The sequence below is a fragment of the Sciurus carolinensis genome, chromosome 11, assembly GCF_902686445.1.
Source record: "Sciurus carolinensis chromosome 11, mSciCar1.2, whole genome shotgun sequence".
NCBI classification, from domain to species: Eukaryota; Metazoa; Chordata; class Mammalia; order Rodentia; family Sciuridae; genus Sciurus; species Sciurus carolinensis.
The window spans coordinates 14,980,735-15,052,621 of record NC_062223.1 but is presented as its reverse complement, the minus strand read 5'-3'; the positions used below and the strand labels follow the sequence as shown (position 1 = coordinate 15,052,621).

The 71,887-nt window shown below is 39.4% G+C and overlaps 4 protein-coding genes across 4 annotated transcripts in view; 3 read left to right on the top strand and 1 right to left on the bottom strand.

The window, feature by feature from the left end:
- Window positions 1-8,495, bottom strand: part of LOC124959032 (oocyte-secreted protein 3-like) — a 20,215-nt gene extending 11,720 nt beyond the window's left edge. The window contains exons 1-2 of the mRNA XM_047517687.1: window positions 8,417-8,495; window positions 2,519-2,700 (exon numbers count right to left, since the gene is read on the bottom strand). Coding sequence (XP_047373643.1) covers window positions 2,519-2,700; window positions 8,417-8,495 — 261 coding nt within the window. The remainder of the gene's footprint in view (window positions 1-2,518; window positions 2,701-8,416) is intronic.
- Window positions 8,496-17,034: 8,539 nt separating this feature from the next.
- Oosp1 (oocyte secreted protein 1) lies at window positions 17,035-23,385 on the top strand. Its single transcript, XM_047517686.1, has 5 exons — window positions 17,035-17,110; window positions 19,574-19,755; window positions 21,189-21,286; window positions 22,338-22,466; window positions 23,283-23,385. The coding sequence occupies exons 1-5, from the start codon at window positions 17,035-17,037 to the stop codon at window positions 23,383-23,385; spliced, it is 588 nt and encodes a 195-aa protein (XP_047373642.1).
- Window positions 23,386-27,697: 4,312 nt separating this feature from the next.
- On the top strand, window positions 27,698-41,451 carry Oosp2 (oocyte secreted protein 2). The gene is made up of 4 exons (XM_047517685.1): window positions 27,698-27,770; window positions 36,938-37,116; window positions 38,684-38,809; window positions 41,428-41,451. Exons 1-4 carry the CDS (start codon window positions 27,698-27,700, stop codon window positions 41,449-41,451), a joined length of 402 nt encoding a protein of 133 aa, XP_047373641.1.
- Window positions 41,452-60,294: 18,843 nt separating this feature from the next.
- Window positions 60,295-67,736, top strand: Oosp4a (oocyte secreted protein family member 4A). The gene is made up of 4 exons (XM_047516490.1): window positions 60,295-60,361; window positions 61,666-61,844; window positions 65,683-65,780; window positions 67,604-67,736. Exons 1-4 carry the CDS (start codon window positions 60,295-60,297, stop codon window positions 67,734-67,736), a joined length of 477 nt encoding a protein of 158 aa, XP_047372446.1.
- The last annotated feature ends 4,151 nt before the right edge of the window (window positions 67,737-71,887 follow it).

Below are 71,887 nucleotides of genomic sequence, written 5' to 3'. Positions count from 1 at the left end.
AACTTCTGGGCGGAAGTTAGAGCACGGGGCTGAGAGAGGGTGAAGGTGTGCATTTAGGGCAGGGTTTCTCAGCCTGCAGACTCCTGGCACTTTAGCTCAGGTAATTCTTTGGAGGGGAGGGTTGTCCTGTGCCTGCAGGGTACATGGCAGCATCTGGCCTCTACTCTCTAGATGCCAGTATACACACTTGTTTCCTCTCCAGTTATGGCAGCTGAAATAGACTCCAGAATTTTTTTTTTTTTTTTTTTTTTGGTCAGGAGCTACTGAGGTTTTTGCCATAAAAAGGGAAGAGGCAGTGACTGTCAGGAAAAATATCATTTATATAAAAGAACATTTTAATTCTTCTTATTCCTTCAATAGATGAATGGATAAAGAAACTGTGATATGTACATACAATGGAATATTATTCAGCCATAAAGAATAATATTATGGCATTTGCAGATAAATGGATGGAATTGGAGAATATCATGCTAAGTGAAATAAGCCAATCCCAAAAAACCAAAGGCTGAATGTTCTCCCTAATAAGTGGATGATGATATATAATGGGGGCAGAGTGGGTGGGGGTGAGAGAAGAATGGAGGAACTTTAGATCATGTAGAGAGAAATGAGTGGGGGTTATGAAAGATGGTGGAATGAGACAGACATCATTACCCTATGTACATGATGATTACACAAATGGTGAGAATCTACATCACGCACAACCATAGAAATGAAAAGATGTACCCCACTTGTGTATGATGAGTCAAAATGCAGTCTGTAAAAATAAAAAAATAATTAAAAGAAATTATAAGGACTATACATGACTCAGAAATGGAACTGTAGCAAACAATGGCCAAAGAAGAATCGTCCATCCTATGCCTATTCACTATCGTTGTTGCCTCACGTTATCCACGTACTCACGAGTCTACATTCCCCTGTCCATCAACCCGAGACCCCTTTTGCATGTTCTGAGATGCCACATCTCTAAGGTCTGTCTGGAACACTGATATTCTGTGCCACACTGTCTTTTGGTGGATATCACCCACTTGGTATATGTCACTGTTCCCTGATTTTCACCTCTCATTTGTTAGAAAATATTGTGACTGGATTTTTCTTTCACCCGTCTCAGGATGGGGTCCTGACCTACTCATCCAAGTAACTGCACATGATTCAGAAATGTTTCAAGAGCCAAACTGCTGATCATTTCAGACTCCTGTCTGATGAAGTTCCTGTAATACAGATCTTCAAAACATGGCTGCTGTTTTCTTTTCTTACAATCTAAACTTTTAGCTTTTCCTGACAGGGTAGCCCAGGCAACCTCTACTCAGGAGATTACTTCCAGTCCTAGAAATTCTTAAATGTGCTTTAGGCTGTTGCCAAGGGCTGTAGGTATGAGAGCTGCTTTTTTTTTAGAAAAATTCTTTTGTAGTTGTAGATGGACAGCATGCCCTTATTTTATTTGTATATTTTTATGTGGTGCTGAGGATCAAACCCAGTGCCTCACACATGCGACGCAAGTGCTCTACAGACCCAGCCCTGAGAGCTGCTTTTAAACACTTAGAGCATCTCAAGATGCCTTTGGATTTCTTCATGGCAGGTGTAAAACAGAGCATACCTGAGTCACTAGCTCCTTGCTGTGATGCATGCAGGGCAGGTATAATGGTAAGTTCTAGACAAACAAACTTTGCTCTCAGACCATGATACTGTGGGTCTTTGAAGGTGATCCTTTGAAAGAACAGCATGTCAGTATGTCCAAGTTATCTTTTGTTTGTAACGTGAAGGTCCGGTTCCTGGCAGAACACACTTAGCCTCATGTTTAAAACAGGAATCATTAAGAAACTAAATTCAAGTATGGTACTTGCCTTTGGCATGGTGGAAACCGCCTATATTGAAAACCTTCCCATAGCATTCCCTTCTCTGACATTGAGATACTAGGGGTATAGTTTTCAATAGGTTTTAATCAGAGAAGAATAAGAAAAGTCTATTTTGAGTTCACGACCTTTCCAAGTCACTTTTCCATCAGAACATCCCTGGAAATTTCTTTTAATCACTGTTATGCATTCTGTTCTACTTATGCCAGAGCCATAATTGAAAACAAAGCAAAATGTATATTAAAATAGGCATCAGCAAACCTGGTTTCTGTTCCTGGCTCTGCAGTGCCCTAACTTCACAAGTTTGGTCACCTTGCTGACCTTTATGCCCTAACTCTTTCACAGGAAGAAGTGGCGGGTGGCACAGATATCAGGGACGACAGGGATTAGAAAGTGCGTGGCAATGCTGGAAACTCCATCATGCTATGCGTGGGGTCGCACCACCCCACCAGGCCGTGAGCTTCTTGAGAGACACGTCTTGGAGTTTCTCACTCATACTTAGTGTCCTACGCGTAGTAGGCCTCTGGCGAATGAATGGAATGACAAGGTCCTTGGTGTTCTTGCCTTCCACCCGGACTCTGGCACCTCCTGGCAGCTGAGAGCAAACACACAGAGACGCTTCCCAGCACTTGACAGATGGCCCTGTGTGCAATGCCTCCTGCTCTTACCTGGGGGACGATCCCACAGAAGCTGATGGGATAGTTAAACTCGAGTTCCTCTGGCCGCACATGATTTGCCACACAGCCAGTCCCAAGAAACAATTCGTCAGGGCCTACCAGTTCATCTTCGTAGAAGAGTGCTCTTTTAGCTACTGCCCGGAAGTTCACATAGCTGCATTCCACCAGTACCGCTGCCAGAGGAGAAAAGCAATCAGCAATTCTGCTTCAGGGGACAAGGCAAAGACATGTGAGCAGCATGAGATCGCATGAAGGAAGACCATCTTTAACTAAGGAAATGAAACTTAGGGATTTGTGTAAAACTGATTCCCCGCTGGGCATGGCGGTACACACCTGTAACCCCAGCTCCTGGGGAGCCGAGGCAGGAGGGTGGGAAGTCTGAGAAAGGCCAAGGCCCTGGTCGTGTTAGTGCTTGCCTAGCTTGTGTGAGGCCCTGGGTTAAACACCCAGCACTGCTGGAAAACTAACAACCCAAAGACTCCCTTCTATTGCAACAGTTGCTCTTTCCCATGGATATCCCCAGGTAATCAGAATCAATGTGCACTGCCTTGGAATTCTCGTCTGAGATAAACCATACATGGCTCTCTTTGATAAAGAAGAGGTCTGTATCTTCATTAGAGTGCTCATACTGGGTGCCTAGTTCCCCAATACCCAGTGTCCCTGTGAAACTCAAGCCCTTTGATAATAGATCCCATTTTTCAGCTTTATAGCCTTGGCTGTGTACCACATGGTAGCAGGTGAGCAGTACATGTGGAAGGAAAGAAGCTAGTCTTTCCGGGCTACAGAACTAGTAAAGATCTGGGACTGAAAGTCATGCCAGGCTCATTGCTCTTGACTAACTATATACCATTACAGTGGAAGATCAGAATGTCCATTTTACACCTGGCTTAAACTCTTCTGAGTTTAGGGTCTTCAAGAGGATATTTGAAATATCCTCTTATTGTGTACGTGTACAAAATGGAACTCAGGGTTTTACCGCATTTTCTACCCATCTCAGCCAATAGTGCCACAATCCACCTAACATCCAGGCCAGAACACCTTACAATTTATCCTCCTTTATCTCCATACCTACATCCAATCTCCCAACCTTTTCACTTTGACCTTAAAAATTCATGTCACATGCATGCACTTCTCCATGGTCAACACCCTGGCCCAAACCGCCACCGTCTCTCCCCTGGACTACCCCAGCAACCTTGCGAAGGAGTACCCTGCCTCCAGGTTCTTTTTTCTAGGTTGGCTGCAAACATGGATGGATGCAGATAAGATCATTTCACCAGAATGCACACAGCTTTCTAACTGCTTTGTGATTAGTACAAAATCTGAAATCCTAGGGATCTATAACATCCTTACTGACCTGGTCACTGAATCTCCAACTAACTTTCCTTGATTTGCTAAGTGGTAGCCTGGTGAGTTTCAACCATCTGACCCAATGCTTCAATTTTAACAATAAGCAATTTTAGTGCCTACTTTATTATCCTTCAACAAAGTTTAGAGATAACCTTACACATTAAAAACTATAATTCATAAATTATACTACAGAATGAAAAAAATTATACTAAAACAATATGTATATCAATAAGTAGAGACCAGGTAGACCTATTGAAATACCCAGATATAATATTTATCATGCTCAAGACTACTGCTAATACCAAGACGGAGATTTCAGGTACCAGAGTGACTTTCCAGAGTGGTGAGATTTTTCCAGGTAGATAGACAACTCAGTAAAGTTCCAAGAACAATGACGTACAAACTTTCCTTGGATTACATGTACAAACCGTATAAAAGACCTCTTTGTGCTATGAAAAATGAATCAGTTCATGGTGACAATTAAAAACACATGGTATACTGAGGTTTGCTAAAAGAGTAGGTCTTAAGTATTCTCACTATATACAAACTGTGAGGTGACGGATATGTTAAATATGTTGATAGTGGTAATCATTTCACAGTGTATCCCATTGAATGTACTACAGTGAATTTCACCTTTGTGTATGTCCATAATACAGTAATTAAAAAAATATATATATAAATGGAATGAAGAACTGTAGAGTAGAGGAAAGGAAACAGCAAGAGGAAGGAGGGGAGGAAAAGGGGAAGTACTGGGGACTGAAGTGGAGCAAATTATATTTCATGCTGGTATGATTATGCCAATGTGAATTCCAAATATTATGTATAACTATCATGTCCTAATAAACCACATTGCAATCCATAAATATATATGTAACTTATTTAGCTCAGTAAATCTGGGGGGAAACCTGGTTCTATATAAATGAAGGATGAGTTCTAGGTTCAGATCATTTTAACGGATTCCCAGCTATATAAGTGAATGGTGAAATATTTGAAATTCATGTTGGATTCTTTGTTTTGGGGATTGCCCCATATTTTAGACAATATGGCATACTCTCTTTCTGATCTTGTTCAAAACCAAGCAGCATAAGTCACCAAAATGCCCCAGGGAGCAGCCACTTCAGTCAATCAACCTCCTTTTGGTTCATTGAGGTCAACACAGCTCTTGCACATAGATGGCTTTTCCTCTGGGCATTTGGCTCGATAACTCTTCTTCCATGTTCCAGTTCAATGACACCTTCTAAGCAGACCTTATGCCGAGTGTCTTATTTAAGTAGCTTTTCTCTTCCATGGTTATTCCTATCTGACATCACCCTATTCATTTCTCTGAAAGCCCTCATTATAATCCGGAATCATCACTACTTATTTATAGGGATTTTCTCTCCAACTAGGGTTCAAGAGCCATACATGTAGTGACTATTTACTGCTCCTTTTTTTTTTTTTTTTTCTGCCAACAAGTCAGGCACATGGTTGGTAAACAGGTAAGAAACGAAACGTTAAGTGGAAACCTAGCACCTTGATGACACTACTACCTGTGCTAAAGGCCGATATAGGACAAAACCAGATGTGTAACATGGATCTTCCTTGCAGGGGAGGGAGGAGAGATCTTGTTCAAGATCATTGTCATGGTGTAGATATGAGGTATCCCCCCTAAAGCTCATTTCACTTGAAAGGATTAATTCACTTGAATAGATTAACTGGGTGGTATGTAGGCAGGTAGGGTCTGCCTGGAGGAGGCTTTTGGGGTATATATTTTATCCCTGGTAAGCTGAGCTTAGTCTCTTTCTGCTCTGTTTTCCATGTCCTGAGCTGCTTTCCTCCTCCCACCTTTCCTCACTTGGGCCCAGAACAACGTAGTTGGTCATCTATAGATTGAGACCTCTGAAACTGAGCCCCAAATACACTTTTGCTCCCCTAGAATTGTTGTCAGGTCTTTTGGTCATAGTGGCAAAAAAAGTTGACTGAAACGGTAATAGATCTTGTGAGGAACCTGCAGTATTATGGGGGCACTAGGGCTAGCGACAGAGGAACTGATCAAGTTGCATTCATAATTCTCAACATGTCCCAGGGAGGGAGGGCACACATTTGGGGAACATAAGTACTTTCTAACAGCATGCATGCATTGGGTGTTAAATCAGATCCATGGCAACCAATACTCCAGGAAAATAGTATCTTTAAATATTTTGCTCTTTAATGACTATAAACAAAGTATCATTGAGGGCTGGGGATATAGCTCAGTTGGTAGAGTGCTTGCCTTGCAAGCACAAGGCCCAAGGCCCTGGGTTCAATCCCCAGCACTGCAAAAAAAAAAAAAAAAAAAAAAAAAATCATTGAAACTGCTGAATTTATTTCTTGAATTGTGTCTGTGGGTGCTTAATTATCAGTAAGTAGAAATGTGAGAAAATATCTGGTCTAGATATTTAATGCCCTAGTAGATGTGTTGATGCAATTAATAAACTTACTTTGAAATCAAAAGCACAAAAAACAACAAAATAACGAAGAACCCAAATAAAATTGCCTGATTTCACCAGGTCAAGATCCGATATTTAGGGCAAACACAGTGTATAAAAATTGTAATAAAGTTACTCATTGTCTACTTTAAAGCTTAAGGTACATTTGATAGTAAGTTCCAACAGCCTCATATGCCTCTTTTGCCACAAGTATCTCTGTCTTGGGGGGAAAAAACTCCAGCTTCCAAAATTCCATTTTATAAAAATTGAGCATTGTTTATATTTACTAAGCACCTGCATATGTATTTTTCTAGGAACTTCACATTTCTGTATTGAATTTTTTATATCCTTGGAAAATTGAATAGTATTCTTTGCCTTTCGTAGAAAGGGAAAAAGAGGAACCTAAGTGGTTTCAGATGTGCAAATTAAAAACTGGTCAGCAGAGTCAGGCTGGGCTGTACATCAGGTAACCTGTCTACAAGGATCACCTGTTCGGAATTCTGCCTGAGTGACCCTCCATCTAGCTGAAGTGGTTTTGTGGACGAGAACGGCAGGCCAGGCTTTGGAATGCCATCACTACGGCAGGGTGTGGAGTAGGGTGGTTCATGTCTTCACCTAAATACAGTGACTCCCCCGATTAGGATTTCCTTTGTGAGTAAGAAAAGTCCTTAACAAGAGTTGCGAGGCTGTGCCCCGTCCGGCCCCTGCATCAGAAGCAAGTGCAGGCCCTCATAAGTGGGATGGTGAGCTGGGGGGCAGAGCCAGACGAGGCGGGCAGACCCTGTGCTCTTCATTGTGGAAAATCACCTCTGATTTTCCTCCCTACTCTCCTCAATTCCAAGTCCTGGTGTTTCAGTCACAAACCAAATACTCCATTCCTAGCTTTCACATCACTTCTACATTTTTCTCCAACTTCTATAACCACTGATATCATTCTGCCCTAAGGATTGGCAGGCTGACTTTCAGAGAATCATTTGTACCAAGGAAGGGGTCCTCTCCCTTTACCGTCTCCAAGTCCTCCAGGACCCTGTCCACCTCTTTGGTCTGCTCAAATTCCCTCTCCCCACCACAATCTGGTGCATTCCATTTATCTTGGTATATCTCACCTGGGAAACACAGGTATTGTGTGGTGCACACACACAACCCTTTTTAGCTTAGGGTAAAAATTACTGTTTCCATTCCCCAGCACCCAAGTCTTCCCCTAAGTAAAGACAGTGTTATCCCACAATACAAACACAACTTCTCCAGGAAACCTCTCCCCAAGAACTACATCAATTCTATTTATTTCATGTAATTATCTATAGCCATTTTCTTCTAAGCAGTTAGAACAGTTTATACACCTGCAAGACTTTTAGATTAACCTCTATCTCCTTTGAGATGAGCAAATCTCTGTTCTGGATGGCGCGAGATATTTGAGAGAATTCTGCACCACATTCCTCACCAGGAGCAGGAGAGAGGATATGTAATGTCAGTGGAGAAAAGTCCCTTCTGTGGTTCTGAAGGCAGCTTTAGGTCAGTCTTTATAGGATGCTGAAGTCTCTTATGTTTGTAGGATGCCAGTCTATTCTTTACCTAGTTGGCTGCAGGGAATCCCTGGAGTTTTTAAGAAGGGGTTTGGTCAGAGTTGTATCTTAAAAAAATTTACAAAGTGATGTTCTGGGGGCGGGGCAGGGGGAATTGCATAAGGGAGGCCTGTTAGGAGTGTGTGGTTGAGTAATTCAGGAGTCAAGTGGCAAGAGAACAGATGAGTTAACAGGAATGGGTAGAGTCATACGGAAGAGAAGATGGTCCAAGGATGAGCTAGTGGGGAATTCCAGTAGCTCCCAAGGAGGAAGAAGTGGCAGGGAGGAGAAGAGAAACCGATTCTGAGAAACCTCAGAGTAATTCATGGTGCAACCTGAGTGCAGCTGCCCCTAACTCACCCACCAGGATTATCTGGACCCAAGGTGAAGATAAAGCATGGTACTAAGGAGAATTATTTAGTTGTTAATTTTAGTATGGGACTATACAGTGCTAACCATCAAAAGCTCCATGACTCGGGGCCATTGAGAAACTCCCCCTTGAAAACACCAGCAGGCGATATCCACCCTGATACCTGACGTCTGCCCAGAGCACATCCACATCCAGGAAAAAAGTAGCAGCAACAGCCCTTCCAGTGTGACTAAGGCCTTCATCATGCTGGTCCTTGGGTTAAGATTCTCTCGGACAACAGGCAGTGGAGGGGAGCTGGGAGCCTGAAGAGTCTTTATATGGGAGGGCACACTCAGATGCGTTCAATTCACCCAATTCAGGGAGGAAGAAGGCAACCTTTAACCTATCATCAACTCCAGCTTTATTATTATTTGGGTATAGAAAACTATATAGTTTTTAAAGGTGAACACAAGCAAACATTATGGAGTGCCCAGAGAATTGTCTTTTTTTGGGACCTTTGAAGTGCTTAAATAGAGGTCATTTGCTGGCCAATTTTTGAGATTCTATTAGTTGATTTAGGGATTCTGCAAAGCTCTGATATGATGATGTCATTTCATCATCCACTGGCAGATCCATTTCCCCCCTGATTTGTGATACGTATATTTATATTAATTGGTTAACTAATGACTTGGGTGCTATCAAGAGCTGCACCAGATCTCATCCAACACTATCAACCTGGGAAGGAGAAGCCAACAGGGACAGGCAGCCCACCTGCCTGCATTTTACATTTTGCAAAAATCAACCTTGACAAAGTTCATTCTCTTCAGTGATTTCTTAATGTCCTTCCCAGAGGTCATATGGTTAACACTTTGATCTCTTTTCCAACCACATCTTACACATTCCCAAAGAGACACTGTGGTATACTGGGGACTTACTGGTACGGACAGGTGCTCCTGAGTGAGCAATGTATGCCTCCTGGATAGTATGTTTAATTTTAAGGGTTTAAAAATCTCCACAATCAATAAAAAGCTTAGACTTTCATCAAGTTGATGCCATGAAAATATAAATTCGCTAGTAGAGTTGCTTTTTCCCCATACTAGGGTTTGGACAAGCTCAGAATATTGAGCACTGTGCAATATACAATCAAAGATGAAGAACGAATGTGGCAAAATGCCCTAGAAAATCTCTTAAGTACTCAATGACTTATCTGGAAAATAATTTAAAAATGTTATTAAATGCAAACAGGGCTAGGGATTAACTGAGTGGTAGAGTGCTTGCCTAGCTGTGTGAAATCCTGAGTTCTATCCCCAGTAACATGACACACAGCACGAATTGCAAATAAAAAGATGGTGTTCTGCAAAGGAAAGGAAAATTCCTATGAAACCTTAGAAATAAAAACTCTATTTCAGCATGCATCTTCCAACTACAACTCTATCTATGATGTTGTTCATTTCTCCTCCCATTTCAGAGATAGTTTGAGAAGCATCAGATAGGTAGATCTGAAAATGCCACTAATTTTAGAAACTGAAAAGTTACATCAGGTGCAGCAAACCCAGAAACCAGATTTTAAGTATGTTGAGCAGAAGTCAGGGCAGAGTCCTATTAACCAGGCAACTTGAAGAAAATCCCCACGAAATTCAAAAAATACAGAAGTGCTAAAAGTGTAAAATTAAAGTCCTACCACATTTCTAAGTGATAGCTATTGTGGTATTTTTTCTGAACTTTTCCAGTGCACGTGTGTGTATAAGGTGTACACTGTTTACACACACATACACAGGCACGGTAGGTGTATCAGTTGACTTTAATGATTTTTAATTGCTGAACATTAGTGCATTGTATGATTTGCCACTCATATCAATGATGAATTTTTAAGTTTACTTTGCCAATATTACCGAGTGCTGTAATAATTTAAAATAAATGATTGCAATCTCATGTTAGTATTTCTAGAGGATAAAATATTAGATGAGGAATTGTGGTAAAGCATAAATATAGTTAAAAAATAGTTATTGCTAAATTTCCCCCTGGAGATGTGTCAGTTTACTTTCTTATAGTAGTAAATATATTGCTTATTTTCTAAGGAAACCGTCATCACTAACAAATCTCTTAAATTTTGACCCCCAGATGAATATAAGATGAATATAAGTGATACCTTTATGTTTATTTATAATTATTAGTGGAAGAGAGAATACACTAATTTATTTGTCTTACATGAATTATATATATTATGCAAATGACTGCTCATTTTTTCAGTAGGGTTATTTGTTTAAGCATTGTAAGAGCATTTTATAAAAGTGTTTATAAAACTTTATTATCCATTTCAAGTTTTCTCTTTTAGTTGTTTGCCTTTTTTTTTTGTTTAATTGATCACTTAGTAGATCACTTTCTTTTTCCTTTAAGGTTCTGATTTTCTTGTCATTGAAAAAGGTCTCATCCAAATTATTTCTTAAAATAATAGCTGGTTTTTACAGAACTTTTTTTGTTACATTACAAAATTTCTTTTGAGATAATTGTAGGTTCATATTCAGTAAAAAAAAAAATAATACAGAGAACTCTGGAAGCAGTAGGAGATTCCTTAGAAATCTTGGAATGGAACCACCATTTGAGCCAGCTATCCCACTCTTTGGCCTATACCCAAAGGACTTAAAATCAGCATACTACAGTGACCCAGCCACATCAATATTTAAGCAGCTCAATTCACATAGCTAAACTATGGAACCAACCTAGATGCCCTTCAACAGATGGATGGATATAAAAAAGTGGTATATATACATGATGAATATTATTCAGCCATAAAGAAGAATAAAATTATGGCATTTGCAGGTAAATGGATGGAGTTGGAGAATATCATTCTAAGTGAGATAAGTCAATCCCAGAAAACCAAAGTTCGAATGGTTTCTCTGATAAGTGGTTGATGATACATAATGGTGGGGAGATAAGGGAAGAATGGAAGAAGGATGGATTGTGTAGACGGAAATGAGAGGTGGGGAAGGAAAGATAATAGAATGAGGCAAACATCATTACCCTACGTACACGTATGATTACGCAAATAGTATGACTCTACTTTGTGCACAACCAGAGAAGTGATAGTTGTACACCATTTGTGTACAATGAATCAAAATAAAAAAAATTAAAAGTAAAAAAAAAATAATACAGAGAAACTGAAGTGCTTTTTGCCCAATTTCCCCCAAGTAACATCTTGCAAAATAGTATCACGATATTACAATCAAGATATTGACATTGCTATGACAATCATCTCCCTCATCACACGAGCCTACTATTGACCTTTCAGAGCGATGTCCACTACCCCCCTGGCCCCACCTCCTTTTTTAGTCCCTGGTGGCCACTCATCCGCTCTTGGTTTCCACCTTGTCCTTGCATGAAGGGTGTATAAATGGATCCTGCAGTGTGTTACCTCTTGGGATCGACCTTCACACTCAGCACACTTCTCTGGTGATTCTTCCAGGGTGTTCCAATGAATCAACAGTTCGCTCCTCTTATTGCTGAGTAATAAATAGTCCATGGTGTAAATTACTACTACTGATTTAACCACTCACTCATGGAAGGATGTCTCCATTGTTTGTAGTCTTTTGCGATCGTGAATGAGATTGTTACAAATATTCATGTACATGTTTCCATGTGAAAATAAATTTTTATTTCTCTGAAATATGCCCCTGACCGATTAGATACTCAGTGGATGTACTGAAGAGTTAGCGAGTTAGTGAATCAAGATACAAAACATTATTTTAATATTTTCATTCATTTACTAAAAAACTGTGCACGAGAATTTGCTGTTTCATCAAAGGAGTCACTAATATGTCAGATTTTCTTCAGATACACACACTGCGTTCTAAACTCCAAAGTCCTCCACTGTGTGCTGAGGAGCCCAGAGGGACTACGGAGATCTTGCGGGGCTACCTCGGGTATGTTACTATTTCTGTTAACATAGAAATATTGAAACAGTGATACTCGGCAACTGTCAGGTGTCGTACGAATGGGGAGCTAGAAGTAGCCTACTGTGCGGGTGCTGATGGCACGTCACACCTTTGTGCAGCTGGGGAGCCAGGAGTTGCTGTGACTTGAAGCAAAATTAACCACTATGGCAAATCAACATGGAGTAAGAAATGAAGAGGGCACAGTCCAGTGTCACGGGGCTCAACTTAAGAACAGACCGATCACCACTGAGAAGTCCAAATTTGAGGGTCTGCATTAAGCCGGCCGGCTGACTGTCTCACACAATGCCCCCAAAAATGGCTATTGGGAGAACAGCCCCGACCACAAGGTTGTGGGGTTTTTATACCAAAAATCACATCAATCATAAGTGTCTGTTGCTATGATTCAAAATTACAGACTAACATCATGAGATCATCAGCAGAGGGGGAAGTGGGTCAAAACGACCCTTACCTGGGTACAAACTAAAGAATGGTCACTAATATCCACACAATCATTGCTGACATCACCGTTCACATGGTGCACTGTTTAGGAGAAATAAGGATCAAAGAGAACAATTTTTTATCACATAAGAATTGTTATTTTGTATTGCTAAACATGTCACGCTAAGTACCGATGATGGGCACAGAGGCGGGGTGTTCCCATGGAGAAGCTCATTTCCTCAGAGCAAAATGGAGTCTGTTCTGTCACTGCCCAGATAGCCTGACCTGTAACATTTCCATGGAGCCAAACCTGTCAGCCTGTCACATCCAATCTGGTCCCAAGATTTGAGAAACTATTGAACAGGCATGAACATTCCATTAGCAACTGTGATTATTTAAAGAATAATGTAAAACTATTATACTTTCTTTCAATGTAAAACTATTATACTTTCTTTCAATGTATGCATTTTAATGTTGAATCAAATGGCTACTAAGTTATTATGGCACAAATACTTATTATTTTGATTTTGATGTCACTACTTTGATGTAACTATTTCGATGTAACTCGTAAGTGAAGCAATAACAATTCTTTTAATTAAGGGATGCTTTAAGAATAACTTACCATACCATTAGGAGCACTATGGAACATTTGAAATTCTCTGCTATAACTAATTATCTATCCTGTAAATTCTCTAAAGGAAACCGTGGTTTTTGTAAAAAATCTGAGAAAATAGAAATGGAACTCTCTAAACCCAAGGCAGGAAGAAGGAGAGGATGCAGATGCTAGAAAAGAATTACTATCTTTAAGCCTCTGAAAAGGAGGCTGGCTGGGCTCTGGTGGAGAGATTATTGAGAGTAAAACTGAGGTGTCCTCTTTCCTTTATCAGGGGGACAGCCCTGAGGGTGAGGCCATTAGGCACCTTAACCAGAGCAAGAGAATGCTTCTCTTTTTTCTTTTTCTTTTCTTTCCCCTGTTTTAATACAAATATTAACAGGACACAACTGATATGTTTTACTGTTCCTAGTCACTTAGCTGAGAGTTAGTATAGCAGTTAGGTGTTTAGGGGTCCATTGGATAGGAGCAAATGACAGATGGTTAATAGTGAATTTCTGATCTTGTACTGGTCTCACCTCAGTGTGTGTTTAACCTACTGGTATTAATTACTTTATTAAATGGGTGCAAGGGAGTCTATTCTGATTATACTCGACTCCAGAAGCAATATATAGAATCTGACTAAATAAAATTTGAAAACATATAATTAAACAAACCCTGATGGCAAAATGGAAAGATAAATGACTGGGCATAATATATTTGCATCTTATCACAGATAAAAGGAAATGAAAACACATCTTCTCAAAATTATGAGATATTTGAAACTTCACTACAAAGATACAACATCACTTATGATTTATTCTTGCCAAAAAAGGTTTGAGTCTACCTATGAAGATGTATTCAGAAAGATTCTGAGTGTGAATCTTTGCTCAAGACAATGTGACAAGACTCTTCTAAAAAGACATTTTCCTCCCAAACAAGATAGTAGATAGAAGTCAGTAAGACAAAAAGATAGCTAAATACAAATGAGCAAAATGTGTGAACAGATGCTCTTCAAAAAAAAGATACAAATGCAGATGGCAAAGAAGCACATGAAAAATTGTTAAAGACCATTAGTCATTAGAAGACTTTATGCCACACTGAGGGGCCACCACACACCTCCTAGAATGGGAGAAGTTAAAATGCCCACAGGTGCTGGTGAGGCTATGGAGCAGCTAGAAGTTGAAGTCTCTGGTGAGATTCCACCGCGAAGCCTCAGCCAATCACTCTATCCACGCCTCCACTCGCACCCTAACAGTATGTCCAACCAAATATCACATATCCACATCATTTTAAGATGTAAATCACCCTTTTCTTACCACTTGTTAAGAACATGACATTCATAGTCGTTTTGTAGGTTGGCAGATGCAGGATGCTAAGATGGGATGCCTGAAAGTTGAAGCCCTTGACCGACGCACGGCCATAGGACAGGTCGCTATGCACAAGGATCTGACCTTCATTTGGACTGTTCTTTAGCATTGTCCATCCTGGACAGCAGTATTTCTGAATGTTGTTTTAATTCACTTTTTAATCCTAATGCCTGTAAAATTTTAAAGTTATAATTATTAATGTTAAAATATGTTTGTGTGGAACATAAACATTTGGTAAATTGTTAAATAGAAAAAAAATGCTAATTATGGTGGACAAGTGGTGTGAACAGCAGGGGATCGATGAGCAGCAAAGACTATCTTATAAACCACCCTAAGATTTCATCTCACTCCAATTAGAATGGCGATTATCAAGAACACAAGCAATAATAAGTGTTGGTGTGGATGTGGGGAAAAAGGCACACTCATACATTGCTGGTGGAGTTGCAAATTGGTGCAGCCACTCTGGAAAGCAAAATGGAGATTCCTCAGAAAACTTGGAATGAACCCACAATTTGTCCCAGCTATCCCACTCCTCGGGTTATAACCAAAGGACTTAAAATTAGCATACTACAGTGACATAGCCACATCAATGTTCAGAGCAGCTCAATTTACAATAGCTAGATTGTGGAACCAACCTAGATGCCCTTCAACAGATGAATGGATAAAGAAACTGTGGTAAATATACACAATGGAATATTATTCAGCCATAAAGAAGAATAAAATTATGGCATTCACAGGTAAATGGATGGAGTTGGAGAATATCATGCTAAGTGAAATAAGCCAATCCCAAAAAACCAAAGGTCGAATGATTTCTCTGATACGTGAATGATGATACGGAACAGTGGGGGAGGAAGGATGGATTGTGTAGAGCAAAATGAGGGATGGGGATGGATGGGGGAAGAAAAGATAATAGAATGAATGAACCTCATTACCCTAATTACATTTCTTTTCTCTTCTCCCTTCTCTTTACTTCTTTATTTCTTCAAGGATTTTAAAAAATGTTTTATCAGTGCATTAAACTTCTACATAATATTGGGATTCCTTTCAACATAATCATACATGCATGGAATATAATTTGCTCCACTTCAGTCCCCCATCATCTCTCTTATTTTATTATTATTTTTTAATTTTCCCCATCATCTTTTATTGAGCACCAGGTCTGCCAAGCTCTGGAGATGTGAAAATATATGGAATAGTCCCTGGCCTTGAAGAACTCTTTTAAAATGTTTAGAACAGACTGTACATGTAATGATAAAGCTCCGTTAATACCAAGGATAGTTAAATGCATTTTTCTGGTCTTCTACTTTATGTAAGCTTCTGCTTTCCATGTTGTATTAACACAACATATAGTTGCTTAACTCTAGTTGCTGGTGACTTGGAGGGAAAAAAAAAAAGCAGGATGCATTTGAACTCAATATTTATTTAAGCTCCTCTTCATAGTGAGCATTTGAATTTCTCATTGTAAGATGACAGCTTCTGTTTTGAAGAAAGAAATCTAAGTGTGGATGAGGTACATTCAGGCCTTGCTACCCCAAATGTAGTCTGCACATTCTCACTGGTATTACTGAGAGTTTTTAGAAATGCAGAATTTTAGCCCCACCCCAACTTTCTGAATTAGAACCTGCACTGTGGAAGGATCCTCAGGTGGCGTGTATGCTCCTCAAAGTTTGATTAGCAAGAGCTGCTAAAGGGTATCAGCACAGCGTGCTCTCCGAAGGCAAAACCCTGCAGTCCAGTGATTCTCAAAGTGTGGCCCCTGGGCCAGTAGTATCAGCATGATCTGGGAGCTTGTTAGAAATGTAAATTCTCAAGTCCTGCCCCAATCAGGCAACTGACTGGGGCTCAGCCATCTGTAAGTTTAATAAACCCCGAAGGTGATTTTGATATCTACTAAGTTTGAGAGCCACTGTGTGGGAGTGGCTTGGTGGAGTAGGTGAAATCAGTCTTTCTTTCACATCCCTTATTGCAGGTGCACAGGACAGTTAAAATCTTTCACAATTATGTCTTCAGTGTTCAGATACGGAGATAGACATTTTAGGATGATACAGAGTTTTAATAAAGTGTACATTAGTGCATAAAAATAACTGCATTTGATGGTACAGACTCGAAAGCAGGTGTAGAGACTTCTATTGATCTTTGAATCACCTCCTGAAGACCTGCCTCCTCTACTTCAATCATTATCATAAGTTGCGTGTATTTCAGGGGGGTTTTCTTAGGCTTGTCTATGGGAACACTCAAATAGTACATTTTGCTTCAAGTTTGCTCTCATTCTTTGATAATTAAATAAAAAATGTTAAAGTTCAGGAAATGAACGGATAGTATATTTATGGCATGTGTGTACTGTCTGAAGTGATTGTCAACGACTCACTCCTGAGCGTGGCTTCAGCTGTTTTGGAATTTAAGGCTGCTCACTGCTCTCTGCTCGCAATTTCCTGTTTCGTCAGTGGGATCTGGATTCAAGTCTGCAATGATGAAGACTTTCCTGGGATTAGGGGTTCTCTTTCTCCTCCTTTCTTTGATGTGGATTTGTGCCGGGGACTTGTCAGGTATCACGTGTGGAATTTGTTAATAAGCATTGAAAGACGGGGCCTACAGATTCTTTATGGTTTTGGTCTGAATGAGTCTTAGTTTGAAGGCTGTATGGAAGGAATCTTTTAGATGCATGATCTTGGGATGTCATGTTTGTGCTCTTGAGACCAAAGGATGTATCCTAACTTGGGAACTTCTGTCTTTGTCCAACTGCCTTTCTATTTTGACCCTTTTTAAACCGTGTCATGTTCTTGGGGCTAGAAAGCAGCGGAGTCTTTTACGGCTGTGCTAGGACTCGGGTTTCTGTGGGATGTGACATTCAGGAAGGGAGCCTTATCACAGCCTCTGCCTTCCTCATCCTTCATAGACCTGTCATGGTTGAGGGCTTCTCCTGAGTAGGTCGACCAACCTACACGTTTCTCAGTACTGCCCCGTTTACCCCCTGCGTCTTGCGTAAACTTGCATGGCTGGTCAACCTAAGTATGGACTTGGGGTTCTGACATTTCTGATGTTGACATTTCAGAACAGCAACAAAAGGTTATACGCTCTTGTCAAGTTACTTTCAATAAGATGGTCCAGGCTTGCTGTGTGGGCAGTTGTAAGGATCCTACCTATTGGTGGGAACGTGGATGTTTTCTTTTGCAAAGCTAGGAAGGAATTGTGGGACCACAGGGTGGACAGATCTGAGAACTGACCCACCGGTTCAGTTTGCTCATGTGACCGTTCCAGTTTAGTGTCCTCCTAGAATAAAAACTCTTCTTTCCTTTCATTTTCATTAGCTGCTTATTTTTAGAGAATTGTATGGAGAAAGATCCATACGTGATTACTCCGTTTCATTCATTGATGACATCTTGAAGAACCCTAATACTATTTAACTTTGGGGTATCATTATAGTCAGAGCACTTCTATCACAATAAAGGTACCGTTCAGAGTCACCACCACTGTCCTCTTGAAACAATCATGCCAGACCTCTGCACTAATTCAAGTCCTTAATTTTTACCCACCACAGATCTGTTCTCCACTCTATGATTTTGTCATTTCAAAGTGTTTTATAAATGTGTCAGATAGCATGTGACCTTTTGGGATTAGCTTTATTCTTATTTATTTATTCATTTAGAGGGGGTGGCATTTTCCACTTAATTCCCTGGAGATTCAGCCATTTATGTAGCATGTGTTAATAGTTCATTTGTTTTTATTGCTAACTATTATTCCATGACCTGGGTGTAGCACGGTTTATATTTAACTATTTTCCCATTAAAAACATCTAGGCTGTTTCTAGTTTTTTTGACCATGTTGAATAAAGCTTTTGCAAACATTTGCATACAGTATGTGTGAATGTAAATTTTTGTCTTCCTGGGATAAACTGCTCGTTAATTTATTTCCTGGGTTGTATGGTAGTTGTCTGTTTAGTTTTTAAAGTAAATTGTGAAACTGTTTCTCAGTGTGGTTGATTCATTCTACATTGCCACCAGCAATAGATGAGTAGCAATGTTTCTTGACATCCATACCAGCATTTGAAACTGTTACTATTTTTTATTTTAGCCATGCTGATAGGTGTGTAGTGAAAGTTCATTGCTTTTTTTTTTTTAAATTTGGATTTCCATAATAGCTAATGATGTTGAATATCTTTTCACTTGTTTATTTGCAATTTCTATATCCTCTTCAGGGCAAGGATGGCAGATTTACACAGTTTGCATTTGACTTGAGAGGTTTCAGTATATCCTGAGGCCTCTGGTTCCTTCTAGTATCCCAAGTGCAAGTGAGAGGTTTTTTTTTTTTTTTCCTTAGGGAGGTCTAGATAATTAGCCAACCTCACTCTTTTGCCCTCATACCTACCCTGTCTCATAATTCCCAGGTTGTCCTAATTCTCTGCCCTTTGCACCCTGTTCAATTAACAGATTATATCATAAAAATTCCCTTTCTCGGATAAAATTATATATGTGGTACAGATATTTGGAGTTAAAAGGTGAGGAATAGTACTAACGTCGCTCGATTTTCATCTAAGTCTAATTGGGAGGCTTTAGTTTTTCTGGATAGATCTTTGTTGCTGCATCAACCCTCAGTGCTTACTCGTACATATCATGACGCTGTGGTTATAGGAATGGAGTCTCCATTGAACAGGGGCCTTAGAACCTGCTCTGTGCTTAGCACAAATGCTACAATAGAGGTGCATTCTTATGATTCCAGCTCTATAAAAAAAATCACTTCCAAGAGTGGAATGAAAAGATGTCATTTTGTATTAATTACTTTTTACATGTCATCAGTGAAAGGCCTCTTTGAAGGATGGATGTATATGGGAGTGTTTGGGGGGATGAAGCAATAATATGGAGACCACTTTTGCAGGCTTGCCCATGTCTAAAACACCTTTTATTTGAGTGAGGGAGGACCCCTTCATTTCTCTTACCTGCCTGTGCTCCCGCTTCCTGAGCTGGTCTGGGTAGTAGCTTCCTAACGGAGGACTTCTCTTCTCTGCCTCTCAGCCATTTTCGTGCGATGCTCCAGCAGCTGGTTCTTCGCCAGAATCACACCCACTGTATTTTACAACGTGCACATGAACCACGATGAGGCATTTCTGGGAAACAACTGCCCTGTAACCTACTTCGTGCCAAATTATTACTACGAGTTTTTCTACCGTCCTCAAGCCTGCGGTATCAAAGTTGAAGTAAGAGGAAGGGGTGTCTTCAACCCGTCCACAAACCAGAAGTCGCTAAGTTCTTATTTGTAATATGGTTTGATGGATTTCTTTTTAATTTTTATTTTATTCTAGTTAGTTGTACGTGACGGTAGAATGCATTCACACACTTTGATGGATTGATTTCTTTAAGAGTCACGTTTACAGCAAAAGTTAAGAAGGAGATGCTAAATACTAGTTTTTTTTTTTTTTTTTCTTGTTGGGCAGTAACTGAAAATTCATACCGTTCAATTTGTGATAGGAGAGGTTAGGAATTGACAGTCTTGAGAGGACGAAAGTGGTTTCTTTGTGTTGCAAGGATTATTAAGCAGTTTTCCAAAATAGTTATTCTTTATAATTCTGGAAATTTGGCCAACCATTACCTGAAGAAGGGAGTAACACTAGGTAAGCATCAGACAGCTTTTCCAGGTAAATGTGTGACACTGTACCCATCCTAAGCCAAATATTCTGGTATGCCTTACGGGGCACATTGATAGGTCACTTAGGCCAATTATGTATACCACTCCTAAAATTATAATTGGGATTTCTAACTTGATTTAAAAAAAATCAAAAAGTCAGTGAAACTTTGTTGTAATATTTTTTTTTGTTCAATATTCCAAATAAATACCAAGAGAAGTAATAGAACTTTGTCAGTTCTACATGAATGTTACAGATTCAGTTTCACAGAAAGAAAAATTCAAGAGGAGTTGAGCATGCATTTTTTTTTCCCCTCCTGGTGCTGTGGATTGAACCTAGGGCCTTACCAGGTGCGAGGCAAATGTTCTACCACTGAGCAGTGGTCCCAATTCCAGGATGTTTATTAAGTGCTCTTAGGAGAAAGAAGGTTGGGTAAAATGGAGAAGCTGAACTATTGATGCAGACTCAAAGACAGCTTTGGCTGACCCTGCAGAGCCTCTGATTCCTGACGGATAAGTGATTGGAAATGTGAATTTTATCAGGGTTGTTCCTTATCACCATGACTTCTCCTCCCACCCCTCCCCAGAAATGAGGAAACAGTTTAAACAAAATTCCCTTCAGGTTGAATAGTGGTAACTCTAAGATTTCACATGGGATACAACTAATCTGAAAGGCCATGTTCTCTGCCTCTCTGTTGATAAGCAATACTTTAGCTACAACTGTGTTTCTCAAAAGGAGGTTCAAACACTTTCTTGAATCACAAAGATCTACCCTGTTTCATCTCACAAGTATTGGTTGCCTTTTATGTACAAGCATTGTGCCCAATTTTAACTCATCTGGCACCTGAGGAAAATGGTCCCGTTTCCCATGAACAGATGCTGTTTATTGTTTAAGGAGAGTGTGACCATTTTTAGAGTGCTCAAAATATCTGTAAATTTCTATTTGAATGCTTTGATGTTTCCTGAGATCATTGAGATAAGCATTCAAACCTCTATTTGTCCTTTTAGATTCTCCAAGAAGTTATTCTGCTTAAAACTAAACTCAAGTATGTCTCAAGAAACTCTACTGTCCGAGCTGAAATACCTTTGATGTGTGTTTTCCGCAAGTGAGTACTTTGTGCCAGACACCTGTCCCAGCCCCCAGCTTCATCTTTACCTTCTGGACAAGTTGCCCAAACCCAAAAGGTTAAATGGCGAAACAAGAAGTGTCGGTGTTGGGCAGACAGCACTAGATCCTATGGGGAACACAAATCCCTCGATCACTGGTCCAGCATTCTTTGAAAATTATTACAGTTGTCCTCTAAAATATAAGAACATTAGGAATATGGAAATATCGAATGATAATGATTTGTTTTTGATGCAAGTGTCAGGGTTACCAAAAACATGGTAGATGGCACCCAAATCAGGTAATTTTTAACTTTAAACTTGAGCCCACTTTCCAGATTCCTAAAGGCGGAGGGGCAAAATGAAAGGCCTACATCATACTACAACACGTCAAAGAATCAAGATCAGGATGCACCATGGGGCCGAGGCTGCGGGGAGAGACAGAAAACACATAGATTAGGACCCATGGGTACAGATTTGACTCTTTCTGTGCCTTATTGATTTTTTTTTTTTTGAGAAAGTATGATACTCTAGATTAATAACAACTTTGATCAGATCTTAGCAAAACTGATATACTTGGGAAGAACTTTCTTGGAGCAATTTTTCCATTAAATTTTTATGTTTTAAATCTTAAACTGAAATTCCTGTCCCCTTCAAGCAACCCTACATGTGTTCTTCCCACAGATAGTAATAGTTACACTAGCAGCTAATGTTTTTAAATCACTATATGCAGATACTGTTCTAAGCACTTTGTTTGTATGAGAGTGTTATTCACGGGAACTCAATGAGGTAGATACTACTATGTCAATTTTCAGGTGAGGAGATTGAGGCACAGAGAAATTGAGTATCTTGCCTAAAATCATTTTTTGTTCAATGGTGGAACCAGAAAATAAGCCCAGATATTGGGTTTCTAAAACACATGCCTGTAATGTTCTGGAAAAATAAGCAGAAATCAATATATATAGGAATAACAGGAATCTGGCCCTGAGTTCAGCCTTGTAAACATTAGGTTTTGAACTTATGATGTTTCTCAATTTTCTTTTCTCATTTTAGTCATTATCCTCTTCCTACTAAATTGGGAAGGAACAGGAACAAACCTGGCAATATTACTGAGGGGGAAACAGAAGAGAGAATAAACGTTACAGATGAAGACACAGGAGCTACTTCTACAACATTGTCATGGTAGGCACACTGAGAAGGGGCATATCATGACCTTGTCTAGGCATGTCAAAGAAATGTCACATATTTGCACTAATGTGCATTGCGCTTAAAGAGCCTCCAAATCGGGAATGGCAAATTCACACATTCCTGTTTGCAGAAGGTATTATTGATCCAGGTCTTCTTGCTATTCTGTGGCTAACTGGTAGAGATCCCTTATAAATAAGAGGTTTCTCTCACTTAGGCATCATATGAAATTCCACAATCGATGTAAAGACAGAATTCCTATCAACTCCAATATCAACAAAATTCTGAATTTTAAAGAGCAAGTATTAATAGTGAGTCTTCAAAGTAGCTTAAATATGTTGGTAATCCCTGGGGAAGTAAACTCAGAAGTGTCATAAATCTTGATTGCAGCTTCTTCCAGGAGGACTGAATACGTATAACGCAGTGTGGTTCTTTATTCTTGAGTCCCATATGAAGGGATATTACCAAAAATTCACATATGTTGATTGGTTATTAATAAAAGGATGGGGCTATGTGGTAAAGAGAGTGCCCAAGGTCATCTAAAGCATTTGGGATGCCCTTCATGGCTTCAAGAAGCAAAAGTATCCTTATTCACTTAGGCAGGCATGTACTTGCCTCATGATAGACTTAAGGTTGTGGTCTCTCTGGAGCCCTGACTTTCTCAAGTTCTTTTCTCCCCTTGTCTCCACCCGCACCCTCTCTCCCCTCTCCATGTGCTTCCCCTGCTTCATTTAGAAGTAGCTAAGCAATGTTTGTGTCTGGACCTTTTTCTTTTCTTTTTTTTTTTTTAAAACCATCTTTCTTCCTTTTCAGTAATAATCCAAATGCTACAGACCCTTGTTTGCCAAATGATTGTACCTTTGTCATAAGAGGAGAAACTGAACTGTTCACCCCTCCATTGAGAGCCAACTTTTGAAATGACTGCTTAAGACTGGGGATTTCAGAAGTGAGAAGTCGAAATGGAATCGAATGATGCCTCAGCTCTGATCCATTTTTAAGAAGAAATTTGCAATTTTAAATTAAACGGCAGATTTCCTTCTTATATTCCCCTTTTAAAAAAAGGAACTGCCCTTTTAACTATATGGAGTTTTACTTACGAATAAAGTTTGTTCTACCACATGCTGTTCCTAATTGTCGAAGGGCTGACTTGCATGTCACGTTAAAGCTTCTACACTTGGTTTAAGGTTTTTAACATAAAATTGCTCCCTCTTCTTGGTTGCTGACTCATGCCCTGGGCTAAGGCTAGGCTGTGGGACCTAAGGATGCCTATTCCTTCTGTTCTGCCAGGATGTCCTTACAGACCTCACGCTTCAGTAGGAGGAGACACTGTAAACAAAAGACAGCCTGTCACCATCCTAGGGAAGGTGGGCAGAGAAGAGGGATTGGGGACATGGGGTGAGCACTGTGGTTCAAGACATAGCATCCGGGTGATGGGCAGGGGGAAGGAGCTGAAGGAAGTGAGGGAATGAGGCCTGCAGATCCTGGAGGGAAGGTCATTCAAGACTGTGGAGGACATTATGCTAAGTGGAATAAGCCTGGCACAGAAAGACAAATACTTCACGACCTCACTTACCTGTGGACTCTACAGGTGTCCAGCTGCTAAAAATAGAGGCTAGAATAGTGGTTACCAGGGCGGGGAAAAGGGAGACGCTGATTTCCGGGAACGAGTTCAGTTAGTTAGGCCATAGGAATAGGCTTCAGTGGTCCATCATATAGAATGGTGACAATAATAAATGATGTATTTTCCATTTCAAAATGGCTAAGAAGTTTTAATGTTTATTTAATTCATTATGCCTATACATAATATTGAGACTCATTTTTACATAAATATATAAGCATGGAATAAAATTTGTTTCAGTTTAGTCCCCAGTATGTCCCTTTCTCCTACCCTGTTCCCTTTCTTCTACTGATCTTTCTTCTATTTATAGTTTTTTTTTTTTTTAATTAGTGCATTGTAGATGTATAGGAAGTTGAAATTCACTGTGGTAGATCCACATATGTGCATAGGATGCTTTGGTCAGTTTCATTTCACTGTTCCCCCTCTTTTCCTGTCCCCACTCCCTCCTCAGTCCCTTCCTCTACTACACCACTCTCTCTTCTGTTTTCATGGGATTCCCTCCACCCACAACCTGCCTTTCCCCCTGCCACCTTTATTTTGGTCTAGCTTCTGCATCTGAGAGAAAACATTTGGCTCTTGACATTGTGGGTCTGGCTTATTTCACTTAGCATGATGTTCTCCAGTTCCATCCATTAATCAGCAAAAGTCATAATTTCATTCCTCTTTGTGGCTGAGTAAAACTTTATATATATACACACACACCATATTTTCTGTATCCATTCATCTGTTGATGGGCATCTGGGCTGGTTTTGTGATTTTAATGTTTTTGCCACAAAAAAATAAGTGAGGTGATATATTTGTTAATTAGCCAGATTTAATTATTTCTCAGTATAAACATCAAAACATCACTTTCTACTCTATAAATATATACAATTATTAGTCAATTAAAAATGAAATAAAGACTATGAAAACAGCTGATATAAATTACCTGGAAAGAGCATGCCCTGAGTCTTCACAGGAGATCAGTGTGGTTGGAGGGGGAAAGTCTTAATAAATGAAGATTTTAAGAAAAAAAAAACCAAAAACCAACTTTAAAATGATGGTAGTGTGCTGGAGGTAGACCATCTAGTTTCCCAAAGTTGATTTACAAGCTTGGATTCTATCCTAAATAAGATGGAAAAACCACTGGAAAACTTTAAATGGAAGAGTAACATGCTCTGACTTGGGTTTTTACCAAGATTACCTGAGCTGGGTCATCAGATACCAAGAGGGAGCAAGGAGGTTGGTTGGACTCTTTGGCCAGTGGTCCACACCCAGGGGTGATTTTGCCCTCCAGAAGACATATTAGAGACAGTGTTGGGATGCTGTTGTCCTAAGAGCATCTGGAGGACACAGTCAGGGTTGCTGCTAAACATCTTCAGTCCTTAAGATAGCCACCAGCAGCCAAGAATTATTTTGCCCCAAATGTCCATAATGTTGAGGTTGAGAACCCTGCGTTAGATGTAGCAGTGGAATACACAGAAGTGGTCAGATCTGTTTATCTGTATATCATCCATCCAGGAATGACTTGCAGACAGGTAGACATGGGGTATGAGAAAGAGAGGCATCCAGGAGAAGTTAGGATCTGTGAGCTGCCATGAAGTGAAGTGGAAGATGCCTCTAAATCAGAAGAGAATGTGGAAGGTGCTGACTCGTGAACTAATTCTGTTTTGAAAATACCACGTTTAGATGCTTGTTAGATCTCTAAGACGAGATAGCAACTGGGTAGTTGAATATGTACCTGAATTTCATGAGGAAAGGCCCAGGCTGGATGTAGAAAATTTGGATTCATTCTCAAAATGTATTAAAAAAAATCTAAAAAGGCACATTTTACATTGCTGGTGGAGTTGCAAATTGGTGCAGCCATTCTGGAAAGCAGTATGGAGATTTCTCAGAAAACCTGGAATGGACCCACATTTTGACCCAGTTATCCCACTCCTCGGTTTATATCCAAAGGACTTAAAATTAGCATACTACAGTAACGCAGTCACATCGATGTTTATAGCAGCTCAATTCACAATAGCTAGATTGTGGAACCAACCTAGATGCCCTTCAACAGATGAATCGATAAAGAAACTGTGGTGTATATACACAATGGAATATTATCCAGCCATAAAGAAGAATAATATTATGGCATTTGCAGATAAATGGGTGGAATTGGAGAATATCATGCTAAGTGAAATAAACCAATCCCCAAAAACCAAAGGCTGAATGTTTTCCCTGATAAGTGGATAATGACATATAATGGGGGTGGGGGGGTGCAGGGAAGGGAAGAATGGAGGAACTTCAGATTATGTAGAGGGAAATGAGAGGGAGGAGGGGGCAGGGGTACAAAAAATGGTGGAAAGAGGCAGACATCATTACCTTATGTACATGTATGATTATACAAATGGTATGAATCTACATCATGCACAACCACAGAAACAAAAAGTTGTATCCCATTTGTGTACAATGCATCAAAATGCAGTCTGTAAAAATAAAAAAATAATAACCAGTCCCCCCCCAAAAAATGTAATATTCTTAGAGACTGAATGGGTTCAAAGAAAATAAGGAAAAAGAAGATAATGGGTCCAAGGCTTGAGTGTTGAAATTTCCAGTGTGAAGAGGTAGCTAAGCGGAGGTAGAGACAGAAGCTTCAAGTCAGCCAGGGAGAAGTCAGCAAGGCAGACTGGAAGTTAAACCAGGATAACGGGGTTCCCGAGAGCCCAATTGCATTAACGGTTACTGAAAGGTCAAATAGGACATGAGTTAAGAATTAACCATTGGATCCAGCAATGTGGGGGGCTGGGATGACTTGAGAACAGCAGTTTGGATGGAGCGGTAAGGGCAAAAGTCTGTTCAAGAGAGGATGGGAAGAAAGAAAGGAACCCAAAAGAGTGGATATGAACTGCTCTCCCTAGGAGAATGACTGTAAGAATAGAAGTGGGTAGTTCTTAGGGAAAGTGGAGCGGGAAACCAGTGTACAGGTGGAGGGAGTAAGGTGGATTGCAGAAATGCTGAATACAGGTGGTGGGTGGCGGGTTCAGCCACAGCTGAAAGGCAGGTGGAGTCTTCTTGTGCTATGTAAACTACCTCCACAGTGACCAAGACCCTAGAATCAAGACACCGTGTGAGAATTCTGCAAACGTTCTCTATTGGTAATATAGACTTAAAGAGGAAACAGATTTCTGGGGGCAACTGATGTTGACCTACTCTCTTGAATTTGGAACCCATGTGAACCGGGCGTCATGGTGCATCGTTGTAAACCCAGCCGTTTGGGAGGCTGAGGCAGGAGGATTGCAAGTTCAAAGCCAGCCTCAGCAACTCAGTGAGGCCCTAGGTCACTTAGCAAGACCCTGTCTCAAAATAAAACATAAAAAGGGCTGGGATGTGGCTCAGTGGTGAAGCACCCCTGTGTTCAATTCCTGGTGCAAAAAACAAGCAAGACACCCCTACCCCTTCCCCGCAAGCAAAAAGGAACTCAGGAGATAGGCGAAGGGTCAGATTTTAGGATTCTGGGCTGAGTGTTGGGAAAGGCCCAAGGATGTGTCCATGGGCAACACCTGAGCTCCCCTGGAGCTATAAAGCAACCCAAGGCAGCCGGCTTTCACCTCGTTTCTGTGTCCTGAGGCTCTGCCTCTGGTCTGGCGTCATGAAGGCTCCCGGGAAGCTAGCTTTAATTCTCCTTGCTGCCGTGACTTTGTTTGGATACAGTGCACCCACAGGTATAGAAGAGAGATCTGTTCTTAGATGTAGCTTTGGTGACGTTTGGGCACATGGACATGCTCCACGTGTGTGTTGAGTGAGTGAACTGATTTCTAATTCGACTCCGATTCTTGCCGTTTTGGCCGATACTAGGAAAGGGGTAACTAAGGGTTTTCTGATTCTAATGACACTTAGGGTCAAATAAGTGGTACTATCTTATTTCCTTTTTATCAACTAACGTGCTGAGGTCAGACTGACATTATTTTACTTTTATGAAACTTTTTTTTTTTAAAGGAGAGGACCACTTTTTTTTTTTTTTAATACCTGTATTTTAATTATTTATTTTTATGTGGTGCTAAGGATTGAACCCAGTGCCTCACACGTGCTAGGCAAGTGTTCTACCGCTAAGCCACAATGGCAGCTCTGTGAAATTCTCTTTAAGCATCAGATATTTTCTTCTGATCCTAACTCTGCCTTTTCTCATCTGCCATGTTCTTCTTCCATGTTTGAACCTCACACCAGCAGAATTTTCAAGAAATCAGTTGACTGACCAATTGCCATCCATAATGTTCTTCCTAAATTAATTTTCTTTCTTTCTTGGTAATAGGGGTTGATTGAACCCAGGGCCCTGTACCAGTCAGCTAAACCCCTAGGCTTTTTCTCTTTCTCCCCCCCACCAAACAGGGTTTCAGTAAGTTGCCCAGGTTGGCCTCAAACTGGTGATCCTCCTTCTTCAGCCTCCCAAGTCAACAAGATTACAGACCTGTACCATCATGCTCTGCCCTAAATTAATTTTCTTATGCTGTTCCTCCTCCAGCTTCTGCAGGAACATTTTATATTGATTGAATCCTGCTTTTTCATTGCTATCTCCCTGACCTCTTGCATGTAGCAGATCAGGAAATCACTGGCCAGCCTAGGCAGTGAGCAACTGCACTGGACATAAGTAACTGTCAGCACACTGTGTTAGCCTTAGGAGGCTGGGTGACTGCTCAGTGAGTTTTGGGAGGACCCCTCCCTGCTAGCCTGGTTTACAGATCTGTCTGCAAAGTGGGTTTGGCAGACAGGAGTTTTGAGGTCCTGGTCCTGAGATAATTGGTAATAAATAAATATAACTAAACCTGGAATGACTCAATTAGACTTCAGTGTTACTATATCTAGCAAAACTTCAGTGGCAGTGAGACCTTATCTGATTTTTTTTTTTTTTTTTTTTTTTTTTTTTTTTTTTTGGATAGGATTTTGTCATTATGACTTCTGCTGATGGTAGCAGCAATGAGTGTCACTTGGAAGCAAGATTGTGGGAGGGGGATTTTGGAATTGAGACGTCTAGCCCATGCATGCGACGTACAATTGGAGTATAATGTGAACATGGTTTTGTGGACCTGAATCTTGAGGGGTCAACCCGCTAAGATCAAGCATTGTTGAAAGACGGGGGTCATTAAAATACACAAACCCTTGGCAAGAAGAAATAGGTGCAGCCTTAGGAACATAAATAGACCAGGAGGGATTTCCTAGGAATACAGTGAATATAAGTTTTTTGTGCCTTTTAGTCAGAGGGGTGTGAAGGAGAGTGAGCAGCAAGTATCTAAAGTATATGGCGAGTTTTAGTTACTCAGACATGTTTCTTTAAATACGATTTTTAAGTGTGAATTGAAAAAGGCTGCCCACTGGCTAATCGTCTTGGTGTAGTGGCTCATTGAAGTCTTGTGGAGTCGCAGGTGTCTGGGAAGAAGGGAGCCAATCAGGGGTGACTGCAATTTCAAGCTTTCTCAGGTGAAGGCATTTTAAGTACTTTGAATTTACAGGAATTTGTTCCCCACCTTCATCCTAAAGACCAGGCATTTTTAGCAATTAGATTTGGGTTCCTTTGAAATGACTTTTAAAAATAACATTAACCTATACATGTATATAAATGTTTATAAAGTTTTGCCTAGTAAATTACTATAAGTTGAACCCCTAACTAACCACCAGGTCAAGAACAGGAACAGCACCCACAACACCTGGAGAAGCTTTTCCCTAAGAGAATGCCTGCCAATCTCTTCCCCCAATTTAATCACTACCTTGAATTTGTAATTATTTTTTTGTGTGTTGCTTTCTACTAAGTGTGCACCCCTAAGTTTATGGGCTAATTTTGTATGTTTTTCACTCTCGTAAATATGATTTCGTGTTTTGGCCTCTTTTGCACTCACCATGAGTATTGTGAGCCTTCTCCATGTTATAGCTTGATTTCGAGTTCTGCAGTATTCTGCTGTATAAGCACACTACACGTCATTAACTGATAATTAACGAATGCAGGCTTGTACCTGGTTTTAGTGCACACACATACACACATGCAGTTTTTTGTTTTGAGGAAAAGGAAAAGAGTTTCATTGCTTTGCTAGCAAAGGAAAAACAGGGGAGGAGGCTGATTCTGCCCCTCAGGGGGCACGAGGGGTTTTTAAAGAGGTGATTCAAAGGTACATTCCATGTATCCTCGTCAGAGTTGTAATTCACTTGTTAATTTGGGGACAATCATTTAGATGAGATGATTAATTAGGTGATTAGATCTAATCAGTTGGATCTTCTGGGGCCATCCCCACAGTCTGAACTGCTTCATTCCTGTGGTGGGTGTCTGCCCAAGCGCAGGTGGCTCTGCCTGGCATGGGGAAGAAAGGTGATCCTGTTTCCCCTGAGATTAGAGAGGGGGAGAGATCAGGGAGGAGCAGGGAGAGAGAGGAAGAGAAAGTAACATGTTCATTGAAAAAATAAGTTCCAGTGGCAGAGCAGCAAGGGCTGTATTCAAAGCATCAAGTGGACACTGTTACATTTCCCCACTGTCAATTTCTGCACTCCCTTTCTGTGGAAAAATGGGTGGCTAACATCTCCATGCTGCTTCCTGCTGAGAGAGGGTGAAGTTGGGGGAAGTGACCTGAAGTCCTTGTTCTCTATGGGATGGGCATGGACAGTTAAGGGTGTCCAGCATCAGAGCAGTCCAGAGGTCCATGGGGGCACCTGGTGGGTGACTGGACAAGGTATACAAAGGCAGGGATCACGCAGATGGCAAGGGCGTTATGCTCTGCTGCGTTCACTTTCCTTTTTTTCAAGGTGGACCAAGATGGAGGAACCTGTACGTACCATTTAGGGAGAGAAGGTGGGACTTCCCTGAGGCAAAAGAAACTATCAGCTGCCGGGATGGTCCTGCAGTCCCTCCCCTTACTCTCAGGAATAGCTCCTCCAGTTTGACCCTAGGCAAACTCACTTGTCTCCCACCTCTCCAGCAGTTGGGCTCTCAACAAGTTCACCAGCCGTCTTGCATCCTCAGTGTGGAAGTGGGATTGCTTGGAGAGCCAGGCCTGCCTAAGAAAGTTGGAACAGGGACTGTGCTTGGGTCCAATCTGGATTGTTAATTGTCCCTGATGCAAATCCAGTAATGAGGGTATGCTTTTGAGAAAAAGGAAAAAGTTTTATTGCTTTGCTAGCAAAAGAGAAGCACAGGGGACTCCTGTTCCAGAGGCTGCAAATCTCCACATACAGTTTTGATGTGTGTATCTAGAGGAGGGTGGTTCACCCTTTAGATCCAAAAAAGTTTTCTGAAAAATTTGTACCAAGTTTATGAATGCTCTGGTTGCTTCACAGCTTGGCCCAAACTTGGATTTATCAGTACTTTTCATTGTATTCACTTTAGTGAATGTTTGGTGATATTTCATGGTAGTTTGAATCTGCATTTTCATGTTGAAAAATGAAGTTAGTCATCTTTAAATAAGTTTGCCATTTGAAACAGTTTTTGGAAGTGCCTATACCAGTCTCTCATCTACCTATTTTTCTATTGACTTTTTCTTGAGAAATCTTAAGATTTCTACATATATTCTGGATGTGAACCAGTTGTATATGTGCTGTACACATTCTCTCCCATGCTCTGGCTTTAGCATTTAACTTTCTTAGTGGGGTCTTTCTGATGCACAGCTCTTCATGTTGCTGTCACTCATTCCCTCCACCTTTTCCTTTATAGTTCATGTTAAGAATCTTACTATGGGCCTGGGAATATAGCTCAGTTGGTAGAGTGCCTGTCTTGCATGCACAAGGCCCTGGGTTCAAACCCCAGCCCACACACACACACACAAAAAGGAATCTTACCTGAGCCCAGGCCAAACAATAATGAAAAAGTCTTACTTTCTCCCAGTTTTGCCTTGCTATAAACACTTAGCTAAACATTATGCCTAATACTTACTCTGTGTATCATATGAATGGTGAATCAAGTTGCTTGTACATAGGAAAAAAATTGTCTCAATCCTAGATATTGCAAAATTTCTCTTGCCCTTTCTGCTCTATTATACCATCATTATACAAAATCAAGTGTCCATAAATTCATGGATATTATGTTTTGGTCTATCTGTTTATCCTCAATTCCTGGCTTCATTATGCTGTTTTTATTATAAGTGTTGATATTGAGTGCTCCATTTTACATTTAAATCGTGAACTTTAGATTCTACAGATATCAAATAGAACATTAGTGGAATTTTGAATATATTTTTCATTATAGGTTATTTTTGGTTAAAATTAAGGTAGAGATTGCTTGACTGAGCCATCAGTCCTCTGGAACCAGTTAGGATGATTAGGTTTACAATCTGATTGGTTAGTCAGTTTGAGGTTTTTATGTTTATTTTTTAAAGATGGAAGCATAATTTTGGAAATTTGCCTCAATAGTGGATGTCTGTTAAAAAACCAAAACCCAGAGATTCTATGAATCTTCCAGATTTGTAGCCATGATAATTATTGTACACCTGGTTTCCAGATCATAAGAGCAGATTGTACATGTTTCTTCCCAACATCTTGTTCAACGAATGCTTGAAATTAGTTATCCCGGGACTATTTATGACATGTACTGTGGTTTGAATGCTTTACCTCCAGAATTCAGGTGCTGCCACTGAATAGCATTAAGCAGAGGCTTCAGGAGGAGCGTGGGTCATGAGGGTTCCTCCCTTACTGATGGGATCCAGACCCTATAGGAGACTTCATGTAGCGTTTGGCTGGCTTGTGCTCCTGTCTTCTCTTGTGTAAGGATACAACATTCCTCCTCTTTAGATCACATATCCTTTCCAGCTGTGGAATCTATCAGCATCTGGAACTTGGACCACTTAATCTCCAGAACCATGGGAAAATAAATTTCTCTTTTTACAAATTACCCAGTTTCAAAGGTACAGTCAGCCCTCCATATTCATGGGTTCAACTAATGCCTGATCAAAAATTTTACAAATTCATCTTTGCTTACCATGTACAGACTTTTTCCTGTCATTCCCTAAACAACAGCTATTAAAACAACAACAATAGCATAACAGCTATTAACATTGAATTTATATGGCATTGGGTGTTATACATAATTAAATGATTTAAAGTATGTGGGAGGGTGTAGAGTACTTTAACGTTTTATGTAAGGGATAAAATGAACCTCCAAGGATTTGGGTGTCTCCAGGGGTCCTGGAACCCAAACCTTCATGGGTGCCAAGGACCAATTGTTTTGTTAATAGCAGCACAAAAAGATCAAGACATTATAGAAATTAGGAAACACTGCATCCTTTTCCACCCCAGAGGATCAGTTATCATTTTCTACCACATTGTTGAGTATGAAGGTTGTGGCTAAACTAGGCTGATGTAATAGATTTCAAAATACAGTGGACTAACTAGTCATTTACTTATTTTTTAAAATTTATTTTTATTGTAAACAAATGGGGTACATCTTGTTTCGGTTTGTACATGAAGTAGAGGCATACCATTTGTATAATCATACATCTACATAGGGTAATGGTGTTGATTCATTCTGTTGTTTTTTTCCTTCCCCCATTTATTTTGCTGAAGGATGAGTCCGGAGACTGTCAGATGGCCCAGAGCACGATTGCTCCATGATTTCATTCCTTATGTTAGTACTAATGTCCCAATTCTGTCCCCAACTGACTGCTTCTGTTGATACCACTTCTTGGCCACCCAAAAAGGGGAATGAGGATGTCTAGGTCAGTGGGTTTTCTCCAGAGAAATTACCCAGATGTTGTATACATCTATTACATCAGCCGTGGCCTCGTTATGTGGCCACACCTACTGTCACGAGAGTTTGGAAATATGGTCTCTAGTTACACAACCTCCTAAAACATCAGAGTATTCTGTTACTAAAGGCAATAAAGACTTCTTGGGAACAGGTAGTTTTTTCCATAGTCAATCTCCCTGGCAACATTATGATATATTCACCTTTGTTTTGGAGATACCCAAAATGCTATAAGTAGTTACTGCAAATGAGGATGTGCTATCCTCAGTTTGGTCCATTTATGGTTTATCATGTATGGGGAAATATAAACTCTGTGCGTGTGTGTGTGTGCACATGTGTGGATGCATACACACACGTATAGTTCAGAGGGAATAGGATTATTGCTGTAAAAGCCCTCATGGAGAAAAGAGGCGACTGCTCATTCTAATCAATTTCTCCAGGGCAGTAACTGCATAGACTTCCTCGCCTGACAGTGAAATTGTTTCTTAATCAGATCCTGGTTATGTCTCCAGAAAGCAAGTTCTTTGGCACTATAATCCGACAGCCCCTAGTTGTGCCTGTGGAATAATTATTCATTATCTGTTATTCTATGTCACCTCATCTGAAATGGTCACGGGGGGCTGCTTCCTCTGAGGGCAACTACTTAGTGTTTACCGTGTATGTTCTTCTAGCACAAGTTTGGGGGTCTGGAGTTGCCCTTGAAATCAATCTGTTATAGTTCTTTTAAAAAGCAAGATTTGTGGTGTCCATGGCAATATAGTTACCTTAAAATTTAAGTAGGAAGAACTTCTGTTACTGCCTCTCATGGAGAAAGCAGCTTATAGCAAGGAATACTCACTGAGAACAACTTGAAGATGTAGGTAAAGTACACAGGTACTTTTTGAAGGACAAGAGCTGGCATGACAGTCAGTAGTTGGAGAGGACTAAGGTCTCAGAGAAGTGAACTTAATATTCTGCTTATTTTTTTTTAACCTCAGGATATTTGAAAAGTTTTGGGGCTGATGGTGAGAGGGAGATGCAGAGAAACCAGCGAAATGTGACTTATGAATTCACCAAATTTTACGTGAGCGCTCAGGACCTGAAGTGCTAAGGCTCCTGAGGTGGAAGCACATAGAAGTGAACCTGGTGCTTAGAAGGCTTCCTTCCTGAAGCATTTCCCCAACAGGTGCATAAGTCCAGCAAAAAGAAGTAAAATCAAGCAAAACGCCTGTGGTTACTCCACAACCATCTAGTAGGAATGAAAAACAATTTCCAAGTGAACACACAGTGCCGTTCACTGACTATATGAAAACCTTGCAAGATCCCAGATATTCCACCGTACCCGTTAAAAGAGGCTCATGCCAGTCGCTGCACATCTTGATAGGTGACAGATGGGCAGAACATTGGAGCGAGCTAGGTTATGATTTTACCAGGCAAGTGCGGAAAAGTAAGGATGACCAGGGGATTGAGGAGGGGAAGTTAGGCTTGACTGTGGAGTTCAGGCGGGGCACACGTGGAGAAAAAGACAAGATAGGGATTCGCGGTAGAAGGCTGGTATGACCAAAGATGAGATCTGGGGACATTAGTGAGTTATTGGTGATAATTCTTAGAGGATGGAGTAGACATTAGAATCATGGAACAGACTATGGTATATGAAGTCAAGGTTATGGAGAAGGTGGATTTCTTGGTGATGACAAAGGTCTGGGGATAGATACCCGAGGTAAGGTAGAAGGTAAGGTTGTTTATTTTTAAACTTTTAACATAATTTTAGACTCATAAAACGTTTGCCAAAATAATACACAAAATTGCCATATAGCTTCCCTAAGATTCTCCTGTTAGCGATTTTCCCTTGAATTCTTCTCGTGTGTGCAAGTGCACACATCTGTGAGCACACTTGTATATTTTTTTCTCTTGACCTTTTGATACTAAGTCAAATTATGACCTTTTATTGCTAAGCATTTCAGTGTATATTTCCTCAAACCAAGAACATACAGTATTATAAGCTGCAGACCTGTTCAAATGTCCACAGTTCCATCAATCATTCCCTTCATGGCAAAAGAAAAAAATTCAGTCCAGAATCAAATTCAGTATCATAATCATCAGGTCTCTTTAGTATCTTTCAGTCTGTTCCAGATCTTAATATTTTTTTAAGTGGATAGGCTATTTACTTAATTTTCACAAAAGGGAGTTTATTAAGCAAACAAAGTGTCTCCCTGCAGGGTAAGAGAGAAAATGAGAGGAAAAGAGAAAGGGAGCGTGCTAGAGAGAGTGGAAAAGTGAGGAGGAGAAAGTGAGTAGGAGAGAGAGAGCATGAGAAAAGATCGGATAGGCTATTTAGTTTGCAGAATATTATTACTCAGTTTGGATGCTTGCCTAATATTTTCACATGAATAGGTCCAGGTTCTGCATCTTTGACTGAAATACCCAGAAGTTGTGTTTTGTTCTTCTCACTGTGTGGTATCCAGATGCACAAGGTACCTATTGCCCCATAGGAGGATCACATGGTTATGGTGGTACTGCCATGTTAGAGTCATTTATTATTCATTGTAAGGTTATTTATCAGGAGGTGAACAGTAGTTTCTTGGGAGACTATTTAAATACCTTGTTTCTATGATTCTTGCCCAAAGTAATTATTAATGTGGTGCCTGCAAATGTCAATTTTTTTTTTCCCAGTTCAGTGTTTCTAGCAGTTGGTGTGCTCAGGAAAGTAAGGCTCAGCCTTCCCTCTCTTTGTCCGATGTAGCTATATTGATGCACATTTTCCTCTGTGTGCTTTCTTTTTCCATTGGGTTACTTTAAAAATTTTTTTTGTCTTCATGCTTTGAGTGTGCGCTCATTTCATCCAGAGGGTTTGCTTCTACTTCTGCCTGTAGGAGTCGGGAAGATGGCTTCTGCTGAGGATGGCTGCAGTCTGCTGGTTCTGCCTTGGAATGGGAGTCCCGTGCCTCTCTCCCTACTGTGTGTGCTTTAGAATTTACACAGGACTCTTGCTTGATAATTGGAGCTGGAGCAACTTCTCAATTTGCTCAATTTCCTGCTGTTCAGATCCCAATACCCTGACTTTGCTGCCTTTCTTCTAAGATATCTCTTGGGACTAAGGATTTTTCCTTTTGGGAAGATGATTTACCACTACCTTGTACAGTTGAGGTGTTTCCTAGGACACAGTTGTACTGACTGTGTTCTCTTTGGATCTCTCAGGCGTAAAGGTCTACTGTAGTCTCACATGGCTGCAAGTCAACCTTAAAGCACTGACAATTGGCGATTGGTATTTGCTTCCTGATGAAGCGTTTCTGGGATATGGATGTCCTGTAACCAACGTGGAGGAGGATGTTTACATGTTTTTATACCCTACAAGTGACTGTGGCATCCAAACTCGGGTAAGAGCAATTGGTATTTTACTTGGTTGGGTCATTTAGGCACACTTTACCAGGCCCAGGGATCATTCATTTGAGAGAGTTGGTCCTTGAAGCAAGACCAATCTGGCCCAATATCCTATAGAAAATGAAGTAGTTCAGTTATGTGCTTATAAAAGTATTTGACAATTAACTGTCTTTACTAATGTGTGTTATTAGACTAACATGTATTTAGTTCCAACTTTGCCAATACATTTATGAATATTTTTGGTTTCATACAGTATGAGTGTGCTATAGTTCAATTTTTAGGAAGGAAACCATGACTCTAAGGAAGACAGGGAAATAGACATTTAGGAAAACCATAGCACCTAAACATAGATAAGTCTAATTGTTAAATCATTTAATTGCTTTTTCAATAAAGGTCCTTGAAGAATTATGTTGTTGTTTGGAAGCAATAAAGTCAGATTTAATTAAAGCTTATTAGGGAATTCCATATTATATATAGTGTGCCAGGTTCAATTTGCTTAAACATTACACATTGATAAATCTATTTAAAATTTTATGCCCTCAGGTTGCAAAAGGGAAGATTATTTTTAGGACATCACTAACATTTATCTCGAAAACATCACCAAGGCAAGGAATCATGCCTATCTCATGTACTCTTCATCGAAGCAAACCCAAATCATGGCCTGCAGTTTTATTCATCCATCCAAGGTACTTGTGTTCAGAGAGCATTGGAAAATGCCACCCTGGGAAGTTCCCTTTAATGACAGCACTGGTTTCTGTCACACATCCTCAATGGATCTTGAATCTATCTATTTGAATCTATCTACTTCCTAAATAGTTTTGAAAGTAAGAGATAAAGGGATCTTTTCTTATGCAACAAGATCTGACTAGGATGAGACACTGTTGATTTAATATTTTGTGTTTAGTAGAACAAGCATTTATCTCTGAAAATACTAAGAGGTGTCTGCTATCTGTAAATGATTGGGAAGATCATTATTCATCTGTTAATTTAAGATATTTTTGATTCAGGATCGGTTAACCTGGAGTTCCATTTAATTTCTACACTCTATATTTTTCCCATCTTATTTTCTCTAGCAAAGATTATGTGGGCATATTAGGGTTCACAATTGTCAGCAAGAAGAAAAATATTTTTGATTAATGCTACTAGTTTCCAAGGACAGTTATTTTATATGTCTCTAGGATCATTAGATGAAATTTTTCAGTGTTTAGCCCTTTTGGAAACTTTCAATAGGTCTAATTTTATGTCAAACTCTTATTTACCATTCACTATTTTAATCTAGTTATAAAATGTCATATGTCTGGAAGGTGTTCTTAAGGCAACTTTTCCATAAAGGTTTTCAGATTTAAATTGTATACTAAGAATCTGTGATCGCATTTTGGTGTCTAAGTAGCAATGGGACACCGTGGCCCTCTCATTTAAAAATAGAAAAAAATTCTAGTGTTGGAGCAGAAAATAGAAACCAAACTTGAACTCCAGTTTGATCACACTGGGGCCTAAATAGATATTTAAAACATGTTTTATCTCTTGTTCTTTATCTCAAATTTGTTTTTCTTTCCTTTCTAGTCAGGGCAAATCATTGGGTTCTCCATTTTACCAAATGTACTACCAGAGCCATTTCAAATGCGGGTAATTGTCGTTATGTTCCTGTACCGAGATCCTTCTCTATCCACGAAGATGAACGAAGTCAAGGTAGTTAGTATATTAATCTTATTATTCAAGTATGTTCCATGAAAAGAGACAAAGGTTTTTAGAAAAGAAAACTGCATAAATGTGTGGTTTGATACATCATGTACTTACCAGCATCCGGTTCAGGAATGGAAGACGGATGTGTTACCGTGTCGACCAGTGAATGAGTCTTCATGATATTGTCCCATTCATCTGACCGTAGGTGGGGATCTCTTTTAGGGGTTTCTCAGGCTTCGTGGAGTAGACCAGGTGTGTGATGTGTGTAGTAGATGTCTATTTCAACATTCACTGAAATTTATATAGTAATGAGAAATATTTTAGAGTTAATATCTAGGCAGTCAGCTGATTACTAAGCAATCACTAATGGTGCAAACTTGGCATTTTCTTCATCAGAGAGAAATCCTCTTTCTTAAAATCAAACTTGCTCAGAGGAATGTTTCTTACACATGGAATTTTCCCACTGAGTGAACAGTGAAAGGAAATTTGTAAAAGTTCTATTACAGGTTTAGAGCGTTTGGGGACAAAGTATCACTGAAGGGAAAGGGGTTTGTTCTTCAGAGATTGCTTTAAAACTAGAGTTTGAGATGAAGCCATTTACTCTAGGTTAGGAAATTAGAATGTTGTGCCCATTTTATTTTTTATTGCTCTCTGCTATAGTTACACATAGTAGTTGTGTTCATCCCAGGAACTCAGACATGCATGGAATTTGACTTGGGTTCACAATGACCCCTTTTCCCTCTTTTTCCCTTCTCCCATTCTCCTCCTCCTACTTTACTGACTTCCCTTTGCTTGTCTATTAATTCATATTTGACTGGTCCTTCCTACCTATTCATAAAGGTGAAGTTCCCTGTCATATATTTATATGTGCACATAACATGATTTAAGAATTCATTCTTCATTTCCTCCCCCTTCCCATCCCTCCACTGTCCCTTCATCTCCTGCATTACTGATATTTCCTTTGTGTTACCCTACCCTTCCCTCCCTGTTTCCATTATTTTACTCTAGTTTCTTCATATGAGAGAAAACATTTGACCTTTGAGTTTGGTTTATTTCACTTAGCACGATGTCCTCCATTACCATCCATTTACTGACAGATGCTGCAATTTCATTCTTTTTAGGGCTGAGTAGAACTGTTTTATGTGTGTGACTGTATACTCATACTTACACCCACAATTTATTAATCGAGTCATCTATTGATGGGTATTTGAGTTTGTTGATAGCTACTGTGAATTGCATTGCACCCAGTTTAATACATAGGACTTAGGTTAAAAAATGCTTGGGCACGAAATTTAAGTATTTACAGCTCTTGATGTGATTCCTCTTGTGGGTTAGTCTTGGGGGTACAGATCAATTTCTTCTCTCCTTTCTATCCCAATAAGAAAACAAGTTCAGTCAGATAATCCCATCATTATAACATGAAAGCTATTTAATGATTCTTCTTTTCTCTCTTATAGGAAGTGCCTAACATTAGAACATTGCCCACCCCATGCCTCATTTTATTTTCGATGGGAAATGGAAATGGGTTATGTAATGATGTACAGCGCAATGGGAGCTATTTGAGGACAGAGAAGCAATAGCAACCTTTTGAAATGGCACAGCTTTTACTGATACCATGTGTTTTTAGATGTTCTTATGAATCTGTAATTTTAATAAAATTGACATTTCTCTTATGACTGCTTTTGAGAAAGGATTTTAAAAATTATACTGGAGTCAAATTCAATAAATTATTTTGGGAGGTTACTCATTGCATGTTCTTCTTAGGTATTTCTCTTGGCCTCAATTTCCTGATCTGTAATATGGGAATAATAGTATGTGTTTTTTTTGAAGGTGACTGCCTGGCTTCTTTGGAGACAGGTTCTAGATTTGCCCCTGAATCTGGTTTTAGATGTGCACTAGATTCCCACTAGAATGCAGCTTCAAGTTAGTAGCTGTCATGGTTTGAACTTTTGATGTTCCCCGCAGAACTCACATGTTGAAAGCCAGGGCTTCCTGCCAGCAGGGTTCTGAGGTATAGATTTTATACAATAATTAGATCTTGAGTGCTGTCACCTCATCAGTGGATCAATCCATTTGATGGACTTGCGTCCATTTATTACGTCCTCCCTGTTTTCCTGCCTCCTTTGTTCTGCCACTATCTCCCTTCTTCCCTCTCCCTCTCTCCTCCCCCAGGCTCCTAGCATATCAGCCAATCATAGCAAAGCTTTCTCTCACGCAGGAGAGCATGCAGAGGAATGCCAGCATAACACTATGTAAATCACGAGCTGTCCATGCGCAGCATGATATTAGATAGCCAATCCTTGAGCTTGGCGTTAACACGTCATAAGTCTCCAAGGAATTAGTAAGCAAGCAGCCTTTTTGGGTACTTCCTTATTTTGGTAGCCAGCACCCTTTGGCTCACTTCTAGGCGCCATCTTGTCCAAGACGGCCCTCAACAGACTACTTTTCTGAATGGACTACTGGGTGGAACTGTAGGCAGGTGGGGTGTGGCTGGAGGAGGAAGGTCACTGGGGCATGACTTTAGCCTATATGGTGTCCCTAATATGCCTCTTTCCTTCCTGCCTCATGACTGAGTAGTTTTCTTCCACTATGTTCTTTTGCCATAATGTTCTGTCCCACTTCAGGCCCAGAGCAATGGAGTTGGCTGACCATGGACTGAATGTCAGAAACCATGCACCCCAAATAATCTTTTCCAAGTTGTTTTTATCACGTGTTCTGATCACAGTAATGAAACACTAACACAATGGCATTCTCTTTATTTTCTCAGTTTGCTGTCGGAATAGGAAATAGGTTTATTCTATTATGAATGTTTTTTAGAGAATTCAAGAAAATATTTTGGGCTATGTCATTATCCTTCTATAATCCAAAAGTCCAGGTTTGTCTTTTCTTAAAACATATTTGTAAAATTTTTAATCAAATTTTCTGTGCTGTTTTCTATAAAAGAATGTAAGTCTAAATACCACCACAGAGATACAAGTCTTTTTAACATTTTGCTTTTGTTTTTCCTGTTTTGGAGAACTTTTTCTCAATGGGCACTCAACTACTGAGCTATACCCCCAGCCCTTTTTTATTATGAGATGGAATCTTGCTGTGTTTCCTAGGCTGTCCTTGAATTTGGGATCCTCCTGCCTCAACCTCCTAACTAGGATTATAAGTATGTGCCACTGCACCCAGCTTGCTATGTTAACATGGTTAACAGAATGTGCAAAGTGCTGAGAGATTTTACTAATATTGGTTGCATATATTCTATCCTGATTGGCTACAAAAGTCTCTTTGGCCCTAAAATTTCTAAGATAAACAACAGAAAAAATTGTACTGATAGTTTGGTTCTTTACTATAACTTTCCCCCATTTTTCCTGATAAATAGTAGAATTAGCTACCAGTTTAGATGGAAACAAATTTAATTTCATTCTTGTCATCTTTTTTCCTGAAGTCATAAGTAGGATCCCCAAATTTTAAAATACACTTGTGTTTACTATATTTACTTGCATGTTAATCAATTCATTTTATGTGTCAAAGTATATTTTTTAATCCTATTTGTCAAGGGTGTTTTCCACACAAATACATTTTTAAAATAAGCAAATAGATACCTATTCATCATAGTTTGTTAATTTTAAATATACTGATGACTACTTTGGTTAGTATGGCATAGCCATGAGAAATAACTTCATATGGAAAAGCTATTTTTAATTATTTGGCATCTACTATATTATAATTTTATAGAGGTCATTAGTTCACTCCTGTAGTATAGTAAGTTATCCCAGTACTTAGTGACTCAGAATGATGACACTTTATATGTCTCATGATTCTGGGGTGGGTTAGGCTTTTCTTCTAGGCTTTCAGTGTCTGCGTTAAGCTGGAAGATTGGGTAGCATGAACGATCCAAGATGGTCCCACACACATGTTGGAGAGCTGGTGCTGGTGTGCTTGGGCCTTGGTTCTCCTGCACCTCCCTCTCCTTCTCCTATCTCCTCAATTGGCTTTATTACACAGGAAAATCAGGACAGCAGTCCAAGGGGGTGAGGCAGAGATTGTGAGACTTGCTGAGCCTCAACTCTAGAATTTATGCATCATTACAATCACATTCTGTTGGCCCAGGTGAGTCAGAACAGCCCAGATTCAAGGGGCTGGAGAAATTAGTCTTGCCTGCGTGTGGTAGGAGTAGTAAAGTCTTAGTGCAAAGGGACTTACCTACTTGGAAGAATATGTAGATATGAGCCATCTATTACACAGGGTACAAAGACCTAGGAATAATTTATATAATTATAAAATCTCAAATCTGTTAATGGACATTTAAAAAATTGTAAGTACTGCATTGCCCCCCTTTTTTTAATTTAGACATTTTATTTAAGCCTTTAAAATGTTGACTCAGTTTTAAACAAAACTTGTCACAACATTTAAAATTGAAAACCCCAGGGATCCTTATCAAAGCGGATCCTCAGTTTGCCCTGTGGTGGTGCAGGTGGACCAGGGTCCTACAGGTCTATGTTTACAAATGATCATGAAAAAAAATGTGGAATAAGGATACCTATAGAACATTTCTGTGTAATTCTCTGAAAGAGATACTGATGACCACTATACATGCAAGTGATCCATCACACTCCCTTCCAGGTAGGGAGACTGGATGCTGTCACTGGTCAGTAAGCTCTAAGCTGAAGTGCTGTGAGGCTCTTCTGGATAAAACAGGAGTGAGCATAGGAAGGTACAACTTTCATTTGCTTGGGTTCCTGAGAGACTCTGTGGAGCAGAGTCCCTTGCTCACTTGTGTTGATATATACCATAAATATATGTCAAGCAACTGAAATTTTGTTTAACATACATCCTATCCAGACTAACATATTCCTTTAATAACATTTGTGTGCCCCAAACAGAGGATTAACCACATGTAGATGATTGGGAGTCAGAAATAGCTTCTCCATTGGTCCTACCTAACCAATCTTCAAAAAGTTCTTACTCTGGCTGGGTTGCTAGCTTTCTTTGTTGTTGACAATATTTTTCATGCTAAACAGGAAAATATCTTCATAACTTATGCCTTGACTATGAGAAATCATTCACTAAATTTTAGTGGATATTTTTGTAACAATGTGTTGCAGTAGTCGAGTATAAACTTTGGAGTTACATTAAACAAATACCCAGCTTTTGAAAGCATTGTTAATCTGCAATTAGAGATTTCTCTATTTCTGGGTTATCATATGCTTTGTAGGATCTCAGTTTTTGAAGGCAAACTATAAAAGTCCAAAAAACATTGAATTGTCTGAAGTGGTACACAATTATAACGCTATTTCAAACTTTTTTGTTTACAGCTATTGCTTTGCCATTTTCATTAAAACAGTTTTTGAATAGTTCCTAAGATTTTGATTTTTAGTATCTTTTTGTCAATAAAGTGATAATGCATTGAGAAGACAACAATGACTGAGTTAGGCCTACATTATGTGTATCTGTTCTTCACGTTCACTTCAATAATTCCACAAAGATTTGATTTCGATGTGCACAGGGACATTGACCAGACTGATGGGTGATTGGGTAACTGATGGAGTCAGTGCAGTAGCAGACTTATGTAACATTAGTCCCTTAACAATTTGCCCCCACCACATGAGACAAATACTTAGTCTGAATATTAAGACACAGCAAATGGAAAGAGTGCTTACAATACAGACTATGATAGTCCTTATTAGTCATCTCACTTTCTTTCAAAAGTGATATGCCTGTAGTTTTATGTTTGATGTAGAATCATGATGAATTTCAACATGCTTTCCTACTTGATAAACACCTACTGCTGTAAGAGAATGAAGCAGAGGAATTATAGGCTGCAGAGCTGGTATCTATACACTTGGAGGTTGCAGTGTAACCTACTTTTGAAAAAAATATTTCAACACTTGAAATATTGCTTATTGAAAAATTTATAAACATTTATTAATGATACTATAAATAATGTTACTGCTATGCTTGAATCATTAAAATACTTTAATGGGTTCTGGGGTTGAAAATCGAGGTCCTCGACTCATATGCTCCTACCTTGAGGAGCCTGAATGACTATTATGAGTTTCCTATCAGTAATACCTCATGAATTTTTTCTTTCCTTGTAGGAATAGTAGAGCACATAATTTTATTCCTCCCAATGAAGTAAAGAAATGAAACTATAAATTGTAAATGGAGAGGTTACCATACTAACCCTGGTACTTTGGATGTCTGAAGACTGTTATCTATTGGAGGTTGGACTAAATGCCTATGGATATCATTTTTTGCCTACTTAAAAATTAGTTTTTAAGAGCTTTCTCTGTGGTCCACATTTAAGAACTTTTCTTGTGGGAGAGAAAAGGAGATTTTAAAACTGGTATATATACACAATGGAATATTAGTGTTAAAGAAGAATAAAATTATGGCATTTACTGGTAAATGGATGGAGTTGGAGCATATCATGCTAAGTTAAATAAGCCAATCCCAAAAAACCAAAGGCCAAATGTTTGATAAGTGGATCCTGATAATAATGGGGGGGGGGAGGAGAGAAGGGAAGAATGGAGGAAAGATGGATTGCATAGATGGAAATGAGGGCAGGGGAGAGGGAGGGGGAAGGAAAGATGGTGGACTGAGACATTACCCTATGCACATGTATGATTACACAAATGGTGTGACTCTACATCATGTACAACCACAGAAATGAAAAGTTGTACTCCATTTGTGTACAATGAATCAAAATACATTCTGCTGTCATGTATAACTAAAAATTGTACTGTAGGCATTTATTAAAGTTTTGCAATTTTTAATAGCTATTTTTCTTCTTTGAAAAAAGCTGAAGTTCTGACTTACATGGTGTTGTAGACTAAAATGTGCTACATTTCATTGTATACTTCTGAGTAGCTACTGCACTATGATACAGTTCTTATTAGTGCCCATATTGCTTCCTTTTGGTGATGTAACAAGATAGTCAAAGTTTTATCTGTAGCTGGCTGAGAGGAGAGTAGACTTATTTTCTCTACTTCTGTCTTTTCTATGTTCTTTCCTCTTTCTACCCCATTTCTCTACTTTGTGATAATAATTTCAAGCCAGTCTAAAAAAGATTCTTCTATCTTGCTCATAAGAAGTTGAAATGTAAAGCAGAGAGTTTGTTAGTTTTGAACCAAAAGTAAATTTCCATTTTCCAAAAATTCTTTACTGATAAAGCAGTAGATTAACTAGTGGCATTTGAAAAATCTTGTAAGAAATCATGTGCTCTTAGAGGAGTTTTCTTGAAATTATTTACTCTTTCTATGGATTATGAATCAATGGATGAAAGTTACAAGGGAGTCATAATCACACTGTATTCTTCTGGTAAAGCTGTTGAAATCAGAGATTAGCCCCCTGAATAAGTAAATCACTTCAGATCTTTGCCCCTCCTTGACTTAACCAATCAGGGAGATCAGGGAGGGGTCCCTGCCTTAGTTTCCATGATGCAAGAGACTGTGGGGTGAGGACGATTCCAGCTGAGACCAGCAAAATCCCCACAAGCATGTGGAGAGACACTTCTTCTCATTAATGGGTGGAAGACTGCATCTTATGAGGAGGCTGAACAGAAATTCCATACATATGCTTCAAAAGCTGATCCTTCTTGGGTAATGGCAAGCAGATATGCTGTCCCACTACTATGTTGCTCCATTGCCCCGCCTCTGTTTTCCCTGTTTCTACTTCCCCTCTTTCCCTTTCTATAAACCACTAAGGGACTTCGCTGACAATATGGAGTATTCCTATCCCTGAATGTGAGGCTTTTCATTTCAATTTGTAAAGAAATACTCTTAATTCTCCTCTGAGGAAAAATGAAAATAGAACTGATTTCTACTAATCTGTTGGAATTGCCATAACTCCTCATATCAGCATCTGTCCCCTACATGTAAAGTGTGTGTTCTCCCTACCTCAACCCTTTCCACCTAATTGTTAGATTTATGGTGATGGAAATTTTAGAAAACTAAGAACTAAAGAGAATTCCAACCAAATAAAAGAAAAGCAAAAACAAGTGTTTTACAAAGAGGTATTTTAAGGGAAAATCCTCCTTGCAGTACCTACCTGACAATCTCTCCATGTTGTCACATATTTATAGGCCAAAGGATGACGCACCAATCACAGTGTGCAAAATCAATTTAAAACACAAGAGACTGCTCATCAGAGGCCAAATGATAAATCACAGATTTATAAATAACATGACATAGTAGATGTAAAGATATTTGCTAAATGTTACAAAATGAAAAAGTTTGCTTTATTAGCGTGTCCAGAATCTTGAAAAACAGGATTCCCCCCCCCATTCATGTTGCAAGCAATACACCTACCCAAAGATACCCAGATTTCCATTTATAAATGTACACTATGTGGGCCGCCTCGAATGTGCCCCAAGATCAAGCAGGAGGTGGATTCCTCGTGCAGGGTCTGTTGGCCCCCAGTGGCGCACTTGGGCGCTGGACCCCCGCCGGGCAATGGGCACCGGCCTAGCGCACAGAACTTCTCCCCGCGGCGGGCCAGGGGGCTCCCCCGCAGAACTACCCCGACTCTGAGTCACTCTGCCCTGCGCTCCCTGCTGGACTCCATGCCCATCCGGAACCCAACCCTCCACCCTCCTGCCCGACCAGAGGCAGCCCCGGGGCCCACCGCTCCGCTGCTAGGAGCTGGTGCCACCCGGCTCCTGCCTGCCAGAGGGGAAGAAGGTCGCGGCCCCGGAAAAGGACTGCCACTCACACTTGTGATTCTGCCGGCTGCCGCAAAACGTATAGAGTTCTCTCCTCAAGGCTGCCTGCGAACCTGCAGAAACCCACCCCGGGGCCCGAGGGCTGCGGGTGGAAATTTGCGCGCTCTGAAGAAGTGACCAGGCACAACCGCAGACGCACAGGGCACCGCCAGTCCCAGTGCCGGAAGCGCCTTTTCCAGGTCGGCCCACCGGGCCTCACACATGAAGAGGCACTTTTAAATCCCAAACATTGGATATGACCCACACTGCCAGAAGGGAATTCAGTTTTTCTCTTTCTTTCCCTAACCTTTTACACCATTTTCCCATGGGGAAGGAGCCCAGCTGGCAAGCCCTACAGTCATGGTCAAGTTCCCAAGAGTCGTCTCCTGAACGAACGGATAATCGACAGAAAGGAGGAATGCAAAAGACAAATCAAGGAACAGATGGGGTCTGTGACCAGATCTTCTGTCATTCCAATTCTACATACAACCTGAACATGCCTGGACTTACCAAATGCCAAGGGGGCGACTGGAAGTTTGGATATCAGGGTGTAAATGAGATCGGAGAGTTGGGGGTGTGGGAAGGAAAGACCAGAAATCTCTTGATTTGTGTTTCCATGCAATATTGAGCATAAAGATGACCTTGTATTCTCTTTGCCTTCTTTTTTTTTTTTTTTTTTTTCATGTAGTAATATGTTCTTTTTTTTTTTAATTTTTTTTACGTTTACATAGGGTAATGATGTTTATTTTATTTTTCCCCTCCCCCCCACCCCTCCCACCCCTCTTTTCCCTCTACACAGTCCTTCTTTCCTTCATTCTTACCGCTCTCCTTAGCCTAACTCTAAACCTAACCCTAAACCTAATGCTAGCCCCTCCCACCCCCCATTATATGTCCTCATCCGCTCATCAGCCAGATCATTCGTCCTTTAGTTTTTTGAGATTGGCTTATCTCACTTAGCATGATATTCTCCAATTTCGACTATTTGCCTACAAATGCCATAATTTTATCATTCTTCATTGTGGAGTAATATTCCATTGTATAAATATGCCACAGTTTCTTTATCCATTCATCAACTGAAGGGCATCTAGGTTGGTTCCACAATCTGGCTATGGTGAATTGAGCAGCAATGAACATTGATGTGGCTGTATCTCTGTAGTATGCTGATTTTAAGTCCTTTGGGTATAGGACAAGGAGTGGGATAGCTGGGTCAAATGGTGTTTCCATTCCAAGCTTTCTGAGGAATCTCCACACTGCTTTCCAGAGTGGCTGCACTAATTTGCAACCCCACCAGCAATGTATGAGTGTTCCTTTTTCACCACATCCTCGCCAACACCTATTGTTGCTTGTATTCTTGATAATCGCCATTCTAATTGGGGTGAGATGAAATCTTAGGGTAGTTTTGATTTGCATTTCCCTTATTACTAGGGATGTTGAACATTTTTTCATATATCTGTTGATTACTTGTACATCTTCTTCTGTGAAGTGTCTGTTCATTTCCTTAGCCCATTTGTTGATTGGGTTATTTGTATTCTTCGTGTAGAGTTTTTTGAGTTCTTTATAGATTCTGGAAATTAGCGCTCTATCTGAGGTATGGTTGGCAAAGATATTCTCCCACTCTGTAGGCTCTCTCTTCGCATTTCTGATAGTTTCCTTTGCTGAGAGAAAGCTTTTTAGTTTGAATCTATCCCAGTTGTTGATTCTTGCTTTTATTTCTTGTGCTATGGGAGTCCTGTTAAGGAAGTCTGATCCTAAGTCAACAAGTTGAAGATTTGGACCTACTTTTTCTTCTATAAGATGCAGGGTCTCTGGTCTGATTCCGAGGTCCTTGATCCATTTTGAGTTGAGTTTTGTGTAGGGTGAGAGATAGGGGTTTAATTTCATTCTATTGCATATGGTTTTCCAGTTTTCCCAGCACCATTTGTTGAAGAGGCTATCTTTTCTCCATTGCATATTTTTGGCCCCTTTGTCTAGTATGAGAAAATTGTATTTATTTGGGTTTGTGTCCATGTCCTCTATTCTGTACCATTGATCTACCTGTCTATTTTGGTACCAATACCATGCCGTTTTTGTTACTATTGCTTTGTAGTAGAGTTGAAGATCTGGTATTGCAATACCCCCTGCTTCGCTCTTGCTACTGAGGATTGCTTTAGCTATTCTAGGTTTTTTATTCTTCCAGATGAATTTCATAATTGCTTGCTCTATTTCTGCAAGGTACATCATTGGGATTTTAATTGGAATTGCATTGAATCTGTATAGCACTTTAGGTAGTATAGCCATTTTGATGATATTAATTCTGCCTATCCAGGAACATGGGAGATCTTTCCATCTTCTAAGGTTTTCTTGAATTTCTTTCTTTAGTGTTCTGTAGTTCTCATTGTAGAGGTCTTTCACCTCTTTTGTGAGATTGATTCCCAAGTATTTTATTTTTTTCGATGCTATTGTGAATGGGGTAGTTTTCCTAATTTCTCTTTCTGAAGATTCATCACTTATGTATAAAAATGCATTGGATTTATGAGCATTGATCTTGTAACCTGCTACTTTACTGAATTCACTTATGAGTTCTAAAAGTTTTCTGGTGGAATTTCCAGGTTCCTCTAAATATATAATCATGTCATCAGCGAACAGGGATAGTTTGAGTTCTTCTTTTCCTATTCGTATCCCTTTAATTTCTTTGGTTTGTCTGATTGCTCTGGCTAGAGTCTCAAGGACGATGTTGAATAGAAGTGGTGAAAGAGGGCATCCCTGCCTTGTTCCAGTTTTTAGGGGGAACGCTTTCAGTTTTTCACCATTTAGAATGATATTAGCCATGGGCTTAGCGTAGATTGCCTTTATAATGTTTAGGAATGTTCCCACTACCCCAATTTTTTCTAGTGTTTTGAGCATGAAGGGATGCTGTATTTTATCAAATGCTTTTTCTGCATCTATTGAAATAATCATGTGATTCTTAACTTTAAGTCTGTTGATATGGTGAATGACATTTATTGATTTCCGAATGTTGAACCAACCTTGCATCCCTGGGATAAAACCCACTTGATCGTGGTGCACTATCTTTTTAATATATATTTGTATGCGATTTGCTAAGATTTTGTTGAGAATTTTTGCATTGATGTTCATTAAGGATATTGGTCTGAAATTTTCTTTCCTCGATGTGTCTCTGTCTGGTTTAGGTATCAGGGTGATATTGGCTTCATAGAACGAGTTTGGTAGGATTCCCTCCTCTTCTATTTCATGGAATAGTTTGAGGAGTATTGGAATGAGCTCTTCTTTAAATGTTTTGTAGAACTCGGCTGAGAACCCATCTGGTCCTGGACTTTTCTTTGTTGGTAGGCTTTTGATGACCTCTTCTATTTCATTGCTTGAAATTGGTTTATTTAAGTTGTGTATGTCCTCCTCGTTCAGTTTAGGTAGTTCATATGTCTCTAGAAATTTGTTGATGTCTTCGAGGTTTTCTGTTTTGTTGGAGTATAGATTTTCGAAATAGCTTCTAATTATGTTTTGTATTTCACTCGTGTCTGTTGTGATGTTTCCTTGTTCATTCCGAATTTTAGTAATTTGAGTTTTCTCCCTCTTTCTCTTTGTTAGTGTGGCTAAGAGTTTATCAATTTTATTTATTTTTTCAAAGAACCAACTATTTATTTTGTTAATTTTTCCGATTGTTTCTTTTGTTTCGATTTCGTTGATTTCGGCTCTGATTTTAACTATTTCCTGTCTTCTACTACTTTTGGTATTGGTGTGCTCTTCTTTTTCTAGTGCTTTGAGCTGTAGTGTTAAGTCGTTTATTTGTTGATTTCTACTTCTTTTTTTGAATGCACCCCATGAAATAAATCTTCCTCTAAGTACTGCTTTCATAGTGTCCCAGAGATTTTGATATGATGTGTCTTTGTTCTCGTTTACTTCTAAGAATTTTTTTATTTCCCTCCTGATGTCTTCTGTTATCCATTCATCATATAATAGTGTATTATTTAATCTCCAGGTATTGGAGAAGTTTCTGTTTTTTATTCTGTCATTTATTTCTAATTTCAATCCATTATGATCTGATAGAGTACAAGGTAGTATCTCTATCTTCTTGTATTTGCTAACAGTAGCTTTGTGGCATAAAATATGGTCTATTTTAGAGAAGGATCCATGTGCTGCTGAGAAGAAAGTGTATTCGTTCTTTGTTGGATGGTATATTCTATATATGTCTGTTAAGTCTAAATTGCTGATTGTATTGTTGAGATCTATAGTTTCTTTATTCAATTTTTGTTTGGACGATCTATCCAGTGGTGAGAGAGGTGTGTTAAAATTGCCTAGTATTATTGTGTTGTGGTCTATTTGATTTCTGGAATTGAGAAGGATTTGTTTGACGTACGTGGATGAGCCAATGTTCGGGGCATAGATATTTATGATTGTTATGTCTTGCCTTCTAAAAGCCATTATTATGATGTTAGAAGAAGAGGAAGAAATTCAGGTATAGAAAATGTGTTTTAATATCCTGTGGATGGTACTTGGTGAATCTTGGTTCTAAAGGTACCAAATGAGGAAGCCAGAGTTCTCAAACTGCTGCATACTTTGACAAGGAAAATCTATTTTTGTCTTCTGATCTACATGTATGACCTTTGTCAGGTAAATACACCTGGCTTACTTCTTTTACATTTTTATGCAGAGTCTGTTATGTGCCATGGTTTCAGATGTGCAATAATTTGTACAGTGTTTTATTCCCAAGTATGCCTTAATCAGAACAAATGTGTTTCTTTTTCTCTGTAGTTCTTTGACTTAATAAATATGTAATATAAACCTAAGCAAACTTCTATTTTGCATATTTGTAAACTACAAAGTAAAAAAATGAATATCTTGTGGAATTTGTATTTGGCATACTCAAGGTGAGAATTAAGTTTTAAATAAACCTATATTTTATCTGAAAAATTATATCTTATGAAACATATTTATGAAAACACCCCAAAATGTATAGTATTAGAAAACTGTTATCTAGCACCTTAAAATATATCAGGGTAAGAACTTAACAATTTATGTTTATCTTAAACATTCTAATAATGCATTTAGTTGGAAAATAATTTATCATTGTTTGGCACTGTTCTGAGTGGTTTACCTGAGTTTACACTTCAATATGTACACAACTTGCTGAGTAAACAGGTATCAAACTGGTCAATTAGGACGACAGGCCACATTTAATGGTTTATTTTCAAGAAGAAAAAAGTGGTGCTGGCTCCCTAGCAGTTGAAGAGGGTAGAAGGGGAAAGCTACTGAGTCAAAGTGGACAAAAGTGTTTCAGCCAAGGTCACTGATAAGGAGGCCTCTGAACGGAGACACTTGGACTAGGATTGCAGATATGCAAACAATAAAGACTTGTCTTGGGAAGGCAGCAGGAATCACAGAGCCATAGTATTCAGCTGTGATCCTTTAGGACCCTGGACTTGAATGAACTGGACATTGAGGGACTAGGAACATAACCATTAATCTGTCAGAGGAATCGCAAACTAGTGTCATGCTCAGTGACACCCCAAGGAGAATGAGCTCGAAGGTCATAAGTCCAAATATTACCAAGCCAGGAAAAGATGTTCTAGAGAACTGGGAGTCCTACCTAAGACTAATAATAAACTGTTCTATCCTGCTAGTTTCATTAGGTAGCAGGACCATCTTAAGGAAAATGTTGAACTGGAGACCTCAAATTGGTAGTCATTATATCTGAGGTCCTTGTAGGCAAAACCCATGATCTATACCAGTGGAGTAAATGGAGAAGGTAAGTTTCTCCCAGATCTTGCTTTTTAAATGAGCATCCTGATCTGCCATTGATTTGAGTCTGTGGGGGAACAGAAGGTCTTTGCAGGATTTCTCAAGGAGATTGATATGTAAATAAATATAAAAGAGGCATTACAATTGAAGGAAAAGGATGCACAGCCTGATAAAACATGGGGAAAATGAGAACCACCCTTTAGGGAAATAGCTGTGAAGTCCCAGAATACTCCCCTGAGATGTATAGTGTAGGATAGGGTCATCTTATTTCGTCTCCTTAGCTACTTCAACTGACTCTTTAATTGTCCACTAAAATGCTCAACCATACTGGAGACTTGGGGTGATGTGGAGCATGGAGAGTCCATAATATGGCCCTTGATGGGGTCTACTGTGTGGCCTAGTCTGCAAAAACCATTATCAGATGCAATGATTTCAGGGACCCCAAAGAGGGAACAGATATGTTCTTGTAGGACCTAGACAGTGTGGCCCCCAATCAGTGGAGCATATAAAGATATTTAGGTCAAACCCTGAAAAAGTGTCAGCTGCAGCCAGGATCCAACTGAATAGTCTAGATGGGATGATGGGATGAGAGGCCCAGTGTGATCTGTTTGCTAAGAACATCCTGCTTGTTGGTGGAGAGCATTGTCCCTGGGTAGTACCTTCAGTCTCATCCAGAAGTTGGTGGGCAGGACTGTTTTTCCATGCTGTTTTAGCATCTTCTAGTGACAGTAGCAGTCTATGTACATAGACTCTGTCTAGGATGGTATCTGAATTTTCATGGGCCATCCTCTTGCAAATCCAGGAGGCGATGGGCCACATATATCTGTTTGTTCTGAGATAAAACATAATTCAGGGTCTGAATTTAGCTGACTATCAAGTCTGCTCCTTGGTTGTGTTCCCCTTTTCTACGAATGTCCATGTTGGTAACAAAAAGCTTCTTAGCAGTAAAGTTGATTTTTTATCCAGCTGTCTGATCTCCAGAGAGACTTATTTTATATGCCATTCTGAGTCTTGCTACTAATCTGACCAAACAATGAGGCCGTTTGGTAGGGCAGCTAGGAAAGCCATCCATACTGCATAAAGCCTTGCATTGTGCCATGTCCTTTTACCATGTCCACTAAAGGACACAGGATTTGGCCTCAACCTGGTCCATTCCTGTAGAAATTATTTGGAGGTGTCATCAGTGAACCAGGCCCATGCATGATCTGTGAGTTTTCTTTGCCCGGGTCCTTATTTGGTTTGTGGAGATAGGAACTTCTTTAGTGATATACCCAGGAGACAAAGGGTCACTCATGGGACATCTTCATGGAGCTGTAAGACCTCAGCTTGTCTATATTTTGTCTGTTCCTATGTGTAACACTTCCAGTTCACTACACAGGATTCCTAAATAACTTGGCGATTTGAGGTCTCTGTATGGATAGCAAGATTAAGATTTCTCGTTAGATGCTTAGTGTCTACTAAGGCTGCTAAGTAGGTCAGTATATGTCTACTAAATATTTAAGAAGAAATAATTCTCTGAGAGGATTAGTAAAGAGATAATAATCTCCACTTCATTTTGTGAAGCTAGAATAATCTTGGTAACAAAATCTAAAAGGGACAATAAGAAAATAGCCAGTTAGCATTCTTGCTGACATACACAGAAGTAAAAGTTCTAAACAGTATGTTGGAAAAACCAAGTCCAGCTATTCAGAAATATAAGGATGACTAGTTGGGTTTGTATCAGTCATGAAATTTGCAATTAATATTAGAAAAGTATCAAAGTATTTTACCAGCTTATCAGATGAATGGATGATATCATCATCTCAGGAGATGCAGAAAAATTTTGACATTTCTGAGTCAATGATGATATAGGAACAAAATATTAATTTGGTGAAGTTTAAGTCAAATATTCTATAACTTTTCCACTGAGATCAGGAATAAAGCAGGGTATTCACTGTTACCATCTTACTTCACTCTGTTGGAGGTTCTGGGTAGAGTGTATGGTAACATAAAGGTACAAATAATAAATAGTTATCTAGAAAGAAATAATATTGTCTTTGTTCACAGATGAATAATGATATGTATGTAAAATACAGAGAATCTAGAAAAATAAGTATTGTTACTGATATAAAAAAACAACTGCAATTCATTGTACCACCAAAAATAAGAAAAAAAATACAAATGCATTGAAGTATTAACTATGAAAAGTCTAAGGAAATACACAAGAACATTAAAGAGAAGATCATAAAACATTACTCTTATTTATTAAAAAACATAAATAAATGAAGAGTTTTATGACCATAGACTGAAGACCCATTTATTATAGATAGATTCTAAAACTAATCAAATCACATTTTCTTTTTTTTATTATTGAAACTTTGGAAAATTATTAAAAATTATGGAAATGGTGGATGAAAAAGCTCTAGAGCTATACTGTACAACATTGTGCTTATAGTCAGTGACACTGTACCATAGTCTCAAAATTTTGTTAAGAAGGTAAAAATAAAACAAGGAAAAATATGAGCAAGTGTAAATTTTAAAATTATGAAATGACATTTGGCCAAATATCCTCAAAAAAATCTTCAGAGAAAATGTAAAAGAAGAATTTACTGTACCAGATATCAAAACACACCATAAATTTTTTACCAAGATAGCGTGACACAGGTAAAAGATAGACAAAAAAACATCTGAAAACTGCAAAAGACAGCTGAAAGAAATGAAAGACCCAAATAAATATAAAATATATCTCGTGCTCAGCATGTGGATTCTTTATCTTACTATGATGGCAATAGTCAAACCAATCTACATGTTGAGTGCATCTCTATCAAAATCCCAACTGCCGTTGTTTATTTATTTATTTAATAAGTAGAAAAGCTGACCCCAAAACACACGTGGAAATCCAAAATAATCCAAAACAATCTTGAAAAAGGATACGGTTGGGTGACTCATAACTCTCCACTTCACAATATACTGCAAAACAACAGTAATGGAAGCAGTAAATGACTGGTGTAAGGATAAAAATATAGACCAATGGATTAGACATGAGAGTCTAAAAACTAAACCTGTACATCTGTGATCAACTGATTTTTGCCAGGGTGCCAAGTTTAATAGGTGGGAGACAAATTGTCTCTTCAATAAATGGCGCTGGGGCAACCGAACAGCCACAAGGAAAAGAAAAATGTGGAACTCCTACCTCTTACCATATAAAAAAAGTACCTAAAAATGTAGGACCACCTAAGAGGTGGAACTATGTGACTTGGGGGAAAACTTTCATGACCTTGGATTTGGTAGTCAGTTTTTAGACATGGCATTGAAAGCCCAAGCAATTCAAGGAAAAAATAGACAAATGGACTTGATAAAAATTAAAACCTGTGTACAAAAGAACAACATCAATGGAGTGAAAAGATAATCTACAGAATGGGAAAAATATTTGTGAACACTGTATCTGCAAAGTGTCTAGTCTCCAGAGTATTTCAAGATCGTGTACAACTCAATAACAAAAAGATAATCAAAAATGGGAAAAAGAAGTTGAGTGAGACATTTCTCCACAGATTTGCAAATGACCAACAAGCACCTGGAAAGATGCGCTTCCATCGATAGGGAAATGCACATAAAAACCACCATGAGACCGTCACTTTGCAGCCACAGGACTGGCAAGGAGAAGTAACAAGTGTTGTCTGGGAGGTGGAGAAACTGGACCTTCCTACGTGGCTGGAAGGGGTGAGGTGGCGGTTCCACCACCAGCTCGTCGCCTCAGGACTAAAATTAAAGCCCAGTCATGTGCCTTACTGTCAGGGAGGTGAGGCTGGTTGGGCCTCTACTGACTTACCTTCACAGGTCTCTCCCCACTTTGCTCCTGTGGATTAGGTCCCCAAGACAACCCTGCCTATCAGGAGGAGCAGACGTGTCCTGTGGCAGCCTACGGAATCATTCAACTAAGGCAGTCACGTCCTCCTGTGGGAGCCAGGGTCGTCTCCTCCTCTCGATTCTGTGAGGATTGTGACTTATATCACCTGGCAGCCCACTTTCTCCCTAAGCGCAGCTCCCCTTGGCTGTATGTGACAGGAGGCATCACCCCGACTATAATGCATGTACTAATGAGTTGCTGTGGAGCTGATCTGTTCCATGTCGGGTGTTTGGCTCTCATCGTAGCCCTGGCTGGGGAATCTCTCTCCCTCAGCAGCGGGGTGAAGAGGAGGCAATTAAAATATAGACATACACCCTGCCCAACCGAAAACAGATATTCAAACAAATACTGTACAGAAAGATTCTTGGTAGCACTGTTCACACACCTCAAAAAAATTCCATCAAATGAAAGAATCTGCACACAAAAGGTTACAAATGATTCAAGTTTTACACAATGTTCAGTATCAGTAAATTCATAGGAACAGAAAGGTGAATGGTTTCCAGGGGTCAGGAGAAGGGAGGACTGGGGAATTGCTTAATTGGTACAGGTTCGCCTTGTGGGAGGGGGTGGGTAATGAAAATATTTTGGCAATACAGAGGTATCGTTGAGAACAGGGTGATATCTGTGCAGCTAACTGTCTCAATCACCCGGATGCAGGCAATACAGGACAAACAGGACTGACAAACAGGAGTCAGATATTTGACTGAGGAATGTGCGGTTGCCTGGAAACCTTATCTATCAAGAACAGGGGGGCCTAACCCCGACTCATCTCCTGCATAGTTCATCCCTTTTCTCCTCCCTTCTTCCTCTAGGACCATTCAGTTCTCATGGGACCCAATGAGAATCAAATAGATTGACAGGACCCAACTAGAGGAGGACTAATGTTCAGCTGTTCAAATGTTAACCAATAATGTACAGGTCTTTGTGTGTGAATGCTTGGAAATTTCTTAAATAGAGGGCCTTCTTGCCCCTCAGGGCCGCTCCCCACTCAACCATTGCAATGGTCTGAGAGGCTGGTTGCGGTCCAGGCTCGAGCTTTCTTTAAATAAAACCTCGTTGTGTGTCTTGCATTACCACATGTGCACTTTGACTCTCTGGGGATCAGTCGATATTGGGGACCAGTCGATATCGGACCCTAACAGTATGAATGCACATGTGTGGATTGTATATTTAAAGTGGTTAATTTTAAGCAAAGTTAACCTCTATAAAATTTTTCAGTGGTTACTTTAACAGGGGAAGAAAGTATGCAAGTTATTAGAATTAGAGATTTCAGAATTATGAACTATTATGTTGTTAACTATTTATTTATTTATTTGTTTGGTTCCAGGGATTGAACTCAGGGCCACTTGACCACTGAGCCACATCCCCAGTCCTTTTTTGTAATTTATTTAGAGACAGGGTCTCACTGAGTTGCTTAGGGCCTCGCTAAGTTGCTGAGGCTGACTTTGAACTCATAATCCTACTACCTCAACCTCCTGAGCTGCTGGGATTACAGGCATGCACCACTGTGCCCAGCTTGTTGTTAATCATTTAAAACAACATGTTCACCTCTTGAATTAAGAAAATAGGAAAGTATAGTCAAATAAAATTGGCTGATTACAGTCCTCGACCTTCACAAATATATTAAGCAGCAGACACTGTAAAACACTATTGATTTTTAAAGAATATGCAGTGTAAATACTAGAAAGGACATTACCTTGAGGTTTCTGATGCTCAGAGATGGAACTCTTTGCTGGTTCTGTGTCATGTGAGCTCACAGTCCTGGAGATTGGTGTAGCTGGATTTGACACCATTCACCAACAATTACCCTGCACTCGGAGCTGATGCAGGCTATGTGACATGCCATGTAATGTCTCAAGGCAAACCACTAAGCTTTTGGTTTTGAGATGGAGCTTTTTAGAGGTTGATTTCTTCCACAATTTGGAGCTGGGTAGCATTGTTACTCTTGTCTATTATCTCTTTCTTAGGAATTTTCATTACTAGGTTTAATTGTCCAAAAATACTCTTAGAGACTCTTTCTTCAGCACTCTGCATCTGTACACAGTCATAATAAATGCCTTTGGGGGAAAGAAAAATCCGAAAGTCGGATTTTCCTAACCCTTTAGACCATGCTGTGTTGGTGTGCTTATCTGAACCAGGATCTCCTGGAGGTGATTAATGATGGTTGGCCCAGGCTCGCTGGATCTGAATCATTGGTTTGGAGGTGGGGAAATTGTTTTTTTTTCTCCTGTTCTTTTTTCACAAAATCCCTTAGTGAATATGATGTACAGTATTTTCATTCAACTTGCAAAGGGTTCTTTGGTATTAATGGTTAAGAATAAATAATGGTCAGGCAATGGGTATTGGGCCCCAATTGAGTTCTTATTCAAAGGCAGAGACCACACCTGGAGGATAACTGGCAGAATATTAATGGCACCATCAAGGCCTATTAAAGGTAAAAGACTATGAGACTCACCTGTGGGAACATGCCAGCCAACTCCTTCATTCCAGGGAGGTGGGAAGATGGAAGTTGGGATTGAACCCCAACAGGACTTCCTGGAATGACTGAAACTCAGGCTAAGGTTCACAAGCCACAGCCCTGATACTTTTTCAATGCCTGTTTCACACAGATTTTGATCAATGCTCATACCCCAAATCCACGTATCTGCATTGCAGGAGTTCTGTCTTCGCTCACCTAAATAAATGCCACCTCATTTACTCTTGACTTCCGTTTTCTGTCCATGGATTTTATTCTTCAAACTTGTGAGACAAAAACCCAGAAGGAAATTGGCCAAGTGGGGACTAATCTAGTCTCATCTCAAAACTCCGGTTTCATTACTACTTGGATTCTCCCTCACCTTGCAAATCCTTGCTTTAATCCCCCCATAGACATACATCAAACGTGTAAGACAATTTCAGACACCGAAGCTTTTCCAGAGCTGTGTGCTTGGGAAAGACACCGTAGTAGGTGATACACCAGGAATCCTTTTTTTTTATATTCTCTTCCCTGATTTTCTGATTCATAATTGTAATTTTGGCTCCCAGGAGGAGAGGCCAAGACTATGTTAAGGGCTACTTAATGTCCTCCAGAATGGTAAATCATCACTCACAGCTGAGGAGGTGAGAGGTTTATAAACCCTGTAGAGGTCACTCACCTTGGTTTCTTGCTTGTTGCGAAACGTGGGGCTGAGGTTTGAGGTGATGATGAAGATCTCAGGCGTGCTAGGGGGGCTCCTCATGCTTTTTGTGTCCATTAATGCTCTTGCTGATTGTAAGTAACAGAGGAAATTCTACAGGTGGCAATTTTAAGCAGTGGGGGTGCTTTTAAAGCATACTGTTGACTTTTGGGGTTTGTTTTTTGTATAACCTGGTGATCAGTTGCTAAAACTAATCACTGCCAGGTTGCAGTAAGCTAGGGTTTTGTGCTTCCTTTTGAATCTATCCAATAAGCTAATCTCAAGAGGTTCTTCTCCACACTTGTAAAATATTTCCAAGTTCATAATTTCTTTTGTCTAGAGACTGGCTGGTCACTGTGAAGAATATGAAATACTTACATTGTCTGGAAAAATCAAGAGAGACTTCCGGGTCTCCTGGAGAGGAAGTTGCTTAGGTCTGCATGTGCTAGTCATGTGGTGGGAAGTTTGGCCAGACAGTAGTTAGCTGTTTTCAGTCGTAAATGATTCCTTTTGAGAGTTGAGACTCTGAATAGATTTTGCAAAGGTTTTAATTCTGCTATGCCACTTAGCAGCTATGTGGTACCAAGTTTATTCATCTGTAAGTATGGGATAATAACTCGAACTCATAGAAATATAATTAAATAAGACTAAAACCAAAATTTGCTAGCAAACGTAAAGGTTATTGAGGTAATTGAAATATTATTTATTTTAGAATTCTTTGTTCAACTTGGGATTTATTTTAATTTCTTTTTTTATTTTGTATGTGGGATGAAACCCAGGGCTCTCTACCATTGGGCTATATCTGTAGTGCTTTTTATTTTGTGATAGAGTATCTCTAAGTTCCCCAGGCTGGCCTCAAACTTGTGATCCTCCTGCCTCAGCCTTCCCAATTGTTGGATTACTGGCATGTATCTTTGAATCTGGATATTTTAGAACTCTTTGGTTTCACCTTGTTATCAGGCAGACAATATTAGCAGGCTCAAACATTTTAGCTTAAAATAAAATTTTAAATGGGAGCACATGATAAATTTTTTCACTTGCGTGCAACCAACGATAAAAACTTCCCTTTCCTATTTCAGATCCAGATCTGTTATACTGGGAAATAGTTCAAAAACATAGTCATGAGACCTATTGGTAAAATTTGAATGCTTTCTAAAAAACTGGGTGGGAGGATCTTTGGCTGAGAACTTCTCAGAGAATAATTCACAACTGAAGGAAGTGAATTACAGAGCTTAAGTATTTGACCCAACATTTCACAAAGGGCGAATACTCAAAGAGGGATAAAATATTTTCACTCTGTAGTTGGGAATTCAACTAAATGGACAGGCTGAAAATTTCCCAAGCTGATGTTGGGGGACACACGTGTTATATGATTTTCCCCTTGTTGTTCTTCCGACAGTGTCCGTCACCTGTTCCACCTCCTGGCTCCTGGTCAGAGTTAGGCGAGCGCCTATAGTGCACGATCTGCTGCCTCAGCCGGACGAGCTCTCCCTAGGCTACGGCTGCCCGGTGACCATAACGGAGCCGGACTTCTTTGAGTTCCTGTATCTTCTAACTTTTTGTGGTATCAGGGTTCACGTAAGAGCAGTTATTTTTCAAAATATCTGGATATCTTTATTGGACCAATGTAACAGAGTTATTAAGACTCTATCTGAAGAAAATCATCATCATCAGGCTCAGTTATCACTGAAAAATGTCTCAGGGCATAAATCACACTGCGCAGTCTGAAGGCACTCGGCAGAGTCAATATTCCTTAAATGGAATTATTTTAGGCTTTGTTTCTTGCCAAAATGCAGTATCTTTAAAAGGCTTTCTTTTCAGTAAATAATTTCTAAACGACATCCAATACTTAATGATTATAATTATAAAGCACACAAAAAATGAATATCTTCCTAGTCTCTCACTCCCCCAGCCCCCCTTTCTCCCATCTCCCTCCCCCTTCCCTCCCCCCTCCCATTCCCCCCTCCCTTTCCCCCTCCCCCTATTCCTCTTCCTCTACTTTATTGGTCTATCTTCCACTCATTTATTTGTTTATTTTTGATTGATGCTTTATAGATATACTTAAAGATGGAATTCACTGTGGTATATTTATACATGCACACAACATAATTTTGTTAAAATTCATTCTACATTCCCTCCCCTTTCCTGTCCCTCCTCCTTCCCTCTTGAGCTAAGAGCAATTATTATTTCAACAAATAACATATTCTTCAATTGTTTTAGGGTCACAAACTACTGGCTAAAACTAAACTATTGAAACCTAATTGTCAGGTGATTTTTTTTTTCCCTCTCTCTAGATTTAGATTCTGTTCCCTGTAGAAGAGAGATACAGAATTTGTGATTTTAAAAACTATGCATTCTTTTACCTCTTCTTTTACCTCTGCTAGAGTGATTTTATATTCTGTGATAAAACCTACTTTTTGTGTAATCATACATGTAAATCGGATAATGATGTTTGTTGTATTCTGTTATTTTTCCTTCCCCCCATGCCTCCCACCCTTCTTTTTCCTCTATACAATCCATCCTTCCTCCATTCTTGCCCCCCTCCCACCCCTCCATTGTATATCATCATCCACTTATCAGAGAGATCATTCGGCCTGTGGTTTTGGGGATTGGCTTATCTCACTTAGCATGATATTCTCCAACTGCATCCATTTACCTGCAAATTCCATAATTTTATTCTTCTTTATGACTGAGTAACATTCCATTGTGTATACATACCACAGTTTCTTTATCCATTCATCAATTGAAGGGCATCTAGGTTGGTTCCACAATCTAGCTATTGTGAATTGAGCAGCTATGACATGTACAACCAGAGAAACAACAGTTGTACCCCATTTGTGTACAATGAATCAAAATAAATAAATTATATAAAAAAAGAACACAAGCAATAATAAATGTTGGCATGAATGTGGGGGAAAAAGGCACACCCATTCGCTGGTGGAGTTGCAAATTGGTGCAACCACTCTGGAAAGCACTATGGAGATTCCTCAGAAAATTTGGAATGGACCCACCATTTGACCCAGCTATCCCACTCCTCAGTTTATACCCAAAGAACTTAAAATCAGCATACTACAGTGATGCAGCCACATCAATGTTCATAGCAGGTCAATTCACAATTGCTAGATTGTGGAACCAACCGAGATACCCTTCAACTGATGAATGGATAAAGAAACTGTGGTATATATACACAGTGGAATATTACTCAGCCATAAAGAAGAATAAAATTATGGAATCTGCTGGTAAATGAATGCAGTTGGAAAATATCATGCTAAGTGAAATAGGCCAAGTCCAAAAAACCAAAGGCCGGATGTTTTCTCTGATAAGTGGATGACGATATATAATGAGGAGGGCATGGCGGGGGGAAGAGATTAATGAGGGAATTTTGGATGGTGTAGAGGAAAATGGGGTGGGAGAGGGTGGGGTTCAGAAAGACAGTAGAATGAAACAGACAGTATTACCCTATGTATATGTGTGATTACATGAATGGTGTGACTCTACATTGGGCACAACCATAGAAATGAAAAGTTGTACCCCATTTGTGTACAGTGAATCAAATGCAGTCTGTAAAAGTTTAAAAAAATTTTAATTAAAAGAGAGAACCTACCTTGAAGGAAACATTGACTTTGGAACAGTCCTTCAATCCCTTCTTCTTTTGCTATTGTTGACCTAAAATTTAAACGGACACAGGGTATATCAGGTTATATTTCCCCTGTATTCATGACAGGACTCGATCTTTCCTGAAATGAGAAAACTAACTTTTCTCCTTTATGCTAACTTATTGTTGTGATTGGGAATGACAGTTTGGTTTTCCCGTTTGGAACCAGACCTGCACCACTCCCCGTACAAGTTTTGGGGGGACTGATTCTATTCCTGGCTTCAGGTGCCTGGCCCCCTCGTTTCTTAGCTTCTCTAACTTAGCACCTAAAACAGCACCCAGCACATGGCAAGTGCTCAACTCAGCACACGGCAGACTGTGCAAATGCAAATGTTGGTTAGTTAAATGGAGGAACTCAAATGTTTGGGAGATAAATGAAGAGTTCATGCCAATTCTTACTTCAGAAAACCATGTCAGGTCACGTGGAACCTTTCCAGGGTGCTTGCTGGGACATCTTGGAAAAGACTCGCTCTTTTTCATTGATACCACAGATAGGCAATTTTTAAGCAGGTAGGTGGTGAGGTTTCCAGCTGCCACCTACGAAAGGACAAAAAATGAAAACACCTGAAAAGATGGAAATTCAGAAAAAGGAAAAGATATGAAGTTGTTGGAGTAGGAGGAGGAACAGGTTATTTGATGATATGATTTGTATTCTATTATCCTCCTATTTATTGCATCAGTTTACTCCAGGACTCACACATTCCTGTTTGTGAGAACTCCAAATTAAAATGAACTTCCTTAATATCTAATAAATACTGTCCTGTCTAATGCTCAATGCCAAAAGTTTTTAACACATTTTATTTACTTTTGGATTATCTGAGGTACCAGCAAGCACTCTTGAATACCATAGTTCCTACATACTAACTGGAATGTTTAAAGATGAATCATGTGCAAATATTGACTATATCCGAATGCATGGAAGAGTTGAGTGTGTAATTTTTGATAGTTGTCTTATGTTTTCCAATTCTAAAATGTAAGCTAAACTGTAGCATGTAATTAGATGCATACTAATTATTTTTCACTCATTGGAATTTATCCCTCTGAAGGTAAATAAATGGGCAAAGTTCTTATATCAATTGTTCTTAGAAATATTTGTGTTAACACACTCAACATAAATAAGAACAGTTATTTGTAATAGAGAACTATCATAAATAATGACTTAGGTCTAAAGTTGGTAGCTATTGCCAATGGTCAAATCCAGCCAACTTCTGTTGTTTTTATATTAAGTTTTAATGGAACAAAGTCACTTTCATTTAGTTATTACATATGACTGCTTTCATGCTACAAAGGGGAAGAATGGGTATAGTGATGTACAATATGGTCTGCAAAGACTATATTTTTAACCCCATTTCAGAAAAAATTTGCCAACTCCTGGTTTATATTATCTCCATTTTGAAAATAGGCAAGATGTAACCTTCTCTGAAGTTTTCAAATATTCAGCCAAAAGTCACACTCAGTAACTTAGGTCTGTCTCAGTTAGACTCTGATTCATAAAAGGTGATGAGCAAATTAGTCTATGCAGACTCACTGTCAAAAAAATACAAAGTCCTTTAGTCTATGCCAGGAACTAGTAACATGTACTACAAACATATTTTGTCACACTTTTTCTGTTCTATTTTATCTTGTACTTATATATACTTTATATCATGAGCTAAAAATGATTGCCTTGTTTTTCATATACTGCATTTTAAAAATTGAATTTGAAACCATTCAGATGAGATATAATTAAGAAAACTGAAGTTATATCCTTTATACCTTTAGGAATTCCCATTAGCAACTCTCATTGAAAGTTCAATCACATATGATTCGGTGCGTTTAGATTTCACTGGCCACATCCCAGTATCATGCTACATTCAAAGGTAAGTGTAACCACTGAGATTAAGGCTATCTGATCTTGTCTTTGGCTGCCAGGGTCTGATTAGAGTAAAATTGTTGCACAGTATGCTGAAGTTGAGCATTGGACCTGATTTGATCTATAGAGTTCTGGTTAGTTAAGTGAGTAGATCTTAAAAAAAAAAAAAAAATCATTGTTCATTGATTCTGTCAATGAACAGATGAGAAACTCAGTTGGTATATGGCTGTTGAAAACTATAGTCGACAAAGAGATGATACCAGAAGGGTTCTGTTAAACTTTCTATTTCTGGAATGTTCCTTCTCTCTACCCACAGCCTCATACCACCCCCTCTCCATGGCTAATATAAAATCTCTCTTTCTTTTTTCTTTCTTTTTTAACCAGGGGTTGAACCAAGAGGTGCTTTACCACTAAGACACATCCACAAGTCCTTTTTATTTTTTATTGAGACAGGGCCTCACTAAGTTGCTGGAGGCTGGCTTTGAACTTAAGATCCTCCTGCCTCAGCCTCCTGAGCTGCTGGGATTACAGGCGTGCACTACTGAATCTGACTATTCAAGCTCTTAACTTCTTGTAAAAACAGTACTAACTATCTGCAGAAGTGGGGCTGAGTCGAGAGATTAAAATAGCAGAGTATTTCTCCAAAAATTTAAAGCTAGCCCTGAGTCAGTCTTCGGCAACTTTTTCGTGGGTTACACAATTTAAGATCTTCTACTGACAAAATTCTCTTCCTCTTTGAAAAACTCTTCTGCAATAAGACAGTGAAGAATCTATTGGTGCAGGCAGAGGCAATTCTGTTTGTGATCAAGTCCTTGGGTGGACTGTTGATGAGACCCAATTGTTCTCTTTACACATGGAATTTTGATTTCAACTTATTTTATGGAACAGTCTGACCGCTGAGGAGACACAGGATTAAATGACTATTTTTATCTTATAGTCACTGACTTCATTTGTGCTATATGAAATCCTATTTTCTTCTTCTTTTTTTTTTTTTTTTTGTGGTGCTGGGGATTGAACCCAGGGCCTTGTGCTTACAAGGCAAGCACGCTACCAACTGAGCTATATCCCCAGCCCCTATTTTCTTATTCTTTAACAACATCGTTGCTCCTTCTCATAGTGAACATAATTGAGTTGAGTTCATATTTTCAGTGTTCTATCAGATTTGCTTTTCCTTTAAGATTTCCAAGTCTGGACACAAATGATTTGGAGGAGAAAGTTCAGTGTAATCTAAGAGTACATTTCTCCTCGCTTCCTGGAAAAATGGCCAGAACTCTGGTACTTGTGGGGAAATTATTTAGTCATATAACAACATGTCTCCCACCCTGCCCACCCCCCAACTGTCCCCTTCTTGTCTTACATCTCTCATCGGCATGTTTGCTCCTTAAGCAGACTGTTGCTTGGGAGTAAGATGGTCTCTACCTCTAGGCACCTAAGATGTTGATTTTAAACATGGTTTAAATCAACTGTGGGCTTCCTTAAGGAAGCCATCATAGACCAAGAATTCAAAGCTGTGTGTCTTTAATAGTTCTTTGTGGGGTGAGAGGAGTGCAGATGACAGAGCTTATGAAGAATTTTTGGTACTTGAAAACTCTATGAAATCAGCTTCGGGAACCGATATTAATTTCTTGGGTAATGAAAAGTTGTATTCAATATTGTAAAATTTTTTCTTGTACCTACGAAACAACAAATTCCCATTTGATTTGGCATTCTCCTGCAACACAAAGAGATCTGCTAATTTTGTGTCTATCCCTATACCTCAATCCTTCCCTACCTCCAAAAGTTTAATATAAACATAGCTCAAAATTTATGTATTTTTTTTCTTTTGTTCAGAACATTTCCAATAAATTTTGTGATGAAAAGACGTGATAATAGTCGTGAAGTCAGAAGACCAGTGGGACAGAAATTGTCCTTGTCATGTGAAGTTGAAGACTTGGAAATCCTTCCTAGAGTGTTACCTAGGTGACAGTATTTTTAAATTAGTACCATAAATGTCTGCGTTTGTGAAAATAGGTAAAGTTCTGTAAAGTGATGAAAGGTACACCATACTTTGTATACCAAGTACTTAGGAGATTGTAGTTCAGGATTGTTAAAATCGTGTACTCTTATAGTTAGGAGGTCTATGCTTCATCAACATTTCTCATTCTTTCAGGCAAACATAGATTTACAATTGCAACCTCAAGAGCTATATTATATCATCAATCTACCCCCCCCCAAAATCTGTCATCTATAACATAAATATGGAATAGGATTGTGAATTTCCATGAAGATGGTAATTGATATATTTGCTAACTCTTAATCAGCTTTTTGTTCTAGAAGGGCAGAATTTTATTTTTTTCCAGTGTATCAACTGACCCCCAATTTCAAATTTGAGTTACTGTGGTCATGTAAAGTTTATAAACATTGATTAACTGAGCATTTATTAAATAATATCATGTGCTCTCTCTGTCCCTCATCATATATATAAAACTTAATCTATATACGAGTGTGTGTGTGTGTGTGTGTGTGTATGTATCATATAGTTGATCTATTAGGAACCTCTATACTGTTTGTGTGTGTGTGTGTGTGTGTGTGTGTCTGTCTGTCTGTGTGTCTATGTCTACATATGTATTTAAATATAAACTGTTATACTTGAATCATCAGAATATTGTACTGGCTTCTGGGGTTTCAAATTGACTTCTCCCCTGTGAGCCCTTGAGCAGACTCAGTGGGTCTTAGGTTACATCAGAGTTTCTTATCAGTACTATGTGACTGTTTCTTTTCCTTCCTTTTCAGGGACAGTTTTCCCTTGTTGGATTATAAAAACCACATTCCCTCCCATTAAAAGTAGGAATTCAGCTGTAATTGCTGGACTGTGAAGTGACCTAACCATGGTGCTCAGGCTGCCTGAGAATCTTGCTGCCTCTGACAAGTTGGATGCGTGCCGGTGGATACCATCTCTTACCATTTTTGACATGATCCTTTTAAATGACACACTTACTACACTGTCCATATTTATGAAGTCTTCAGGTGGGAAAAATGGCCTTCCTGGTTTTAAAATTTGCAACAAAGATGATTTTAAAGAAATAAAGTTTTGCGATTCTTAATGGTTATTTCTATTTTGTGAAGAAAGCTGAAGTCCTGAGTCACAGGGCATTTTCAAGTGTGAGGCAACTGCCTTTTATGAACAGGTTTGCTCATCATCGGTTCTAGGTGGTAACCGAATAGTTAACGTACTATATTCTTATTTTACAGTTAATCCCCATTTCACTTCCTTCTGATGGTACGAGTAAAATAAAATGAAATCAGAATTCCCTTTATAAATGTCTTATTTTTAATTAACATGTATTGTACATAGCGATGGGTTTAGTGTGTTGTTTCAACATGTCTACACTGTGTACTGATCCAATCCAGTCTCCCTTCATCCACCCTGTTTCCCCTTCTCCCTCTCTAGTAGTCAATATTCAATCATCAGGTTGACTTGTTTTTAGCTTCCATGAATGAATGGGAGCATGGGTACTCACCTTTCTGTATCTGGCTTATTTCACTTAACATAATGTTCATCAGTTCCATTCATTTTCATTCTTTATAGATCAATATTCAGTTGTGAATATACCCCATTTTTTCCTTCTTCCTAAACCCAGGGGTGCTTGATCACTGGGATATACCTGCAGGTCTCCCTGTTTTTTAAAGTTTTGAGACAGGGTCTTACTAAATTGCCAAGGCTGGCCTTAAATTCCGTTCCTTCTGCCTCAGCCTCCCAAATCGCTGGAATTATAGGTGTGTACCACCAGGCCCTGCTTGCCATTTGGACTTCTTGAGATGTGTCTATTCGGATTATTTACCTTCTATTTAATGGATTACTTTTTTGATAATTTTTTGAGTTCATTATATATTCTGGATATGACTCTTTCATTAGATGTATAGTTGTCAGATATTTTCTCTCATTATATAAAATGTTTCTCCACTCTTTTTGGCTTCTTTTGTTGTCCAGAGCTTTTTAGTTTAATATAATTCCATTTGTCAATTTTTACCTTTGTTTCCTGTGCCTTTGGGGGTCCTATCCAAACAATTATTGCCTATACAATGTCTTAAAGTGATTCCCCTCCAGAATCTTCTTTATAAATAATTCAGAAAATAGACTATTCAATTTTCTCCTATCTTTTCTGTGTATTTTGTTACCCTACATCACTTTCCTTTTCTAGGTCATAGTAATTTCAGGTCAGTTTGAGAAATTCATTTTATCCATCTTACTCATGAAAAGGCTAAAATTTAGAAAGGACATAAAATTCCATTCATGTTCTTTGTAATTTAGTGTTAAAAAAAGTAAATCTTTGTCCAAATGCTTTTGTTTTAGAAGTAGTGGATTAACTACCAGCATTTAAAAATCTTTTAAAACTCACAAGGTTCTAGCGTTCTTTTAACATGATTCACTCCTAATCTCTGGATTACAGATGAATTGACAAATATTACAAACTGGGGTGGTCATAATCACAACATACCCCCCTTTTTTTCTTTTTGTGGTACTGGATTGAACCTAGGAGTGCGCTACCACTGAGCTATAGCCCCAGCTCTTTTTCTTTCGAGAAAGTTCTTGTGCCTTGCAGGGATTCAGACCCTGAGGAAACTTGGGATTCCAGGAGTTGAAAGGAGATACGAGGGACTGTTGGGATTGTAGACATGCTTCATTCCAAAGAGGCAGCCCATAGGCCTTTGCTATGTTCACGCCAAACAAAGAAGGCCCAGTGCCAATGTTACGGCGAGATCACAATAAATCACTGAGTCGATCCTAAGGCAGGAGACGGAACCAACTTTATTCACCAACTGGCAGGACGGAGGTGCAGGTTGCAAGTCTGCACCCTTAGACCCCCTGCAAGGGTTAGAGTACACCTTTTATACCATAAGTAAAGCATGTCAGTACATTAATCATGAGTGGCTGTTGCTATGACAATCGGAGAATGGTTGCTAACATTTAAACAAATGTTAGGGTGCACTACCCAAGAAAAATGGAACCCAGCAGGAGAACAATATTACATTGTATAAGAATTGCCATTTTGTGTTGCCAAACATGCTACGCTAGGCAACTGTGGATGGGCACAGAGGCGGGATGTTCCCACGGGAGAAGCAATTCCTACATGACATGGAGTCTCAGTATAAAGTGAAGTCTGTTTGGTCATTGCCCATATAGCCTGGCCCATAACACCAGCAGGTTACCTAAGTGAGCTCATGCTCATGTTTTAGGCCTTGAGTACACATGCTGAGTCAGGGTGTTCATGACCTTGACTACATGCTAAATCACACTGGCAGGAGTTCTCAGGGGGCTTAACCATAGTCACCTTGGGCCTGCCCTATATCTCACTAAGATGCCCAGGCTGTTCTTGAACTTGTGTTCCTCTAGCCTCAGCCTCCCAAATTGCTGGGATTACAGGTGAGCTCCACCTCACCCAAAAAGATACTGTTGAGTACTGATAAAGCTATTGTAATCAGAGATTAGCCCCCCTTGTCAAATTTTTTTTTTTTTATCTCTATCTTTTGTTGACTTAACCAGCCAAAGAGAGGGTAGGACCCTGCCTCATAATTTCTGTGATATAAGGGACCTGGAGCCAGGCAGATTTCAAGACCAACAAAAATATAGGCCACTCTGATTAAGAACATGGGCTAATAACATTGAAATTCAACCACAAAGCTTAACAAAGCCAACTATGGTTCTTTGAGTAAGGGGGCCAGGTGTGGTGGTGCACACCTGTAATTGCAGTAACTGGGGAAGTTGAGGCAGGAGGATCCTGAATTTGTGGCCAGTCTCAGCAACTTAGCAAGACCCTGTCTCAAAATGGGGATGTAGGTCAGTGGTAAAGTTCCCCTGGGTTCAACCCACAGTATAAAAAAAAAAAAGTGGGGGAGCATCTTCACATTAAGAAAACAATAAAAGAACAGGAGCAATTTTATGCCAGTTAAATCTGAATTGTTATATGATATTTGACAAGGACTCTGAAATACATCAATCACTGAAAATGACAACTCTGGAATCATTTTTTAAAAAGCAGTAATCTCATAGCTATTGATTGAATTATCAAAATCCTTTGATAAATCAGATTTCAGGTTCAGATGACTTCATTTATTCTATCAAACATTTAAGAA

What these genes read in the sequence shown, in the direction of transcription:
- Oosp1 (XM_047517686.1), top strand. Translation starts at nt 17,035, where the DNA reads ATGAAGACTTTCCTGGGATTAGGGGTTCTCTTTCTCCTCCTTTCTTTG. An exon ending in CCTGCGGTATCAAAGTTGAA is followed by an intron (nt 19,756 to 21,188) that starts GTAAGAGGAAGG and finishes TTGTCCTTTTAG; the next exon opens with ATTCTCCAAGAAGTTATTCT. An exon ending in TTGATGTGTGTTTTCCGCAA is followed by an intron (nt 21,287 to 22,337) that starts GTGAGTACTTTG and finishes TTCTCATTTTAG; the next exon opens with TCATTATCCTCTTCCTACTA.
- Oosp2 (XM_047517685.1), top strand. Translation starts at nt 27,698, where the DNA reads ATGAAGGCTCCCGGGAAGCTAGCTTTAATTCTCCTTGCTGCCGTGACT. An exon ending in ACTGTGGCATCCAAACTCGG is followed by an intron (nt 37,117 to 38,683) that starts GTAAGAGCAATT and finishes TTTCCTTTCTAG; the next exon opens with TCAGGGCAAATCATTGGGTT. An exon ending in CGAAGATGAACGAAGTCAAG is followed by an intron (nt 38,810 to 41,427) that starts GTAGTTAGTATA and finishes GTCCCACTTCAG; the next exon opens with GCCCAGAGCAATGGAGTTGG.
- Oosp4a (XM_047516490.1), top strand. Translation starts at nt 60,295, where the DNA reads ATGAAGATCTCAGGCGTGCTAGGGGGGCTCCTCATGCTTTTTGTGTCC. An exon ending in CATTAATGCTCTTGCTGATT is followed by an intron (nt 60,362 to 61,665) that starts GTAAGTAACAGA and finishes TTCTTCCGACAG; the next exon opens with TGTCCGTCACCTGTTCCACC. An exon ending in GTATCATGCTACATTCAAAG is followed by an intron (nt 65,781 to 67,603) that starts GTAAGTGTAACC and finishes TCTTTTGTTCAG; the next exon opens with AACATTTCCAATAAATTTTG.